Here is a 60,948-nt window from a genome sequence, read left to right as displayed (position 1 = left end):
CAATAGGGCGCGTCCGGTATATGAAAACATGTTTTTGAGTTACTTACTTGGTTCTAGGTTGAAACGAACACGGGATCTCTTGACGTCATAGATATAAAAGAAGGGTTCTTTCCAATCCCTTTCATGGCTGATCTTGCCTTCATTAAATCCCTTGTTGTTCAGCCACTTGTTGATAACGAAGAAGTGATAACCAGGAATTGATTTTCTTATGCTGAAAAAGAAGCTGAATTCCTTCATAGAGGGCGCGCCCAACCTGAGGTTGTGATACATCATGTACAAAGCCCAAGCCAGTTTGTATGAGTTTGGGGACAACTGGATCGGAGCGACGTCATACCACTTCAGGATCTTCTTAATGTATGGGTGCAAGGGCGCGCCCACGCCTAGAGAAATCAATTTTGGAGTAAGCACCATTCGGGGAATCCTTTGATTCCCAATGTTAAAAATATGCGGCCTTATGGTTCGAAGAGGGCGCGCCCAGATGCCTTCCATGTCGTAGTATTTCATGTGCCACTGGATTTCCAGGTTAGACGCAGTAGAATTAAGAGCTACGCATGCCAGCTTACCCTCTCTTTTCCTTCTGGCATTCTTCTCTGCTTCAGTAAGGGTACCGAGCCTCGCCCAGTCATAATCTATTTCTATATCTGAAGGTTCCCAATGCTCTAGGGGAGGATCAGACTTTTGAGGAGATACGGGATATGTCTCAAGGTCAGGAATCCTTCTTTCGAATTCGCTTACACTGTGTGGGGACGCGTCCCCAAAAGGAGCCGCGCTCTGAGAAGATGACGCGTCCTGTGTGTTTGACGCGTCCATATCAGAAATAGCCATTCCTTGAGGTTTTTGGCTTGTAGAAGGGATAATTTCGTCGTCCGTCCAATCTTCGATGGCGGCCTTTGTATGGAGAATTGGAGTTCTTTGCCTTTTGACTCCCTTCTTTTCCATTCTTGAAATTATGGGAACATGGTCCATGGAGTCGGAGCTGGAATCAGACATTATAGAGTTTTTTGATTTAAGGGAACGAAAGACGCGTCTTTCTGCTCTAAGGAAGGAATTTGTCCTGTGGATGTTGGGAAAGTCGGGTTTAAAAGCTATCAGATGTGGGGAGTAGATTCCGAGGCGTTTGTTGAGGGCTTTGAATGGATGAAATGGTGAGAAGGAGGACGCGTCCTCCAGCTGCAAAAGAATGAATAAAAATTTGAGGACGCGTCCATTTATGTAAAAAAAAAAAGAAAAAAAGAAAAAGAAAGATGGAAAAAAGGATACTGGAAGGGCGCGTCCTAAAAATCTACCGCAGGGGGTGTGCTATAATGACGCGTCCTAATAAACCTTTGGCCCTATATTACCTTTGTTTGGGACAGCTTAAACATGTCTTAAATTAGGAGATACAGGACGCGCCCTATCGGGAAGACGCGTCCAACATGATTACAATCGTGGAATGTTAATCGACTGTTAACAATTTGGGGGAAATATGATGAAATCCTAGAAACATGTAGTTGGGAGATCAGGGAAGCAAAACATGTTATAGTTACAGATATATACACATATACATACAAGGAGAGCTAAGAATGGTGCATGGAAACTCGAAGCATATGAACGAGTTTTTGCTCATTAAACTCGATTTACTTAGTTAAATAAGAAAGTAAAGGAAGATTTGTATACCTTGTGAGTTGGCGGTTGGATTGAGCTAAAGAAACAGGGAAATGGCTGGATAGATCACCGGAATTTGGACCTCGAAACTCCTGCTTGAAAAGGCGGCAATGGCGGTTGTATGAGAGAGAAAAAGAGATGGTGGTGGTGGTATGGTGCAACTAGGGTATTTATAGAAGAAGGACGACCCTAAGGACGACAGCTGTACACCACATGCAGAAGGTGAAAGTAAGACGCGTCTTCCTGTCATGACGCGTCCACATATTTTGAGCCAAATTTCGCTTGGAAAGAAATTCCAATTTTGTTTTTAACTGCAAATGGAATTTGGGGGGTAGTTGTTATACCCAAAATTTGGCATTGGATTGACTCGGGTCAAACGCGGGCTAATTACAGTCAAACTTAGTATTGCGTTGTGAAAGTGAGGACGCGTCCAAGTATTCGGGACGCGCCTACTTGGAAAGGGATATGTTACGAGGCGAGAAGAGTGCATGGTCAAGGAAGGACGCGCCCAGGCGTTATGGATGCGTCAATAATTATGAAAGTGCTTGGCAGGTGAAATCTTATGGTGATGGATGCTTTAGGACGCGCCTACCTTAACAAGGATGTGTCGTTGAAAGTAAAATGTTGTGCATGATGGTTTAGAGGAGACGGTGCAAGTCTAATAAGGTTAAGGACGCGCCCTATATTCTAGGACGTGCCCTGTGACTTTACATGTTATAAGAAATGATTAAAGCAGGGTTGGATTTGTGGAGGTTAGGACGTGCCCAATTGGTTAGGACGCGTCCTGTGTTTGATCTATATACTTTTGATGTTGAATTCAGGACAAAGCTTGCATGGAGAGGAGCAATGGAGGATTATTTTTACTAATGTATTTGTTGCAGGTACTCTTTGAAGAATTCCCTCCTTGAGACGGTCAAGGAGGGGGATGTCCGTGAAAAGCTTGAAGGCCTCCACGGGTATGCCTGATGATTGAAGGCCTCCTCCTGTATTCAACGGGTGTCCTCGTTGGGGATGTGGGGTTTACTTTGGTGTGTGCTTTGGGAGCTCTGTTCTTGTATTCAACGGGTGTCCTCGTTGGAGAACTTTGGAGTCATCCAGCACTTTGCACCCAATAGCTTGGGATCACCTGTCCTGCTATCTGGTGGGTTATCCTCATTCGGGGGACAGGGACGCGTCTGACATTTGGGGTGAACCGTGGTTATACCTGCGTTCGTAAATCAAGGGAGATAGCTGTAAATGAGTGTTATCCTTGCGCAGGGAGATGCACTATCCGTGAAGTCCTACGATTACGGACGAGCCTTGGGCCTTTGCAGTTGGGCCTCATAGTTGGACATTCCTAAAGCTAGCGGAAGATGGATATCGGATAGGCTTCTACTGGGCTTAGGAGTAAGAAGTATAAACTCATTAGACTTCCTGTTCTACGAGAACTACGTCAGGCTTGATCCCTATATAAAGGGTACGTAGGAACATTGAGAGGGTAAAAAGTTGAAAGCTGAAAAGAGAGCCACCACTTACTCTGATCAATCTCAGCCTAAAACAACCACAATCAACCACACACCGCTTAGGTTCCCGGCAAAGAACCACCGTCACAGATCTTAGTTCCGGCGAGAAACCTCAATCTTTGTTGTTACCAGATTCCTCCGTCAACAAGCTATACTTGGAAATTTTTACCGAACTGAAGCAAAATTCTGTAGAACTCTTGAATAGTTTCCCTCAGCAACACTAACACCGGAAATTTGTTAACCATGGTATTATCAACCTCTTCTGTGGCTTTCTTAGCTTTATGGGTTTCTTGCATACCTTTCCTCTACAACTCCCAAACTTCATTATATGTAGCATGAAAATGTGCCCTCGATCCAATCCACATTATGCAAGGAGACATTGTATCGCACACGAAGCAGTAGCACTGAGATTTAAAATAAATCAAAAAAGAAAAAACAAATTTTAACCACAATATTATGCTAGACAAAGCACCAAAATAGTATCAGTTAGAAAATCTCCCACAATTCCTCTAATATAACATCAATGCCAAAATATTAAGCACTAACGTAATCAGGATTACCAGTTGACAGTAGCTTTCGTGGTTGGTCTTACTGAACGGATATTTGGCACGGGTATGCCTTGAATGAGGAAAGTCTCTACAAGCCACCTGCTGTCAAGAAATACGATTAATTACCAAAATCATACTCCAAATTTACCATAAAACTCACACGCTCACAGTCATCTCGATCAACCTCTTTTTAGAGGAATGTCATATCTGTTGGGCTACAATCAACTTTTAAATGTTATATTTAGAGTCTGACTAGGTTAACACTTAGTAGCATTCAGTGAGGAACCAAATGAAAAGCTAAGAGCTTAAGAACTTGAATTTAAACCATTAGTTATAAACTTTTTGCAGTCTCTAGAATCATTTTTAATAAAACAAATTAGTTTTTTATTTCTGTGCACGTACGCATTCTCAAAATATAGGCACATGGTTGCGCTCGAGCAGTTCACAAGTAATAGTTAGATGATTTTTGTTTACACTATTTAGCAAACTTTATTTGAAATTAGTGCAGAACAATTGTTCTCACACGTGAACACCTTGAGTTTTGATTTGTTTTTTAAACAAAATATGGAACCTAATGGCTCTGAGCTCTTTTCTGCAAAAGGAGACTTTATTGAGAGCCAGAGATTTAAAGTACTCTACTACTCTTAGCAGTCTTAAGTTTTGTTTGTTGTTGATCTTTAGTTTTGAGACACGATTTATGTGTTAGTATGGAGTAGTATGAACATATCACAATCTTTTTTCCCCAACTAATCAAAAAGTTTATTTCTAACTTTTGTCTTAACGAAGCTGGGTTAATGAATAGATAGTAAATTTCTTTAATATACGAGACCACACGTGTGAAAATACGTGCTCAAAATCAAAATTCAAGTGCCATGTCACGTGTTTTGAAAAAATATTTTAAAATCCTAACACTTTTTTTCAATAATTATAATTGGGCGTTATGTGTTCTAGCGTTACGAGTATCTGATCCGCAAATCATTGTGATTAGATAAATTGCCAGACAGCAGATAAACATATGACCCCGTGTCTCTATCCATAATCACATTAGACTCAAAAGTATTTTTGTATTTGTATAAATTAATTAATTACTGTTTTGCTAAAAAAACAAATAAAATTCACAACTACCGTAATTTACTCGGAAGCGCCATACATCAAACCTGCACAAAACAAAAACGAAAACCGTATGCACGTACTCTATTAACTTTGGACCTTGATTCTCAAATTCAATTCCAAAATGCTTATCAATCAGCTTTGATATTGGTTCATGATTAGAGCTGTGATTAGCTAGGCTTATTATTTTTTAATAAACAATTTATAAATAATGGCGAAGATAAAGATGGATGAGGAATATGGGTTGGATCGTGCGATTGAGGTTGGCACAGATGACGAACAAAATGAAGCTGAAACTTATTGCGACGATGATGACGACGACGATGACAATGTTAATCCTCATTCTGATGATGTCACAGCCGATTCTAATTATGCATGGCCCCAAACCTATAGGTACTAAATTCTACTTATCATTCTATTTTTCTTTTTTGAAACTAATAATTTTAGATTTATACATATGAAATCACTCATATTCATATATGTTTGCATGCATGATTACATTTGTGTGTTTGCCTACTGCAATTTGTTTCTGGAAAGAACAAAATCGGTAATTTCAATGGGCTTTTAACAAAATTGAATGAGAATTATACCTGAAATATCTATAGGTTTCAGACTCAAATGAGAACTATACTTAGAATGAAAATCGTACGAGCCAAATATCATGCACTTTTTTCAGTATTGACATGTTCAGTCTAGCACTTTGTGTTGAACTCCAGGGCAGAGTATTTGGTTTTTAAAGGAGATAAGTTCTCGTTTGAAACTGATTTTACTTAAATAAGAACTGTACTTAACTAAAAATTGTAAGATGAATTGTAAGATGCTATTGAACCAACATATTCTTGTGTGTGCATCTATATTACAAAAACCATCTTTTGGAATTGAAGCTTTGACCTTTTTATAAATCATAACCTCAAATGTAATGTTTGAAATCATTTACAGCTAACTGATGAGGAAAATGCACCAAGATTGGTTTTGTGAATTCTATTTGAGATGTCGTAAAATTTTGAGATTTTGCGACTTGGTCGAAGAATTGGAAATTATGTTTCTCTTGATTCAACTAATTGAAGTACTGCTGAAAGTATTTGTTCAACAGAGCTGAATATGACATATGTGCACATCAATCTACCATTTTACTTTTTGTAATTTGATTATTCAGAAGTCAAAATGAATCAGGCAATTTTTGTACACTTAAAAATTTTCTGAACTACTTACATAGTAATTTAGGAATGACAGTAATCCGATGTGTGCAGGACGTCAATAGATATGTTTACAGGCACCCCTCCATCCAGGAGTTTTTTAACAGGCAACTCCACTCAGTCTTCGCCATACAAAAGATCCCAGTCGATACAGGATGAGTTTTTCCTGACTCAGCCCCTCATTCCAGAAACAAGCGACAAAGAAGAGGTGCCTACCTCAACACTCCCTGTGAGGTCATCTGCTACTACAAGCTTAAATTCATCCTTCAGTGAATTGCTGCAGCAACAAAAATGCTCTTTTTCTCAGTCAGTCCTTAACGGTACCATTTAAATCCTGTTATTTGAAAAACACCTTCCTACTTCAAGCACATCATGTACATTGCTCGGTTCTCTTTCTATCAACTAGCTACATAAAACAGTGACTATAGTTCAAAATATTAATGGAACTGTAGCTTCCTAAGAAACTAAATCGTAAATCTGTCCAAGGTCTTGTCACCCAAATACTTTAGCGTCTGTTGCCAAATTGAGTTTCAAGATAAACCTTCTTATGATGCAGCAATAAATGTATTATGTGGCATTGGAATACTTTCGACTCCATATGCTGTCAAAGAAGGGGGGTGGTTGAGCCTTTCACTCCTTCTAATTCTTGGTGCTATTACTTGCTATACTGGAATATTGTTGAAACGCTGTTTAGAAAGCTCTCCAGGATTACAATCTTACCCAGATATCGGACAGGCTGCTTTTGGCATGGCAGGTCGCATATGCATAGCTGTAAGTTGAAAAACATGACTACTAACCGTATATTCAGAATTTATTCATTTGTCCAATATTATAAGTACACAGTATCCAAATAGCTATACAGCAATGTTAACACTTGGTTTTGGTTGATTGTAGGCAATTTTATACGTGGAATTATATGTAAGTGCATGCGCTATTATTGTGGTAGTTAAACGCATTTTAATGCTTGTTGCATTATATATTTGTTATCGACTGAATTACAGATTCTTCTTCTTGTAGTCTTCTTGTGTGGAGTACTTGATAATGATGTGTGATAACCTATCCGCCTTATACCCAGATGCCCATGTGGACTTTGCTGGAATGCATCTTGATTCTTATTATATCTGTGCCATTATATCAACTCTTGTTATTCTTCCAACAGTTTGGCTTCGAGATTTGAGCTTGCTCTCATATATTTCAGGTTTATCACAGTTACAGAGTATATATGTAATTGTAAATCATTTGGCTAATAAGTTATTAAGCTGCTGTGACTGATTTGAGGTAATTTTACCCAGTTGGAGGAGTTTTGGCTCTGGTCCTGGTGGTTGTTTGCTTATTATGGATCGGGGTTGTAGACGGAGTTGGGTTTCATCCAGGCGGCTCTGCTCTAAACTTCACTAACCTCCCTGTTACAGTTGGTCTGTTTGGCTTTTGTTATGGAAGCCATTCTGTTTTTCCGAATGTATATTCTTCTATGAATGAGCCAAATCGATTTTCATCTGTTCTTATAATCAGGTGGTTATTAATATCTGAAGTTTCTCTATTATGGCTACCTGCTACAGGTAATTTAAGTTGATTTTCCTAATGTTGGTCAATCACATTGCAGCTTTATCACTGCCGGGCTTTTGTATATGGGAGTGGCAATTTGCGGTTACCTTATATTTGGGGAAGCCATTAAATCTCAATTCACTTTAAACATGCCTACAAACTTTGTTGCATCCAAAGTTGCAACCTGGACAATAGTATGAAATATTTATTTATGTAGCTTATAGTTAATTCTTTCTGATGTTGCACTGCTTGCTTAATCCATGTGCGTATCTGTGCATGCTAAGTTTAATAAATATTACTTGTAGGTTATAGCGCCAGTTACAAAGTATGCCTTGACACTTACCCCTGTGGCATATGGAATTGAGGAATTATTGCCTTCTACTCAACAAGAATCTTATAGTGTGTCAATCTTAATTAGAACTATATTAGTCATTTCAACGCTAGTCATAACTTTGGCAGTTCCATATTTTGGTAAGACTTTAATCCCTTCTTATTCAGATAAGTTTTATCATATGGCAACATTGTGATGTTAGCCTGCTGAGACATACACTAAGAAAGACATGCTCTGTAAACCATATTTCATATTTTGGGTTACAGATTCCATGATGGCATTGATCGGATCATTTCTGGTGATGATTGTTGTAAGTGTTTGCATTTCAATCCAGTTATACTTTCTTAGGCTTAATCTTCGATCAGAGTTTTAGCCATTTACCAGAAAATGTAGTAAAACCTGTCTGATCTTTATTCTCTTAATAGTTGTCGTAGTATTCTAAAATGATGTAATTATATCTTAATTAAAAAATTGCAACAGGCTATAATACTTCCATGCATATGCTATCTCAGTATAAACCAAGGTCGACTTACCAAGTCCCAGGTAAATTTCAGTTTCTGATCATGTGTGCCGGGAAGGGCCTCTTTTCTTTTTTGTTGTAGTTATTTTATATTGTTGCTTTTTCTTACGGCCCTGTTACCTTTGTGATTATTTTCTGCAGATTGTGATTATCATCTTCGTAATATTATCCGGAGTGGCATGTGCAATTGTTGGCACATATTCAGCAATTTTAGACATAATGGCAAAGAAGGCCTGATAAAAGTCCTGGAAAACGTACAAGGTATACCTCTGAATCCAACAATGTTGTTTCCTGTGAATTATTCGAAAGTATGAGTGTAAGCTCTTCAATACCGAAGCAATGAGAACTAAAAACTTAGTCGGATTACGGATTCGATAGTATTCAGCTGAAGCCTGAAGGCTCTAAAAGGAAACCTGGCTGGCCACACAACTTTGTAATTGTAGTCTGTATCATTTCAATTTATACCAGCTGCAGAAACAAAAAGATATTCAACTTCAGCAGTCTTTTTCATCAGATATTTAACTACAAAACTACCGTTGCCTGATCATTTGAGTGTCAAATCATTTCTTGAACTTGTAACAATTAGCAAGAACAATGATTTCATTAGTCATTCCCGTTGAGGCTTTTGATTATTTGTTGCCGTTGCCCCTTGTAAAAAGTTACAAAAGATTCTTTCCAATTATGAGTTCTTTGTAAAAAGTTCTGCACAAATGAAAATGCTTTTTTTTACCAAAAATTCGGAGAGTTTGGGTTTTTCTTCTTGTTACTATCGTCTCGAAGACTCAGGGCTGCTCAACTAGAGTAGAAGAATGTAAAATTTCTTTAAATGTACAGGGGTGCACGTGGGTCGGGTTGGCCGGGTTAGAGGCGATTTTACAACCCGATCTAATTAAATCGGCTTGAATTTTTTTAATACAACCCGTAAAATATAATTTTGTTACCCAACCCTACCCGTCCTATCTCGGTTTGGGTCGGGTTGGGTTAGTTTGGATGGGTTGAATGATCCGATAAAAAAAGTTTCAAAACTATTTATTATCACTCATTTTGAAAATTTAGACAAAAATGAAATTTGTATAATTATAATTATAGTACTAATATTTAAATTTGATTAACATCATAATTTTAATAATGTATATCATATCGTAAATTATATGCATAACCAAATGATTAACCGTATATCTGTAAATGAAAATAAATATGCAAACATAAATTGAATAAATAAAATTATTACTCAGGAAACTTAATATGATATTGGAGATGAGAAAATAATACACAACCCATTTAAGGTATTGTAGTTGTTACGTGAAAACAAGCGAGAAGAGACGTAAATATATGTCAAACTTAAAAAATTATACAAAATTATGGAGAATATATTAATGAATCGGGTTGGGTTGAGTTAGGGTAAAAATATTTGTAATCCGTGCCCAACCCATTTATGTCGATTGATCAAAAAAACAACTCATCTATAATCCGGTTTAAATTTGATCGGGTTTTTCGGGTTGAAAAAAGGTTGGGTTGGGTCATGTTGATCGGTTTACTCCACCCATGTGCAGCCCTAACCTGGAGTATTTTGTATCAATTTTAAAATATTTTTCAAGAATTCTAACATTTCTTTAAATTTAAATATTTATTATTTTTAATTAGATTACGATATTAAATGACTGATGTCTGAACTGTTTAATATTCGATAACCAATGAATTTGTAAAAAATATAAATTAAGTTGGAATAGAATGCCGATAACCCAGCCCCGAAATGTAAATCGACCGCCTTTACTCGGAAACGTTGTCCCTCCGAATCTTGTAGATTGGAATCGGATTATCCTATGAACTTTATTTTATGCGTAACATAAAATAAATAGTGATGAGAATATAAATAAGCAAGCCTTTAATAATGTTGTCGACTTAGATCCTTCGATGAAGAAGACAATGATTGTTTGGTTGTCAGTACCTTGTGCCATGCTTTAAAGTGAAGTCATTGTAAAGAATACTGTAGTAACACTAGACCCAAACCTTAAATTCAAATACTACATACATGGGTTCCGTTTGGCAACGACTTGCATCAAAACAGTGATTTCCAAACTCTTTTTTTGGTTTATCCTATAAGCAGTTTTATGTATTTATTAGCCATTTTAATTAAAAGATTTTTTTTCCTTCCAATATTAATTAAAACTTTATGAAAATAAACTTTCTATATATATAATTTTTTATAATACTCATGTGTCTGGACCAGTTTTCAATATATTGAATTTTTCCTTTTACAAGATATGAGCAAATACAAAAAAAGGGAGGAAATTTATTCATATCAATATAATATGTTCTTTATAAATTATGGTAGAATAATAAATAGAACAAAATCAATAGCTACTCTTAAGAGTTAATGCTTATTATGTGTATTTGGCCACACATTAAAAAGACCGTTTTTACATTACATTCCCATTCTAAAAGTTTCAAATCTGGAACGAAAATCGAACTTCAAAACTTATCAAACAAGGTACTAACAATGAAGTAAGAACTCTCCTACCAATCTAAATATTATCAAAAATTAAAAACACATGCAAGTATTTCATTGAGAAGGTTATAGATATTTGATAGTTTTTTAAAATTCGTTAATAAATTAATTAATAATATTTAATCGATTTAATAAATAATTTATTACTGACAAATTATTTATTTAATTTTTTTAAAAAATCAATCAATAAATTAAAAGGATTTTCAATGGTGTGCCCAAGAGCACACAATAATCACTATCTCATGTAGATGAGCTCTTCTTATTGGTGGTTGAATAATAAATGTTAATGGCGCCTTGCATTCACATCAATTTCATCAATAAAATAAAAAGAATCCATTTTTATTGGAGTCACTGACAGTAGACAGACCGAATTATAAATCAAAATCTTAATTCACTAATCACAATTTCCGATACATGAGGTAAAACAACGAGAAATTTGAGCATTCGGAGGGAATTGGTTTGGATCGATAGAAATGTAAGGGGGGGTCCCAAAATAACGATTCTCCCATCCCTAATACAACAAGACATGTGCAAACACCTTCTTCCAAGATGATAAAGATATATCTACACGTACTATCAACCTCCCATGTGATCATTAAAATTTATACCCCTCCTTTTCTCTTGTCATTTTATTTTTCATCCTCCCTTTTTTATTCTTGTTCTTTTTTAAAATACCATTATTTCGGTTTTTTCAAAATGACCCAACGGAGTCAACAAAAGTCAACCCTAGAATGGCTCATAAAACTTGACATATTCTAGATAGTTTGACCACTTAAAAATCAAAGGAATTTTCAACACAACCCAGTTGGCTAAATTGAACTCCCAAAGTAGTTACATGTAGCTTTCAGTTTATTAAATATACAGATGACTAATCTTAGCTTTTTCATGTTAAGTGTGCAAATTTGATTTTTGAAGTGTATATATTATTGTTGCTATACCAAGATCTCACCTAACTTACTGAACCCTCCCTGTTGTTAAGATGATTGTCATGTGATAGTGATGCTGTGAAACACAGCTTAATTGTCACTGTAAATCTGCAATTTTTTCCAAAAATATGCTACACCTTTTTTTTGTTCGCGGATGCGTAGTTGAGTTGGTGAGAGCACCGATTATTGATCAAATTATTTAAGATTCGATTTTTAATAATGTGGAGAATTAGGTCTAATTTACATGTCAAGTGTAGGATTTGTAACGGTCGATACCGGTTGCGATGTTCAGAAAATGTATCTTTATTTTATTTGTGCAAAAGAAATATTTACCAAAAATTTTCAATTCGGAAGCCATTGATATCCTATTAGGCCAGGTTAGGGAAACAAGAAACTTAATATATCATCTCACTTGTCACAGAGACCCAAAAGAGAACCAGATTTATTGATATGTTCGAAATGTGTATAGTTAAGATGGTTGAAATTGCAACAACTTAACACAATGCATAATGTAAATCAGTTGTACAAGCTACAGATATAATTAGTCAATTATTACATTTCCACAAGGAGCAACAAAAAGAAATAAAATTTATACTCACCGACTGTTTGTTATTACATGGTCCTTACCAAAAGACTCGAGTCTCAATCATCTTGTTGCTTACAGTACTTGAACTTGACATTTTCACCATATCTCCAGATTCCTTGCACACACTCCATGTCTCCACCTTCCATTACACCCCATCTCTTCATTACATACCTACATATATAAATCATAGGTGTATATTCCTTATTATCGAGTATATGTTTTAACAAATCTCGGGATGAGGGAGAATCGAGCAACTTGGATGATGAGAGATAAATTCTTAAACACTTAAGATACCTCATCGCGCTCGGCCTTATTTTCTTGTTACATATATATATTCACATACAATTTACACTTCTAGCACTTTATTTTGTACTAGAAAAGAAAACAATGAAACCTCTCTTGTTTCTACATTTTATTTTTCTTCAAACTCTACTCTACTCCACTTTAGCTTCTACAACTAATCAAATGCTAGTTTTACCCTTGAAAACTCAAGAAATTCCAACAGGGTCATTTCCAAGATCTTCAAACAAGCTGCCATTTCATCACAATGTGACTTTAACTGTGTCTTTATCAGTTGGATCACCTCCACAAAATGTTACTATGGTTCTTGATACAGGCAGTGAGCTATCATGGCTACACTGTAACTCAACATCAACAAACTCCACATCAACTCGACCTATGTTTAACCCGAATACCTCATCATCTTACTCACCTATCACTTGCTCATCACCAACTTGCATGACTCAAACCCAAGATTTTCCAATACCTGCTTCTTGTGATTCGAATCAGCATTGTCATGCTACTTTGTCATATGCTGATGCTTCGTCGTCTGAGGGGAATTTAGCTAGTGATATATTTGGTATCGGAGGCTCTAATGTTCCTGGAACGATTTTCGGGTGTATGGATTCGGGGTATAGTAGTAACTCTGAGGAAGATTTTAAGACTACTGGCCTAATGGGTATGAATCGTGGCTCTTTGTCTTTCATTTCTCAAATGAAATTTCCAAAATTTTCGTATTGTATTTCTGGTTCTGATTTTTCTGGTATGTTATTGCTAGGAAATAATAATTTTACTTGGTTAATGCCATTGAATTATACACCTTTGGTTCAAATTTCAATCCCATTGCCTTACTATGATAGAGCAGCATATACTGTTAAGTTACAAGGGATTAAAGTTTCCAATAAAATATTACCTTTGCCTAAATCGATACTTGAACCTGATCATACTGGGGCGGGTCAAACTATGGTTGATTCGGGTACCCAGTTTAGCTTTTTACTTGGTCCGGCTTACAATGCGTTAAGAAATGAGTTTTTGAATCAAACAAGTAGGATTTTACGTGTTTTGGATGACCCGAATTTTGTTTTCCAAGGAGCTATGGATTTATGTTATTTAATCCCGGTAAATCAGACAAGTTTACCGAGTTTGCCTAGTGTTGGCATTATGTTCGGAGGTGCTGAAATGAGCATCTCGGGTGAAAAGTTATTGTATCGTGTACCTGGTGAGACCCGGGGAAAAGATTCAGTTTGGTGTTTCACATTTGGGAATTCTGAATTATTAGGAATTGAGGCATATGTGATTGGACATCATCATCAGCAAAATATGTGGATGGAATTTGATCTGGAGAAATCAAGAATTGGATTTGCGCAAGTAAAGTGTGATTTGGCAAGTCAAAGATTCGGGTTATATAACTAGTTTAACTAACTAATTACTTCATTATAAGTGTTAATAGTAGGTAAAGTGTAATGTACTAATGACCCTGCTTAGTTACAATTTTTACTGTGTAACATGTATTAGCTAGTATCTCACTGCTCTTCAATTCTACGAAAGTTGGTTTCTGATCAGCGTCTATTCTGAAGTAGGGGTAAGATTTGTGTAATGTTTATCCAACTCCAAGTTTCCTGCATGCTTCCGAGCAAGATATTTTGGGTATTTTTGGCTTGGTTTGGTTTATAAACCTCAAATCTGCTTTCGAGTGGGATATACCGGGAATTTTTGGTTTGGTTTGTGATCTGTTTGTGTTAGGTATGGAGAGAGGATGCTCCACAATTGGCAGTGATAAGATGTAAATGAATGTACAGGAGGACAATGGTGGTCACAGGTTATACACCATTCAATCTGAATGACCCTCCAGCTCTTTAGTTCTCTACCTACCAGAGGTCCACAAGATAAGAAGGTCCGTGAATTAAATAACTGTAATCAGAAACTGAATGATGTTTGCTTATTTGGTTCTTTTGTAGCATATCATGATTTCACACAATTTTGATTAGTAAAAAGATGTTATTATCCAATAATAAGAAAATGCCTTGGAGAGTAGCACTGTGGATCTAACATTGTGATAGAGTTGATTATTATTGAAAGTGCCCCTCTTTACATGCTAAAAGAACACTTTGTGAGTGCTCATTATAATTTTAACTTTAGTTAGTTTGTCTCTGGATGTTAAATTATACTTTTTTTCTGGAAATTAGTCAGTTGTCATTTAAATACTCACATTTTTTCAACTACTGAGATTTGGACCATTCTCACACAAGAACCTAGGGGCTGATGTCAAATTAATATGTTTCAGTGATATTATGAGATCAGACATTAATATCCTGTACACGAGTAGTTAGGTAAGGTAATGGAGGAAGAGGAGTGTAAGGGAAATAAATAGTCTTAGAAGGATTTTAGGTTTTGAGGGATGTTTTAGTTTTATTTATTGTACAGTGACCACTTACCAGTTTATTCGTGAGTTTGATGATGCTGGGGATAGATATTCCGGTCTTCTGGTAACCAAACATTCAGTCCATATTGCAGAACTGTAAAACTTTTGCTATTAATGTAAAGCATTTGGACAGTGAGATTGACCTTTGGTGACCTGGTGGATTGAAAAATCAGGTGCATTTTGGCAATGGGAGAATCTTAGCTTAATGTAAAGATTTGTTCTTTTTTATTTGAATGTAGGTTATTAATTGGGTTTTTGTAGATGACTTTTGTTCTTTCTTAGTTGGGTACTTAAATAGACTCTGATTTTGTACTTGGATACTTCGGATCAATTTAATCATTGTTGCAAAGTATCTTCTTAGACTTGTAAAGAACAGTCCTTGCAGAAGTAGCATTCTGATTATGTTGTATGAAAAATGAAGAAGCTTATGTATGCTTTTGAACTGTAACTTTAAGGATACTTATTGCCGGTTAATGATATTAGTCAAGTTGAGAAGAAAACATGAAAATATGTAGATGAAGAAGAGATCTACAACTGAGACATTTTAGACTAGCGTAATTCATTAGTATTGTAAACCATAACAGACACAGGCAGAGAAGATTAAACTACTAGAATTACATAATCAGAGTAAGATCCCTACTAAATATTGGTTGAAAAAGGTCCATACCCGTACTCAGATCCTGATGCCAATGTGACGAGGAATTAGCTGCACCAGCCTGGATTTGAAGGCCCTTCAGGAAAAGAATAGCTAGATACTGATAACATTAGTGATTGATATTTCGGTATGATCAACCTTATCAACCTGGTTAGAATTTAACTTGAGAAGCCTCAGAAGACTTCCGGTAGCCAATATTGCTTTAGAATTTATGTCTTGCAAAGACCTTGCATGTAGACTCCTGCATGCCACACACGCAGCTTCATACAGCTCCTGGTTCTTATTTGAACCCATTAAACAGTGTCCTAGAATTCGTAATACAGGTTGTAGTAGCTCCCAGGGTAATGGAATCCTCCCTGTAAAAGTTTCCCCTTTTCCTTCTGATGACCCTGAGCTAGTTGTGTCTACTCCTTTCATCTTTTCTTTGAACTCCTCAACTTTGTTTGATTTGCTTGTTCCAGCTTTGTTTTCTATGCATTGATCAGTTTCTTTGTAATCTTCCCCGTCCACTCCAGCCCAAATAACACAAAATTCACAAAAGGCAATCTTTGAATCTACAGGCATTTCACTTATCTTACTATAGTACAACTCTAATGCAACTCCTACTATACGTGCCCTGCACCGTTAATTAAATAAAATTTTCTTGTCAAGGGAAAACCATGAGTAAATTAAGTTCTTAAAAGTGTTTGATATGTTATAAAAGTATAGTCTGTACAGAAATTTAGGGCACTATTGTGACATATCTGTATCTTACGATAGATTGATTTACCTGCGGGTGGATCGAACAGTTCCATAAGGCTCTAAACTAGGAGAAATGACAGCTAAATTCAGCTCAGTGACATTATTCTTAGCATCAGAAGGTTTTGATTCATGATAAATACTGGAATGGGAAAGATCAGGTATATTAACAGTAACAGCCTGGCCATTTCGAAAAGCAGTTTCATGCGAATAGATTGCCAACAAAACAGCTTCAAAACCAGCCAAAGGTTTACGGAGAGGAACTCGAGAAAGGTACACACCAGCAATATGAGGAAGAAATTTCAGGACAACTAACTGCAGATCAGGCTTTGCAAACTGAAATGTATCGTAAAGCCAACGACAGAGGCTGTTGTCGCCAGCTCCAGAGTCAGGTTTTCGGAGATGTTCTGTGATTTGGGAGGAGATTTCAGGATCATAGAAGAGGGTATGAGAAGGGTTTTCACAGCCAATAAGATTGGAGGGGAAAGATGGAAGGATTTGAGATAGGGATTTAATGGCTTGTTGGCCTTGGGAAAATGAATCAGACCATGAGATGTGTGTGCTGTTAGAAACTGCTTGTTCTGCCATTGACAAAACTGTGAAAAATGCAATGTATGATTTTTCCTGATGTGGTTTAGATGATATGTTAGTATAGGGTTTGGTGTTTTAATATGAGAGAATGGAGGAGATAAAAATGGATCACCTTAATTTAAACAATTAAGCCTAAATTTACTCTAATTTTTTAAAATTAAAAGACAATAATATCATGAATTAGAGTAATGTATTACATTTCAAACTCTTTTCTTTTTATCTAGATAAAGATCCCGAAACTATTCATTTATCGGAATTTAATTGTAACATAATCTGGAAAACCGAAAAGGAATAACAGGGATCAGTATTACAATTTTTCCATTTTTGTTTAACATTTTCTCTGATTTATATTGTAATTTAACAAATGCTTATGTGTTCAAATCTAAACTATCCTCATCTAAACCATTAAAAAAATGACTGTGCAAACAAGAGAGAGAGAGAGAGAGCAGTAATTGCACATTTATACATGAATTCACAGATCCAAGTATCTAACAATGCTGCAGAGCTGGTTTAGGAGCAGTTGGTCTCATTTTACAGTTAATAACAATGCAACCAAGTTCTCAACTTTCAATGAAGCCCCTTAATAGATTTAACATTTACACAAGATGTTCAGATTTCGGAACTTAATTGCAGAGCTAACCTACTTCTCTTCATCTTGATATGTGTTATCAAATATGTGTGAGACAAAATCATCAACAGGGGTAGCTGACTTTGATGAAATTGGGACTCGGGTTATAAACTCCACGCTTCTGAAAATCTTGTCTCCCTCGAATTGTTCCTTGTCAAAATCTTCTCCGTGAAACTCATCCCCGCAGAAATCTTCTCCTCCAGAAAAAACTTCTCCGCAAAAATCTTCACCACAGAAATCATCCGGCTGATAAGTTGAACAATTCACTACTGGTTCATTTGTACAATTGATCACTGGTTCATTTGTACAGTTCACTACTTGATCATCTGGACATTTCTCTGCCAAGTAACAATATTTTCGGTCAAATTAACAATGAAACTTCCAAGTTATGTGCAATATTTTTAAGAGTTCACATACTGTGACATATATCTGCATTTTATTAAGCACCAACATCACTGTTAGCTTAGACTAGCTAACAAATACAGGAATCCCCTGTTACTGGCAATTTGACTAAAAATTATAAAACGATGAAGAACTAATCAGAACTAAGCCCTCTCTCAGAACTTCCGCAGATGCTGTTTTACAGTTCAAATATGCCTAATTAAGTGTTTGGAAACATATCCTTCCATTGTACGGCTATGACAACATAAAACAACGTAACCAACCACAAACGGATTGCACTGTAAATGTATAAAAAGATCGTACCTTGTCGTTTCTCAGGTGTACAGCGAGCCTCGGCACTTTTAAGATTCGAACCAGTAGCTGTTAAAAGAAAACAGGGTATCAAATATTAAGTTTTCCACAATCCCAATCACAATACAGTTTTACCATTTACGCTCTTTCTCTACTTTGTAAAAGATTTCAAAACTTCCATATTTTTCTTTATGTATAGGGTTCTCAGGGGAGGAACCACGGTCCAAAATCATAAAAATTTTAATGTAAAATTTTAAATAACTTAGACCGGTCTCCTTCTAAATCAAAATCCTGATTTCGCACCATTCAAAACTTTTGTGTTTCAAAAATTTTTGTACAGCAAAACCTTAAATTCCCACAATTTTTCCTCTCGGCAGTTGAACTAAAATTAAAAATAAACTTGGATATTTTTTTCTTACCGTATTTTTTCTTGAGTTTTGCATACCCACGTATGAAACTACATTCATGAGATCCACTACCAATAACAGCACTCTGCACATCCGATATACAAGAATCGCATAAACTTAAATATATAATAAAATCAAATATCTTGAAAATCAATTTAGGTATATAACCAAATTAAATATCTCGTTCCAAAACATATTCCTAAACTTAAGTATATAATCAAATCAAAAATTTCGTTAACAGATTTTTTATATACACAAACTAAATTTATATCTCGCTCGTAAGATGAGTTGTTATAATTTTTTTTGTAATTTTAAATAACGAAAATATTGAGTGATCTTATGACCGACTTACTTACTTTTTGAAATATAGAGCGTGAGCACTGAGAGAGACCTCGTAATGTTGCGAAGTTCAGCATTTGCATCAACGGCGATCAGACATCAACTGATTAAGATTAAACAAAGGCTTGAATAGATGGAAACTTTAAGCTATATTACTTGGGGGGTTTTTTTGTCGAGATATTATTAGGGTTTTAATTAATTTTAGCTTGGAGAAAAAGATTTATTTAAATCGGTTAGCTTGAATGGAAAGCTAACGTGACACACTTCTTTTCTACTTTTAGATGCGATCGGAATTACAAATTAGTCTTTTATAACTTTTTCTGCAAGTTACCCTTGGATCAGCATCAGATGCGCTAATGAAGAGTTAATGAATATTAAAATGTTTGCTAACTAATTTTCGTGATCTACATTAAGTATTTATAAAAGATAGAGAGGTCAAATTGGCTATACTATGACGGGATTTTTTTTTTTTTTTTGAAAATGGAAAATTCATTAACTTGAAAATTCAGAAGATAAAATCTCCAACAATAAGTTTGGAGGGGCAATTAACCATACATGATAATTTAGCCATTAAATTAGTTGCCATATTAGCTTTTCTCCTAACATGACAAACAGATAAATATGAACGGGTTTTAAGTTTTTCTTTACTTTCCTCTATAATATGCCCAACCTCAAGCTGATAGATCTCTTACTTCTGCAAAGCATGAACTACCATTTCAGAATCTCACTCTATAGTGATTTTATGTAAACCCATGTCCTCAATCCATAGAATAGCCTCTTGAACTCCTCTGACCTCTGCTTCGAAAACAGAAATCACCCCTGCTATCTTCATATTTTTTCCTGAGACAAAACGACCTTGATCATCACGGATAATCATTCCCAGGGAATAAGTTTTATCAATACTCTGCAATGAGGCATCCACATTTAAAACTCCCTATATCTGGAGGTACCCACACATCTCTACTGCCTACCTCTGGTTTGCTCGAACTTGAAACACTCATATTTTTACGTTTATTGGCTTCCTTCTACTCGACCACCTGATTGCTACTACTCTCCATGATGACAACAGGTGTCAAAGTTTCCCCCTCCCATACTCTTTTATTCCTAGCAAACCATATACCTGATAAAACAACCGCCACCTTTTCCATCTTCGCTGCAACCTCTTTGTCTAGCATTTCTAACAGCCACTTCGAAGCATTTTCAATCCCATCTATGTCTATAGATACCTCAGATCTCAAACAGCAATCTCTGGCAAGATACATTCAAAGAACAAATGACGAACATGTTCTATATCTGTCCCACACATAGGACATAGAATTGTTGTAGCTATTCCTTTCCCACACAATAAATTCCTGACTGGTACATTATTTTTATAGAATCTCCAGAGAAATATCTTGAGCTTACGAGGAATTTGAAGATTCCATAGCCTGCTCCAACCCTTCGAGTTAGACAACTCATCCTCACTTACATTTTGAGAAACCCAAAATTGATACGCCGTTTTCACTGTATACACACCCTTACTCGACTCAATCCAAGCTATCCTATCCCTAGCATTGTTCTGGGGAATTCTTGTTTGGAGAATACACGGACTATCAGCGACATGAAAATCTTGTCTTACCTTATGCACGACCCAACCTTTGCTATTAGAACGAAAGTATTGACAAACTTTTTCATCTCTACTAATATTCAACTGATTGTCCTCCACACAAAATTAACTTTACCTTGAAGCCATGGATCTTGAAAAATCCTTATATCTTTCCCATACCCCAAAACCCATCTAAACCCTTTCCTCAGCTGTTCTTTGGCCTCCCAAATACCTTTTCAGATAAAACTTGAGTCATTCCCCTTCCTGGCTTGCAACACTTGTACTTTCACCTCCCAAATACCTTTCCAGATAAAACGGAAAATTATATATACCAGTATGTAGTCCGTGTTGTGTATTGAAACACATAGAGTTTTTTATTTAGAATATTATTTTAACTAGTTATCTATTAGGCATACCAAATTTAATTATATATAATCTTTTTTTAAATTTTAAAGATATATATTTATGAAGTTGCGATAATGTGTACCAACATTTTTATATCAATATCATCATGTGTAAATACTAACAAAGAATCATTCGATAACGTATTGTATTGTAGTCAAATAGTACGAAGAGTTCTATTTTTTGTATATAGTTTAAGCACGTTTATAGTTTAAATATTAACCACATAACGGAAATGATAATAATCAAATTACAGGACAAATTACCTGCCATTAAAAATTATTAAACTAAAAATTTGCAAAAATATAAAGAACATCCAAAAATTTCAACTTCACCTCTCAAAGCAAAAAGTTTCTGTTTGCAAAACAATAAACAACAATGGAAATAAAAAATCAAACTTAATTATTGAAGTTATGAAATGAAAAAATGAGATAATGTTCATTCAAGATTCCTCGAAAAGAAGCGATTATATGAATCTTGAGTCCGCGACAAAAAAACATTTTATTTTTCCTGCATAATGGAGTATAATATGATGTTACTGCAATATGAAAAAATAACAAACTATATGTATATTATGTACGATAAATCACATCTAATAATGGGTAGTTATACAACCTACTGACCCTTTTAACTCGTTTTCTAGTCGATAAAGCTGAACCTGGAGTGCCTGCACCATCGGATGCACCGGGAACACTTGTATGCAATTTTGAATATATTATGAAAATATTTGTAAATAAGAGCTAACAAATATCTTTAGGATAAATAATATGCTAGGTATATGGTGGAATAAGCAGGAAATTTTTAAGATGTGAAAATATGAAGTAAATTAATGAGTATATATTTAAATTATTATAGTGAAAATTTTTAAAACTGCAAACACTTTTATATAGGATATAAAAAAATTAAAATAAATTATTATATTAAACATCTATAATTTTATTAATAAAATATAAAAAATATATTATAGGCATAAAAACAAACAATCCACAAATTTAACGGCCAGGTGAGAGTTGCTAAGTGATAGTTTTTATATGGTTCATTAGACAATATTTCTTTTTATAAGAAAGGGGAATAAACAAAATTATCAAAAAAAGAGAAAGGGGGAGAAGCAAATTGGTGAGTTGATAAAACTGCTATTAGATCAAACTTTAACTTAGTATAAATATAAAATTATACAATAATTTGATAACTTTTTAATATTCTTCTATTTTTTAATTATTAAATTTTGTATTAATTTAATATAATTAATGACATTATAAATAAAAATTAGATTTAAAAATCATTCTAAAATCTTATTTTTGACGTTGATAATTTTTATTTAGTATTATTTAATATAATTATATAACTGAAAATTACTTGACACCGTCTTCGCGTGTCTTACATAGTATTATTAGGACTATGTTCTTATGGAAAAAATTAAATTAAGAAGAAGATAAAGCTAGTTAAATAAAATTGTTTTATAATGTTATTCGATAGCATTATTTATCAAGCAAAAATATATTAAACAGTGCATTAATCACCCGTCCTTTTTAAATAATTTTAATGAAAGTGGATATATGTAAAACAATTATGTGGGGAATGCTATTAGCAAAATTTGGATTTTAAATATTAGTGTATGTGTTAATGAGTTAAAATAGAAAAAATATTTATATTAAATAGATGAGATTTGTTCAAATATCTGACATAGAAAAAATATTTATAGTAAGTAGATGAGAATTGTTCAAATAGCTGACATAGTATTATCGATCCGTGATACTAATTTACAGTGGAAAAAAGTGGCATATTTAAAAACTAGTTTAGCATATATTTTTATCTTGTCACGAGCTATATGTATAAATATATCATAGTTTCAATCAATAACATCCTTAAAATTAAAATAGAAAATGCCAATTAGTATAATTATATGCAGGTGTATTCACATCCATTTTTTCATCTCACCTAAGTTATGTAATGACCTTGCCCGTTTAAATTTCAAAAATATTTTGTCCGAGGATAGTTTAAAAGCCTGGTAGTTTTTGTGTAGTTTTGATAGTTTTGTGTTTAAACCTGTAAGGTAATATGGTTTAAGTTTAGCCTTCTAGATAAGCCAAAGCATGCATGTATCAGTAGTGGGGCCTTGCACCTCTAAAATTAATATAAGTCTGCTAATATAAAAAAAAATTATCAAGCTCATTTCAATTTAGACACTGAATCGTTGAGACATAAGTTTTACACAACAATAACCATTTTGAAAAAATAACAAAATTATGATACTTTGAATATAGGTGAACACTTGCATCTCTTGCCTTTTTCATGCTATATATTATACTAGACCAGTATTAGCTTCAACATTCACTCTAATTATTTAGTACAACGGAAGTTTGAGTGATTGCCTTTAATAGCGTCAAATCTAATTTTGCAACACATCAGCCTCTTTCTTCTCTTGTCGACCCAATAAGCATCCCTCTGGTGTCAAAACATTAATTAGTCGAGAACAAATTGGACACTTGCATTTTTTGATCATGGCCTTATATTTCCAGAGCTGTATGATACAACTCCTTGAAATGGAATTAGCACCATGTGACCAAGATTAATCAACGTAAGAATATAACACCATATGAAAAAATGAGTACGGGATATTTAAGGTGAAATGAGTTCGGGATATTTAGGCTGAATACAAAGTATAAAAAGTATAACAGAGCTCTATGTTAAAGATTTCAATGTAAATCTTAATTATTTGCTAAATATCACTGGTTCATTGGTTATAATAGTCCTGCTTCAAATTTTACATTTGCTAAATATCACAGGTTATAAATTCAGTGTTAAAAAGATTTACTATTGCTACAGTAATCTTATCAGACTATCATAGGCAATTTGTTTACTCAACACTACATCAAACATCCTTAGCTTATCAAAAGGACTGTTATAGGACAGATGACTAAATTGATAGCACATATGTTGGCTTTTTTCAGGCGAATTAAAATAAGTTTACATAAAGCAAAATCTTTTTCTACAACTTTCCTATTTTATAGGTAATATTTTTTTAAAAAAATAACTTTAAATATGTGATAAAGGACATCTTATTGTGAAATTAAAGAAAAAGAACACTTAGTACAATAATCTGCAGAGCTTGGGAATTTATGTGCACATATTATTCTGCGACTATTTTGGTACAGAAATGTGAAGGTAGGTGAGCAGACACAAACCTCATGTTCATATTCGGGAGAGTTCTGGCATATTAAACCTACTATATGCTTACTTAAAATTATCAAGATTCAAGTTCCTTAATCTGACCATATTTGGGAGAGTGCTGGAGTAATTATATCAAGGGTTGTTAGTCCCTAACAATGCAACAAGAATTATAGAATAGGGGTTGAATGTAATTCTGGAAACTTTTTCTAAATTATAAAGTGTTCAAACTAAAATATACATGTCAGTGTTTTGATTTGCAAAATGCGGAATGACAAGTTAAATATGAATCAAAACACAAAGTAATAAAAACACAAGTTTTTAAAACTTTCTGGTGGATTTGAATGTATCCACCATATATATATATATCTAGAAAACTCTGTGAAGTTTGAATAGCTCACAGCTGCTTACAAATAAGAATAAATAAACTTACAGAGAAATGCTAAAGGATTCAGCTTACAATTGTTTCTCTGAGAAAATACTTGCTTAGTCTTGTTTTTGTACTATTTGCTACTCTTGGTTTATATATCACCAAGATTACACAGTAATAAGACAAGATAATAAAACAAAACCTATCAAGTCTAATACTATACTGCTTTATTACTCTATTTCAGTATCTTTGAATATCTTCATGATAGCATGGAAATGACAATGCTTATTTGTTCTCAAAAACCCAGTTGAATAGGCTGCCACATTCCTTTTGCAAATACTCGACGCATTTGACTGTGTTGCCATTGTCAACAGATGTTTGAATTGATCATCCGTCGGGTACATAATTATCATCTGTTGGGTTGCCTTGTTGATCATCAGCCGGGTAGCTTTGTTGATCATCCGTCGGGTAGCTATTTGGCACTTGACTTCATTTCATTTATGCAGAATTACAAGACATCATCTATTTACAATTAATCAACCTATTCTGCATATCTAATTACAGTCAACATGACTTATATGCTACTACAGAATCTATACAAAGGTGTTTGCAGAAATGTGCTACATGACTTATTGTTAAATAAGCTACTCACTCGATGGATGTCAAATCATCATCCGTCGGGACTATATTGAGTCATCCGTCGGGACTATATTTGATTATCTGTCGAGTGCTACATAATACACTAAGTTAAATCTACTAAGGTGTTTTGTTAATTAAATCATCAAGTTCATAACATATTCCCAACAATCTCCCCCAATTTATGTCTACTAGAATTGTAGCCATAAATTAAGAGAAACTTGATGATAACAAAACACTCTAAGAATACAAATTTAAATGAAAGTAGATAAAATTGTAAAGTGCTGCAATTAACAAAATGTACAAAGATTTGCTCACAGTTATTTTCAAGGCGCTCCTCTAGCCTGAGCAGATTGATCTATTTCCTTGATGATCTGGATCTCTTTCCAAGCTTTCTGTTGTTTTCTTCTATCTGATTTTGGAGCTGTCTGTGGAATTCTAGTTCATCAGATTCTGAGAGATTTAGCATTCCTTACATTTCCAAAAGAGTCTCATTGTTAGAGATGCTCAACTGGTCTTCTAATCTGAAGAATCTTCTAACTCCCTTATCATCCATGAATTCCATCAGCCAGTAGGGCCTTAGATGCACTCTACTTCCAGTGTAAGGAATAGTTAGAGTCTTTGGGAGTGCATCTTTGGCTCTAATACTACTCAGTTCTTCAATCTTCTTTAGAACCTGTTAGGTCCCAATTTGTTTGTAGAAGGGGGGGTTGAATGCAAACAATACCGTTTCGTCGAATAAAATGCGGAATAAAATTGTGAAACAAAATTCAAGTTAAATAAAACTTTTATTAAACTTGAAAGGTGTTACAACTACGGTATCGATTACAAGGGTTTAATCTCAAATCAATTATTACAAATTTAGAATAAATTCGACATGAACTTTTTCTATTTTTGTAATTAAAAGATCAAATGCTAAAAGCGATTTGAGATTAAGTTCTAGGGATTTTAATCCGCTAGATTGATATACAAGAACAAGATAAGTAATTCTAGTGGTTTGGATTTAACATTAACAAGCTAGAATATTTGATCTTGAATAAGCAGATTAAGGATGAAATATTTTCTCTTATTTTTCTGCTGTGTTTTCTTGTTCTGTGTTTTTTTGGCTGCTCTGTTTTTGCTGTGATAATGTTGAGATGATGTCTTCTGCTTCTATTTATCAAAACAGTCGAAGTTGTTGAACTGCAGTGACAATCTTTTTAAGCTTGAATGACTTTCGGTGAGACAATCTCATTAGAGCTAGGAAGACAATTAAAATGAACTAGCAAGACTTTCGGTATGACTATTGATTGTCATACCGATTGTCATATTAGTTCAAATGAAATTGTTTTTCTGAATACTTAATTGATTTTATTCTAATTGAAAATTCTATCAATTCAATTAACTGACTTAGCAAGACATTCGGTATGACTATCAATTGTCATACCGATTGTCATGCTAGTTCAATCAGTTGTCTTTTTAGAATTATCACAGATTTTAATCAATTAATATTCTGAAAATCCTTAATATTAATTCTAAATTAATTAATCACTTTAATTCAATTAATCAATAAATTAATCCTTGCAGATAGAATTTATTTTCTTAATTAAATTATATGACTTAATTAAATTAATAGAGAATTAATACTATCTCTGAGCAGCATCCATTCTTCAGACAATCTTCGAGACTTATGAATCAATTCCGTCACTTCAATGCTGACACTCGATGTACTGTCTGGTTCATGAGTGACTAACTTTCGTGACGTTTCTTCATGTCTTGACTTTGTTGTTCTGATTGAATCCTTGTAATAAATGATACCTTGACGAGATCTCTGTCACTTGATTAATTCCACGATCTTGATTTATATCACTGAGGCATGATCAACTTCTTGAACTTCTTCCAGTGAATCTTCAAGACTGCAGATGAACAATGTTTCTTTATTCTTTGACAGATGTTACTTTGTGAGATCTCTCTGATGCTTGATCCACTATTTACTTATTACATTCTTATTTGAGTTGAGTTAAATACTCGAATAAACGAGTAGGCTATGACATATGCCTTTCAATCTCCCCCTATTTGCTTGTTAGACAATAACAACAAATACCTAGAGGATAACTCAACTAACAAATAAGAAAAAGATATGAACAGTAATGTAAAGTAAATAGCAGAAAAGTTCTGGATTATATTTAACATTTTCCAGATTCCAAATGAAATTTACAAGTGAATACAAGATAGATGTTCCTCTAGCCTGAACATATAACTACATTAGACTATCTTGATTCATAACGCTCTAATCATATTACATTGAGTTTTGAGCTAATTGAGTTTAGTTGTCTTCTCTTCTGACTTCACCTTCTTCCAAATCTTGAAGCAATTCCTTGTCAAAAACACGATCCTTTTCTGAAGTGAAGCTTGCAGGTCTGACTGGTTGAACTCCAACTGTCTTCAACTTATTCTTGAGTTGATTGTACCTTTTAACATTCTTCTCACAATAAGCTTGAATCAAGTCAGCAGCTTGAGTCTTCAACATGGATGAATATCCAGCTGTTCTCAAATGATGTTCCATCCAGACCAGATGCTTAGCTGAGTAGTCTTTAAGAGATTGTACATCTAGCTGACAGATTTGAAGACAATCAGACTTAAAGAATCTCACTTGATGAGGATTGTTGACCACTTGAGGACTAGCCCTGCTGGCAAACTCTTTAAGTCTTTCCCGAAGAACTTCATTCAACTCTGAGCTTCTTTTCACTTTGTTTAAAAGAACCCAAATCTCTGACAACGAACGATTCTCGAATAGATGAAGTGACACCTTGAATGATCCTTCACTCTGACAATATACAAAAATGCTCATCTCATTTAGGGATCTATCAAAAGCAGCTGTGATCCTTGAGACTTCAGTCTTGATAGCATTCATGTACATGTCATTGTTAGGATTTGAGATTTCCAGCTTGTCCAGAAGATGTAAGAACTGCCTATCATTGTTAGTGCATAGCTGAGGCATATCGAGTACTCTCCTAGCTTCATCCCACTTTCCACCAATCTTCAGTCTGACATCTCTTCTCCTTTCTTGAGCTTTAATGTCATGAAGACGTTGCTTTTGAAGAGTTTCTGTTCTTTGAATGTCTTTTCTCCTGTCAATAATCTGTGAGACCTTCTTAAGTTCAGCTTCTTTTCTTTGCATCTCTAACTGCTCTTTCTGAAATTCTTTCTCAAACCTAGGATCCACTGTATCTTCTTCTTCCCAATCTTCAAAATCACTTTCTTCTTCAGCTTCAAATAACCCATCTTTATCTTCCTGAGCTGGTTCAGTGGGAATGTCAAAAATATCGAAGTCATCCTGTTCTCCACTGTAGTAGGCATCATCAGCCTTTCCTTTATCTCCAGCAGAAGTATCTTTTTCTTTCCCTTTGGAACTACTCCCTCCTTTCTTCTCCCCCTTAGTTGAGGGATCCTCTACAGACTTTCCTTTGAAACCTCCACCACTTCCAGAGCCTGATCCTCCACCAGACGGTCCTTCAAAATAAGCTCTTTGTTCTTCATTAGGGCAATGAGAATTCTTGATCATGTAATATAAGTGCTTCATGCCTTCATTCAGATGTTCCATGCCCGTCTCGATCTTTAGAAATCTTGAGTTGTCTAGTGAATGATTCATCTCAACGAGGTCTTCAAGAGAAGTCATTCTTGTATGTAGGGAGCAGAAGTTGGATATGTCATCAGCTGATAAGTTTGGAGTGTCCTGAATAGAATTGAGCTTTGGTATTACAGCAGTCTTTAAATCTGAGATGTCATTCTTTATGATCGCAAGCTGATTGTCGACAGAGGTGGAAGAAGAAGACCGTTCAACCACTTGTGCTTTGAATGCTTGAGCTTCAGCTTGACTTTTGGCAAGTTCTTCTTTCAGGGCAGCAATCTGAGCTAACAGGTTGACAGTATCAGTGTCTGTGTGTGCTCTCACCTGAATTTCACTCATATTTGGTTCACTCATCTCACGTGCATGTGTTTCTCTCAATATGATTGCTCGTGAGGAGTCTTCCAATTGCTGTTCTTGTGTACCTGCATAAAAAATCACCCTAGCCTCTTCAAGAGAGGTCAGTGGTGGTGCAATGGGAATTCGCGAGTCCCGATCCTCAGTCAATGCTATCAAATCTTTTGGAATAGATGTCTGAATTGCTTCAGGGATAGATTGACCGAGTTGCCCTCCACTTTCTCCAGATAAATCTGCGAGTGGAGAATCCCATACGGGAGCCAGAGGTGTTTGATCTGGGAGGGGAGAAAATGACTCTATTAAAGATGGCGGAGAGTCAGATTTTCCCTCTGAAGCATGTGAATGCTCTTCTGCCGTAACTATGGCAGGCACTGTAACCGACTCGACGTGCACTCCTCGCTGGGTGTCCTGAGTATTATCTGGGGAAGTGTATGGTTCCATTGTGAGTAATGGAATTGTGCTTGACTCAGTACAGGATGCCATGGCCCGATGGCGAATTTCAATAGATGCATCCTGTTGAGAGGATGCCTCTAGTAACTGTTCATTGGCCATTTCAAAGTCCATGTCCTGTTGGGAGGACAAGGATGGGCTTTCAGATGCCTCAGAATAGGTTTTTCTTTTCTTAGGAGGAGGCAGAGCTGAGGGTTCACTCAAATTTGACATTTTACTACTTCCGAATAATCTTCTTGGTAACATTTTTGACAGTGGGGGAGAGGGTGAGATAGAATGAGACTCTGTGTTTGGCTCTATGACCTGGGATTGAAGCTGTGGTTCTACAACTTCATGGTCAGCCCTATCAACCACTGAGGGTCTGTTAACAGAAGTAGGAAGAGAGTGAGAGAGAGGAATTACTACCTGTAATGGAAGAGTCTGGGTGGCTTGTACCACTGGAGGTTGAGGTTGCTGTTCATGGCCGGGTAGATTAAAAATAGGTAATGGAATATAATTGGCCATGAAAGCAGATACAAGTACTGGTACTTGCATAAATTTGAAGGTTGTGTCTTGGCGAGTGTAAATCTTTTTGCTAACTGGTGGGGGTTCAGTTACAGCAGAGTTAGCAAAAAGTGATTTGTGTTCAGGGGTGAGTAGATGATCTGCTATGAGCATTAGAAAACGAGCATAGTAACATGATACCCTACGATTTGTAGAATGATCACGTAAAGCAGAAGTTAGACGTCTCAGGAGAATGGGAAAAAGTAGTTTGCCAAAATTGATCCTTTGATTGAAAACAACCGCAAGACCAATATACTGCAGGGTGGAAGTAATGTTATGAAAATTAGATTTTGTGCAGTTGGCAAACACTTTGGAAAGGGTATCGAAGAAAATATCCCATTCAGACACCAAATTTGATTTAGAAAGTTTGGTTAAATTGATCACCCCCTGATAGTGAATGGCATTGAAAAAATTTGTGATATCATTTTCAGAGGGTAAATTACAGAAATTGTCTAGTGGAAAATTTAAAGCACGATTGACGACTGTTTCATCAACTACATACTGTGTGTTTGCGATGGTGAATGAAAAAGATTTTGAATCATCGGCCACAGTAGAAGTTGTGCAAATCAGTCTAAGTAGATCGACGTTTAAAATCACATTTGATTTAATAGCAGAGCTAACAATCGAATGATCATTTAAAAATCTAATCCAAGGCTTAAATTTTTCAACATCACATTTTTCCGGATTGAAGTAACCAACTTGATTATGCGCGACAATTTGGAAATTGAGAGCCATTTTTTTTTTTTTTTTTTTTTATAAAATAATAATAAGACACAAGCTTTTCAGAATTTTAAGAATAATATTAAGAAAATTCGAATTAATTAAATTAATTTAATAATTCGAATTAAATTAATTATAATCGAAAAATTTAGACAGAAATGTATCTCGTTAAAATTCTTAAATTACTAACACAGTTTTGACACACCAAAAGACACAAGTAAGAAATTAAAATTAAAATGGAATTTGAAGGGGCAACTTGATTTTAATTTGATTTTTGCGTTTTTTATAATAATTTTTATTTTTAAGAAAATTTCAGCAGCACTTCTTTATGTATATACTTGTATGTATATATCACAAAGTGATGATTAAGTGTGCTGAGTAAAAACTCGAGCAAAGAAATGAATCAGATTTTTGGTTTGGTTTTGATCTTGTTCGAGGAGAGAGAAGAGAGTAAAAGAGAGTAAACTGTTAGAAATTTTTTAAAGAAATGAACTGCTATATTGAAAATGACTTAACACAACACAGCACAAGCCTTTATATAACAGCTGGTATGACAATCCGGGATTGTCATACCGATTGTCATACCAGGCAAAAGAAGGAAAATAAAACAAATAAAAATACACAACTGGTATGACAATCTGATAGTCATACCGATTGTCATACCAGTACAAAATAAAACAATAAAATTCTGATATTAATTTTATTACTGGCATGACAATCAATAGTCCTACCGATTGTCTTGCCAGTTATAAAATTAATCTGATATTTAAAATAAGCAATCAATTATTACTAAAATGACTTTCAGCAAGACAATTTCAATTGTCTTGCCGATTGTCTTTCTAGAACAAGATAAAATAACTATTAACATATTTATATTTACACGAATACTGAAATGATTTTCAGCAAGACAATTTTAATTGTCTTGCCGATAGTCTTTGCAGTATTAAAATTAAAATAAAATGAATATGTACAGACATCTAATTAAGTACTGAACCTTCATTTCAAAAATAGTAAAACTGAAATAGTAAAACTGAAATTTTTTTTACAGAAACAAAGATAATATATATTACATAGAAATAAGCAAGAAATATGATAAAATGATAAAATAAATTTGCAAATGAATTTTTCATTTATGAAAAATTTATTTGTAAATTCATTCAAGAACAGATTCCAGATATTAATTAAATTAATCACTAAAACTATTTAACATGCCCAATTTACCAACTAATCTGGTAAATGTGGATTCGTCAAGTGGTTTAGTGAAAATATCTGCTATTTGTTCTTCTGTTGGAACAAAAAATAGTTCAACAGTACCATTCATGACGTGCTCTCTAATAAAATGATACCTGATGTCAATGTGCTTTGTCCTCGAGTGCTGCACAGGGTTGTTGGTGATGGCTATTGCACTTGTATTGTCACATAAAATAGGAATCTTGTTCAATACAGAGCCATAGTCTCGTAGTTGATTCCTAATCCACAAGATCTGAGCACAGCAGCTTCCAGCAGCAATATATTCAGCCTCGGCCGTTGAGTTGGAAACTGTTTGCTGTTTCTTGCTGTACCATGAGACTAGCCTGCTTCCTAGGAATTGACAACTTCCTGAGGTGCTTTTCCTATCAACAACACTTCCTGCGTAATCTGAATCTGTATATCCAACAAGGTTAAAACCAGATTCTTTAGGGTACCAAATACCTAGATTTGGTGTTCCCTTAAGATATCTTAAGATTCGTTTAACAGCAACGAGATGAATATCTCTAGGATCCGCTTGGAACCTTGCACATAGGCATGTAGCATACATAATATCTGGTCTACTTGCAGTAAGATAGAGTAACGAGCCAATCATACCTCTGTAGCTTGTGACATCTACCTTAATGGAGTTTTCACATGGTCCAAGCTTGACAGCTGTAGTTGATGGAGTCCTTGCTGATGCAGAATCCTCTAGATTGTACTTTTTGAGGAGTTCCTTGAGATACTTGGATTGACAAATAAATGTTCCATCTAACCTTTGATTTACTTGTAATCCAAGAAAGAACTTCAGCTCTCCCATCATGCTCATTTCAAACTTGCTGTGCATTAACTTAGCAAATCTCTTACAGAGATTATCATTAGTAGACCCAAATATTATATCATCCACATAGACTTGGACTAATATAGTATCATTCTTATGTTTTTTAGAAAAGAGAGTTTTGTCTATGACACCTCTAATAAAGCTATTTTCAATAAGAAATTCAGAGAGAGTGTCATACCATTTTCTTGGTGACTGTTTTAGCCCATAGATAGCCTTGAAAAGAAAGAAGACAAAATCCATATGATCTGGATCTTCAAAACCAGGAGGTTGCTCTACATATACCTCTTCATCCAACTTTCCATTCAGAAAGGCGCTCTTGACATCCATTTGATAAACTTTAAAGTTTGAAAATGCTGCGAATGCCAGAAATATCCTTATGGCCTCAAGTCTAGCCACTGGAGCATAGGTTTCATCATAATCAATACCTTCAGCTTGAGAATACCCTTTAGCTACCAGTCTTGCCTTGTTTCTTGTAACCACACCATCTTCATCTAGTTTATTCCTGAATACCCACCTTGTACCAACAGCTTTCTTGTGTACAGGCCTAGGTACCAGTTTCCAGACTTGTTGACTTTCAAACTGATTGAGTTCATCTTGCATAGCAATCACCCAATCTGGATCAGTTAGTGCTTCTTCAATTTTCTTAGGTTCTATCTCAGAAAGAAATCCTGAGAACAGACACTCATTTTGAGTAGCACGTCTAGTTCTGACTCCAACATCTGGATCACCAATAATCAACTCAAAAGGGTGAGCTTTATTCCAGACTGTCTGTCTTGGAAGATTTGATCTTGATGATTCGCCCTGAAATTCATTGTGATGTTGTGTCCTACTAGATGATCCTTCAGCATCTCCCCCTGAGTTGTTGCCATGTTGACTTGAAGATTCTCCGTCAGTAGCAGTGGTATCTCCATTGTTTCCAGAGTTTCCATCACTATTACCTTGAGTATTATCAGGATTAACAGGTTCTTCAACAGCAACAACCTCAGGTTCTTGACCATGTTCTGACTCTGAATCTGACATATCATCAAACTTCAGTTTCTCAGAAGGATCTTCAGTTTGGATACTAGGGAGTTTAGTGTCATCAAAAGTAACATTGACACTTTCAGTTACTTTGTGTTGATCAATGATATACACTCTATATGATCTTCTTCCATATCCAACAAAAATACCCTCATATGCCTTTGCCTCGAACTTACCACGACGATCATCTCCATCCTTGAGCACGAAGCATCTGGCACCAAATACATGAAAGTATTTGATAGAAGGTTTCTGTTCATTCAAAATCTCATAAGGAGTTTTCATGAAGTCTTTGTTGATTAGAGTTCGATTCTGAGTATAACATGCAGTATTGACAGCTTCAGCCCAAAAGTACATTGGAAGACCTGATTCATTTAACATCGTTCTAGAAGCTTCAATCAATGTACGATTCTTCCTTTCTACCACTCCATTTTGCTGAGGGGTTCTAGGAGCTGAAAATTGTCTGGTAATCCCTTTGTCTGTACAGAATCCATTTAGAAGTGCATTCTTGAATTCTGTTCCATTATCTGACCTTATTGCTCTAACAGGGACGTTAGAATCTAACTCAATCATCTTGATATGATCAATCACAACTTGTGGTGTTTCATCCTTAGAGTGAAGAAATAAAACCCACGTATACTTGGAATAGTCATCAACTATCACAAGACAGTAACACTTCTTTGACATAGAAAGGATATTAACTGGTCCAAATAAATCCATGTGCAATAATTGCAGAATACCAGTTATGGAAGATGTGTCAGTGCCTTTGTGACTTGCTTTCTTTGACTTTCCTTTCTGGCAAGCCTCACATAGTCCTTCTGGAGAGAATTCCAGCTGAGGCAGACCTCTTACCAGTTCTCTTTTGACAAGAGAATTCATTGTCTTGAAATTGAGATGGGAAAGTCTCTTGTGCCATAGCCAACTCTCATTTGACGATGCTTTTGCATAGAAACAATTGACTTCAAGATTGCTTCCAGAGTTCATGTCAGCTACGAACAGATTTCCTTTCCGTATTCCCATTAAAGAGGGTTTTTCACTTTTCTTGTGCAGAATCTGACACTTCAGCTTGTCGAATAAAACATTGTAGCCGTTGTCACAGAACTGACTAATGCTAAGCAGATTGTGTTCAAGTCCTTGCACAAGATATACATTTTCAATGATAACATTTCCAGCTTGCAAACAGCCATATCCCTCCGTTAAACCTTTGCTGTTATCTCCAAAGGTAACCACTGGGCCAGCTTTCTCAACCACATTTGATAGCAGGGCTCTATCTCCGGTCATATGTCTTGACGATCCACTGTCAAGAATCCACACTACCGGTTGTACCTGTTTAATGCCCTCTTTTATTGACGATGAGGTGCTTGCATCACTAGCCATGAGAGCAAGATTCCCAACTTCTTCATCTTCACTGTCAGTATCATCCCAACTTCTTCCCTTTGCCAGGTACGCCCTTTCAGATTTACTCTTCTGATTAGAATCATAAGAGTTCTTCCTTGCCTGTTTTGGCTTTCTGCATTCTGTGGCAAAGTGTCCCAACTCATTACAGTTGAAGCATCGGATGGTGCTTCGATCAACCATCCCTGTTTTATACCCACCACTGCTGGTGTTAGAGGATGAAGATCCACCTTTCTGGAATCTGTTGTAGTTGGACTTGTACTTGAACTTGGGATTCCTTTTGAATCTGACATTTGAGAATCTCTTGACAATCAGGGCCATTGACTCATCCTCCAATTGCTCCAGTTCTTCCAAGGAATAATAATCATCTCCTGATTGATTGGTAGTAGGAGAATCAAATTCTGCTACTATAACATTGTCTTCAACCTTGGAAGACTGTACCATTCTGTCTGACTGTTGAGATTGTTGTTGATATAGTGGTTGTTGTTGTTGTTGTTCATCAGCTACCAGAGCAGTAGACGTGCTGACCACCCTTCCTTTCCCGTAAACCTCCTTCTGCTGAATCTGCTCCAACTCATAAGTCTTTAACACACCATAGAGCCTTTCCAAAGAAATCTCACTCAGATCTCTTGCTTCTCTTATGGCAGTGATTCTATGTTCGAGATGAGTTGGCAGTGTCAAAAGGAACTTTTTGTTGACCTCCCTGATGGAATAGTATTTACCATTAATATTCAGGTTATTGATCAATGCATTGTACCTCTCAAACACTTCAGTGATTCCTTCTCCTGGATTGGATTTAAAGTATTCATACTCAGAGGTTAGGATTTCTAGTTTGTTCTCCCTAACTTCCTCTGTGCCTTCATTAATAATCTCAATAGTTTCCCAGATATGTTTGGAATCTTTACAATTCATCACATGTCTATTCATTAGGGGATTAAGGGAATCTACTAAGATTAATTGAAGGCTAGCATCCAGGGAAGATTCTTCTATTTCAGCAGGAGAGAAGTCCTCAGGATCCTTCACATAAGTTCTCGCTTGGGTGATCACCACATCATTCTCTATTACCTCTGGTTCAATAACCATAGGTATTTTTGGACCCTTCTTCAATACTTGCAAATATTTGGGATTAGCAACCTGTAAAAACAGTAGCATCTTCTTCTTCCACATCACATAATTTTCTTTATCGAAAAGTGGAATTTTAACGGTTCCAACTTTTTGTGTAGTCATTATGAATTTTTGAGTGAATAAAAATTCAAGAAGTGAAAGAAACACAAAAGTCTAGGATCTAGATTTGTACGTTAATCAGAAGGCTCTGATACCAATTGTTAGGTCCCAATTTGTTTGTAGAAGGGGGGGTTGAATGCAAACAATACCGTTTCGTCGAATAAAATGCGGAATAAAATTGTGAAACAAAATTCAAGTTAAATAAAACTTTTATTAAACTTGAAAGGTGTTACAACTACGGTATCGATTACAAGGGTTTAATCTCAAATCAATTATTACAAATTTAGAATAAATTCGACATGAACTTTTTCTATTTTTGTAATTAAAAGATCAAATGCTAAAAGCGATTTGAGATTAAGTTCTAGGGATTTTAATCCGCTAGATTGATATACAAGAACAAGATAAGTAATTCTAGTGGTTTGGATTTAACATTAACAAGCTAGAATATTTGATCTTGAATAAGCAGATTAAGGATGAAATATTTTCTCTTATTTTTCTGCTGTGTTTTCTTGTTCTGTGTTTTTTTGGCTGCTCTGTTTTTGCTGTGATAATGTTGAGATGATGTCTTCTGCTTCTATTTATCAAAACAGTCGAAGTTGTTGAACTGCAGTGACAATCTTTTTAAGCTTGAATGACTTTCGGTGAGACAATCTCATTAGAGCTAGGAAGACAATTAAAATGAACTAGCAAGACTTTCGGTATGACTATTGATTGTCATACCGATTGTCATATTAGTTCAAATGAAATTGTTTTTCTGAATACTTAATTGATTTTATTCTAATTGAAAATTCTATCAATTCAATTAACTGACTTAGCAAGACATTCGGTATGACTATCAATTGTCATACCGATTGTCATGCTAGTTCAATCAGTTGTCTTTTTAGAATTATCACAGATTTTAATCAATTAATATTCTGAAAATCCTTAATATTAATTCTAAATTAATTAATCACTTTAATTCAATTAATCAATAAATTAATCCTTGCAGATAGAATTTATTTTCTTAATTAAATTATATGACTTAATTAAATTAATAGAGAATTAATACTATCTCTGAGCAGCATCCATTCTTCAGACAATCTTCGAGACTTATGAATCAATTCCGTCACTTCAATGCTGACACTCGATGTACTGTCTGGTTCATGAGTGACTAACTTTCGTGACGTTTCTTCATGTCTTGACTTTGTTGTTCTGATTGAATCCTTGTAATAAATGATACCTTGACGAGATCTCTGTCACTTGATTAATTCCACGATCTTGATTTATATCACTGAGGCATGATCAACTTCTTGAACTTCTTCCAGTGAATCTTCAAGACTGCAGATGAACAATGTTTCTTTATTCTTTGACAGATGTTACTTTGTGAGATCTCTCTGATGCTTGATCCACTATTTACTTATTACATTCTTATTTGAGTTGAGTTAAATACTCGAATAAACGAGTAGGCTATGACATATGCCTTTCAGAACCTGTCTTCTAGCTGTCACATTGAATCCAAGGTTCTTCTTAAATGATGAATAAACCTTTATCAGCACAAATTGGCTTTCTTGAAGGATCCTGTGAAGTGGCCATTGTATCTCTTTTCCTCCCTTGTACTTGAATACTAACCTTTCAGGTAGATTCCTGTAAGCATCAATCCCTCTAACTTCTTCCAGTTCATCTAGATAGAGGTTTAGATATGAGAATTCCTTGATATCACAGATGTACATGATGTCTCCCTTGTTGACTTTGGTTTGAGCTTTGGTTAGGGACTTGGATCTGAGAGTTGAGGGCTTCACTTTCTTGACTGCTCTGGTCTTTGTCTTCTTTGGCTTCATGAAGTGAGGTAGATTGAGTTCAGGTATTGGTAGACTATCCCAGTCTATTGGCTCATCCTTTGGAATGATAGGTTCACCATGAAAATTCTTGGATGGATCTATCTTGAATTCTCCATGTGCCACAGAGGGCATGGATGTTTGAGTTGTTGCAAATGTAGACTTTTTGGGAAACTGATCTTCCAATTCCTTTTTATCAAAGTCATTTTTCTCTTTGCATGAAGTTTGTATCTAAAACTTTTTCTTTGCTGTAATTCTTCTTATATTTTCAGTTCCTTAGATTCAGTGGTTTCAGATGATTGTTCAGAAATTTGTTGTGTAGGTTTCACAGCTTGCAGCTTGACCAAGATAGCAGCTTGCTCCTTCTTTTATTTAACCTTTTTAGCATCTAGAGCAGCTTGCTTCTTTTCTTGTTTCAATCTTGCCTTTTCTTCTCTTTTTGCTTCAGCAAATTGAGGGTGTCCATCTACCACACAAATTTCCTTACCATTTCTAAAAACCTTGGCAATTCTTCTTTTCAATGCTGAATCAGCTGGATCCTTGTAGAATGCAATAGATCTTGACAACAGTTTCTTTTCATCAGGTTTTGGTGTCTCATACACTGTATCCAAAGGGTTCTTTAGAAAAGGTTTAGGATAGTTCACCTTTGGCTTCAAAATTAGCTCAGCCTTTGGAGATTTGATGCAGGATGACTGTCCTCTTTCCATATTATTCATGCTCATATCATTCACAGAGATTTTCCTGACTTGAGAGTGATGAATGGCTGATTTTTCTGGCTTCTTTGCTAGCCCAAACCTCTTTTGAATATCCTCATCAATTTTCTCCTAGTTGATTGGGCTCAACTGCTTTTTTTCAGCTGCTCTCAATGTGGCTGCTGCTTCATTAATCAGATCAATGCTGTCTTTAATTGGTGGCTTAGTGAAAGCAATCGTGGGCACAATTACTTTGCTAACTTGAATGTTGAGCTGTTTCTCCCCCTCACTTGAGGCTTTCTGCCCCTTTTTGTTATCATCAAGTTGTGTGGGAGGGAGTTGAGCAGCCACCAACTGTTGGAGTAGTACAGTCTGAGTTTCTTGATTGTTAAGTATCTTGGCCATTGACCTCTCTACAGCAGATAATCTTAAGTCCACGGCCTCAATTTTTCTATTAAGATCAGCCTCCTTCCTTAGCTTTTGAACAATTTCAGTCATGGTGGTTGCAGGGAGTCTAACATCCATCCTTTCTATGACATCTTGCTTGACTTCAGAAATTTCTTGCTTGATTGCATCCACACTCTGACTGTGTTGGAGGGCTTGAATTTTATGCAGCTGGAGTATTTCAATATGTGCTGTGAGTAGCTTCTTTGTGCTGACATTAGTAGATGCCTGAATGGCTGATTGGGTGTCATGAATTAGCTTGAATAGTGTTGATTGGAGATGTGAGTAGGAGCATTCTTTTGTTAGCATCCAGGCGGGAACATCTGCATCTCCCCTATGTCCATGCTATCTTCCTCATCATCCCCACCAGCATCCCCAAAAGAGTTTTCATCCAGTTCAAAATCACTGCCAATATTGGAAGGCATAGCAGTGATTGTATCCTTTGCTCTCTGTAAAGATTGTGTAGTATGTACCAAGTTCAGCAATCTTTCAGCCTCCACATTGCCCTTGTAACACCCCCAAATCCGGGGTCGGGGATTCGGGTTGTCACGAGTTCCATTTCACTTAACAATACTTAATCTTAACAGTCAACCAACTACTGCGTACTGTGACCCCACAATATACACACACACCACAAGTTATAGTCTCAGAGATGAATACCAAAAATAACACAAGTCATTTTATTCCACAATTATAAGTCATTACACCTCAAAAGGGTTTCTGAATAAATTTACATATTCTTTGCCATTATTACAATTCATAATATACATAAGTATGGTACATCAATAGTTGAAAACCTAGCCTATTGGTAGTTCCTACCTCAGCTACGGCGGCATCAACGCCTACAGGAAACTGCGGAACGTTTCCTATCCGCTCGCGAATTGGGAGCTTGATCCTGTTCATCTTGTCTATCTGTTGTTGTGTGATAAAAAAAAAGCAAGGGTGAGCAACAAGCCCACCGAAATAATATGTATAATAATTAACAATACATGAGCATTCTCATAGTACTCAAGAAAGTCTTGGTTACGAAGAAATGAACCAAGTTGATATCTTAACGCGACCAAGTCACAAAATATTCAGTATATACATACATATATACTTTTCACAATCTTTGAAATCCTCTGACATGTATAATATACACAGAGTTCCAGTTTATAACTGCATAAAAATATCGTTGCAAGGTGATCTCATATATCTAACCTTGTCTCAATGTTTTTCTGAAAATCTTTGATATGCATAAGATAATCATTTACTAGATATAAGTTTAAAAGATGAAGTTAAAAGATACTCCAATATACTTATATCTTTTCCGAATACTACTTGAACTACCACCGTTCAAGTTATAATTAGTTTCAAAAGTTCATCACACTGATGAGACTACAAGATAAGACTTGAATAGATTCAATCTTTGAAATATCATTATAAATAATGAAGTTACGAGATACTTCATTAAGTCCTGATATATATACACACACACACATATATATATATATATATACATTTCATACACTCCTTAAAAACCTCTGTTATGAAAATTATAAACAGAGTTGTAATATCCAATGAATTTGGAAAGGAGAAAACCTTGGCATAAACCTGATATCTTGTTGATCAGGCAAATATACCAATAAGTAACCTTTTCTACTAGTAGATGGACGAATTCCCCACTGGTCATCACCCTGGCCGTAATAGGACCTTATGCTGGACTGCCACTTAGCCACTTACGCATTTGATGGACTCCCACTGAGCCACTTACACTTTCATGGACGCCCACTGAGCCCATGTTGCTTATGCCAACTCAATAGATGGACTTAGTTCCCGAACGTTGGATAAGTAATCAATTCATTTATCAAAATAACAACCTCGTTGTGAATATAAAATACACCACAGAGCCTGATCCCTCAGGTTTTGAGCGAGTATTTAAATCCCCTTTGAAAGGAAGATCTTAAATATAAAAAAAATGAGTTTTGGGATCCGCTCTAACTTTTAAAAATCATTTTGAAGACTCGAAACATTTTTAAGAATGTTTGGAGTACTGCTGATGTATTAAAATAAATCAGTCCCAATATATTAGAAAATATCTGAATATTACTATTTAAATAATATTCCCAAAAAGGATAATCTCTATAAAAATAATCGAAGTAGAAGTGTTAAAACTCATACTTGAAATGGGTATTAAATAACCAAAGATATACTTATACGAAAGTACTATCTTTATTTGAATAATTAAAAATAAGTTTGATTATCGAAACATTATTCTTTAATAAAATAAAGAATATTACTTAGTAAATAATCGGAGTCATAAGTCCTCAAATGAATATTCAAAGTAATATTTATTAATAAAATAAACGGAGTCATATGTCCTCGAATGAATATTCAAAGTAATATTCATTAATAAAATAAACTGAGTCATATGTCCTCGAATGAATATTCAAAGTAATATTCATTAATAAAATAAACGGAGTCATATGTCCTCGAATGAATATTTAAACTAATATTCATTAAATAAAATAAAGTTATCGAATAAACCTTATTCGATTAATTGTTTTGAAAACTATATCAATATATATATATATATTATACTCGGGAACATCGACTCCTGGTTTGGAAAAATGTTCACCTTTGGGTCCCCTATACTAAGGGTATACGCAACTACTGCTTATCTCTAGCATAGGTATTATGCAACTATAAGCATTGAAATCAACAGATAGATAACCAGATTACGAAACAGACATGCATATATATACCATCTCAGCATGCTTCAATATATTGCAAAATTTGCTAATTAACCAACATGCATCTATCACAAGATAATGCATATACATATATACATCACCACAACAGTATAACAGGTAGAAAACTTGCCTGAGTGCTCCCGGATAGACTTAAGCTTAGAGTGGGTCTGATAACCTATGAACAACAACATAAGTTAGAATTAAACCCCGGTCGCTTAAGAAACTAGACTTTAACCAATTGAACCCTAACGTTCACTTATGGTCACTCCTACGCTTAACGAATCACCTAAGTCGTTCGAGTACCCTCGGCTCCACCATTTTTAATAAATTAACCATTAAGAGTTTTAAGGCGATTCTTTCGCGAGTACCTTACCAACTGCCTAATCCACTTAACATAATTGTTTCATATCCCAATTAGTCATTTAAAGTCCTTAACCAAGGTTTCAAAGTAAGGCGAGGGGTAATGGTTCATTCGCGAAACACCGTTACTTAAAAACGGTCGTTTCTCCTAAACCGTACATCGGATTCAAACGAACCACATATCAAAATGAAGCTCGTAACATGAACTATCTAATCATGGCAATGGTCAAAACCTAACAGTGAGTCCTCGGGTCCTGATGTTAAGAACAAAAACAGTCTAAAGTAAATCGGACATTACGACGGCTATGTTTACGCGATTACCAATTTTTATCCTACTCCAAATCAACCACAAACCAACCACAATTCAACCATACGACCAAAATCCATCCATACCTCACTACAACAGCCCCAACACCTCAAGTTTTTCCAATTTACACTACTTCCCAATCATGAACTAAAAGCTTACATAAGTTCTTTAACTAATCAACAAGATTTACAACTCCAAACACATCACAAAACCAACACATCTCTAAATACACCATAATCAAGCTTCTCATGAACCATTCCAAACACAAAAACTCTAAATATACAAAAGTAGGGCTAGGGTATGAGATTATACCTTCCTTGGTGAGTAAAAGTAACTAAGGAGCTTGGAATCACCCTTGAAAGTCCTTACCAAAGCTTAATCTAAACAAAAACTCAAGAACAAAATTTCAAGTTCTTGAAAAACACTATTCACCAAGAACTTTGATGAATTGATTAGCTATGTTAAACATGGAATCTTGAGCTTAAACTTATGGCTCATCTAAATTATGAATTATGGAAGCTAAAGAAACAAACCTCTTGAATTATGAAGGTGTGTAGCTTGATTTTTGAAATTTTTCCTTTGATTTTCATGGAAAAGCCGAGAGCAATAGATGGGGGAAGAAGAGAAATGAGTTTGTTTTGGTTGCTTTTGATTTTGGTGTTTGTGAAATGTATACTTGGTGGAGATTGCTTTGATAAAGTGATGACATCACTTGGATGACCTCACCTCCAAGCCACATGTCTTTCCCTTAAGGTTTGATGATGTCACCTTCTCTTTTAACCACTTGTTTTAGCTTTTCTTGGAAGCTTCCTTCCCATTCTACTTGTATGTGCTTGTCCCTTGGTCGTTTATGTAATAACCCCAAAATTTTTCAACTTTTTGTAACCCTTGTGAATAGTATTTTAGCTGAATGAGAAAACTTTTCACGCCACACTATGTAGGGGTTCTGTTATGGATATTCTGGGATATTATTAGTACTCTATGAAGTATATAAGTGTATGTAAATATCGTCAGAATCCAATTCCGAACACTTTGGTTTTTCCCGGAAATCCACAAGATACGGAGAGAATTGAGTATAAGGTAACAGGATAAAAAGGATTTAAATTAAAGGATTATGATAGAGGATCATAAAAAGGAATATAATGTATTGAGAAAGGTTAAGGGAACCTAAGTAATAAGATCCCGGGTATGATCCTTCAAACGATAAACGAGAACGAAAGTTAAGCGAACCGTATAACAGATCAGCGGTCATTAGGCAAACGATTAGGAAGTTAATCAAAGGGATTAATGGGAATGATGTCATCCAACCAATAGAAAGAAGACAAGGAAGGAAGGATGACATCATGAGGATGAGGTAAGCATGACATGGGAAGAAGGGAGGTGTGGTTGATTAAGGACCACACAAATTCAAGGGCAAGGTAGTAATTTGCTAAATCAAAAACAAAACCAAGCCAACCAAGCTAGCAAATCATTTCATAAAAAAATCAAAAAAAATCAACCAAGGCACTTGTTCATCACCTAGCTCTCGGCTTTTTACACTTTTTCAAGGCTAAAATTTTCAAAATCAAGATCCAAGCATCCTAAATTGGTAAGAAAATTCCCTAACCATCTTTATGCTTAGTTATGGCTATATCATGAGTTTAAGCCATTAATTCTTTCTCTAGCTTCTTCATTTAATCAAGGAAGAAGACAATGAATAGTGTTTTCAAGTTTTTAACTTGAACTTTTTCTTGTTTTCTTGAAGATCCAAGCTTTCCTAAGGCTTCTCCAAGCTTCTTAAGGCTTCCTAGCTCCACCCACCAATCCAAGGAAGGTATACCATTTTCAAACCCTAGGTTCATATATATTATAAGGTGATTTTGATGAGTAGGATGTTATTGTAGTTGTTGTTATGATTAGAGTTTGAGATTTGGAATGGTAGTGAAATGAAATGGTAATTTTGTGGTTTTGATTTAAAGAAACTTAAGTATGATTAAAGTTAGGTTTAAGCATATGTATGAATGATTAAAATTGAATTGGTTGGGGTTGTTATGATGTGATAAGGATGGGTGTTTGTTGTATGTTGGATTTGAGGTTGATTTGGGTTGTTTGTGAATGGGTTAAAATTTGGAAATCGCGTAAACATAGCCGTCGTAACGTCCGATTTTCTTTGGACTGTTTTTGTGCATAGCATTAGGACCCGAGAACTCCCTGCTAGATTGTGACCACTGCCATGTTTAGATAGCTCATGTTACGAGCTTCGTTTTGATATGTAGTTCGTCCGATTCCGATTTACGGTTTAGGAGAAACGACCGTTTCAAGTAACGGCGTTTCGCGGACGAAACTTTTTCCCTCGCCTTACTTTGGAATGTAGGTTAAAGACCAAAAAGGGTGAATTAATGTATGAAACATTTATGGTAAGTGTGTTAGGCAGTTGGTAAGTCATTCGCGAAGGAATCGCTTTAAAACTCGTAAAGGTTAAATTATTAAAAATGGTGGAGCCGAGGGTACCCGAGTGACTTAAGCGAATCGGTGAGCGCAAAACAAGCGTTAGAGTCTAAGTTAGTTAAAGTATAGATTTACAAGTGACTTTGGTTTAATTCCAACTTACTTGTTGTTTATAGGTTATCAGACTCGTCCCGAGCCTTTCTCACCCCCAAGTCGCTCAGGCAAGTATTCTATCCGTTATACTGTTGTTGTGATGTATACATTTGTATATGCATGATCTTGCGATAGATGCATGTTGGTTATTTAGCAAATTCTTGCGATATATTGTAGCATGTGATATGGTATATATGCATGCCTGTTTCATATTCTTGAAATATATATCTGTTGGTTCAGTTGATAATACCTATGCTAGAGGATAGCGGTAACTTGCTTATACCCTTAGTATAGGGACCCAAAAGGTGAAAATATTTTCTAAAACCGGGAGTCGAGGATCCCGAGTAATCTTGTATATATATATATATTTATATATATATATATGGTTATAGTTTTCCAAACTATTAATCGAATAAGGTTTATTCGATAACTTTAAACTTTATTTTATTATTGAACATTATTTCGAATATTATTCGAGGACTTATGACTCCTTTTATATTATTTATTGAATATTATTTTGAATATTCATTCGAGGGCTTATGACTCTTTTATATTATTTATTGAATATTATTTGAATATTCATTTGAGGATCTATGACTCCGATTATTTGCTGAGATATATTCTTTATTTTATTAAAGAATAAGATGTCAATAATCAAACTTATTTTCGATTATTCAAATAAAGATAATACTTTCATATAAGTATATCTTTGGTTATTTAATACTCGTTTCAAGTATAAGTTTTAATACTTCTACTTCAATTATTTTTATAAAGATTATTCTTTATGGGAATATTATTTAATTAATAATATTCAGATATTTCCTAATATTCTGGGGACTGATTTACTTCATTAAATCAGCCTTACTCCAAACACTCTTTAAAGTGTTTTCGAGTCTTCAAAATGATTTTTAAAAGTCAGAGCGGATCCCAAAACTCATTTTTATATTTAAGATCTTCCTTTTAAAGGGGATTTAAATACTCGCTCAAAACCTGGGGAATCCGGCTCTGTGGTGTATTTTATATTCGCAACGAGGTTGCAGTTTTGGTAAATGAATTGATTACTTGCCCAACGTTCGGGAAGTAAGCCCATCTCATTGAGTCGGCATAAGCGACAGGCCGGGGTACGGTCTATTATTGTGTAAGTGGCTGGGTGGCAGTCCATCAACGCGTGAGGGACCGGGGTACGGTCGAGCGCGAGGTCCTAATGCGGCCAGGGTGATGACCGGTGAGGAATTCATCCATCTACAGTAGAAAAGGTTACTTATTGGTATCTTTGCCTGATCAGCAAGATATCGGGTTTATGCCAAAATTCTTTTCCTTTCCAAAATTCATTGGATGTTTCAAACTCTGTTCATACTTTACATAACAGAGGTTTCAGGAAATGTTTAAAGGGGTATATATATGTGGATATATATATACCGGGACTAAATAAAGTATCTCATAACTTTTTCATTCAATAATCTTTCAAAGATTGAATCTATTCAAGACTTAACTTGTGGTCTCATCTATGGGATGTTTTCTTAAAACCTATAATACTTTGAACGGTGGCAGTTCAAGTAGCTTTATATAAGATATAAGTGTGGTGAAGTATTGGTAACTTCATTCCTTGTTTTTACTTATATCTAGTAAGTAATTATCTTACGTATGATAGAGATGCTATCAAGTATCCATTTAGATACTTATATTATTGTTATCATTATACATATTATCTTGCGAGCTGTAAGGCTCACTCTTGCTTTATTTCTTCATCACACAACAACAGTTAGGAGAGATGGCCAGACTCCAGCAGACCCAGCGCAAGCGCGTGGAAAGCGCCCCGCGTCTTCCCGATGATGTTGTAGCTGCTATAGCTGCAGAGGTAGATCCATTGTAGTTCAGACCATCTACTTTTGAGAATCAAATTATGTATAATTATAACTTGTGGCTGATAATGGCAATTAACTGTAAATTTATCAAGTAATCATTTTGGGTTGTAATAATTTTAAATTGTGGATTCAAAGACTTGTACTTATTTCAATTTCATCTCTGAGACTATAACGGGTTGTGGTGTGTTAGTGTGGGGTCACAGTATGAGGTTATTTATTATTAATTAAGTGAAGTGATATTGTGGAAAGAAAGACCGTGACAACCCGGATCCCCGACCCCGGATCTGGGGGTGTTACAGAAATGGTATCAGAGCTAAGCGTTATAAACCTCAGAGATGATGCGACGATATAATAATAAATTCACAAAGATAATAAGAACTCTTGCCAAGTTCATGGTCGGACTACTTAAAGTAGTGCTGACAGTTAAAACCCTTACGGGAACCCTTATAAGTATCATGATAGTAACTTAGCTCGTTTAATGTGTAGGCGCCTGAGATGGAGGACCCTGAGATGTACGAGCGTGAGCATGATGAGGCACTGCTAGATGTTGAGGATCAGGAGGAGCCTGAGATGGAGGAGGATGAGGAGGACCCCTCAGAGGAGTCAGAGACGGAGGTCATTGCTATTTCAGATGAGGAGGACCCGGATGAGGTCCCAGTAGCTGAGGAGTGTGTTGGACCTATGGTAGTGTATGATGGTATCCCTTTACCCACACTTCCGGTGGTCAGAGCCCCTACCCCTCCACCACTATCTTGGATTCCTGATGATGACAGCTCAGAGACCCATACTTCCGAGCCTAGGCAGACCGAGGAGGCACCCTCAGCGGCTCCGGATTCACCACCTCTTGACCCTGCCCAGAGGCAGTCTTCGTTAGCTCATGGATATGTTCAGGATGTTTTGAGGACCCGAGTGGCTGTTGCCGAGGCCCGACTGGATGAGGCCAGGAGGGAGTTGGATGCAGAGAGGGCGGGTAGGCGTACCCGAGCTTATGAGACCAGGGCTTCTATACCCCGATCCTTGAGGAGGGAGCTTACGGGGATAGAGCTCACGTCCCGAGTGAGACTCAGATCTCTCCAGGGGGACAGGCATGGTAGGATCTCCAGGCGGCAGGCCGACTATATCTTCCGTCGTGCGATGGAAAGGGTTTGGGAGCTGACCCATTCCGGTGTGTGATTCAGGATTGATGATGGAATAGTCTAGTTGTCTAGTTAGCCGAGGCCTTAGTAAGAGCCAATTTTCCGGGATAGTTGACTTGTATATAGCATCCCTTTTTCTGACTAGACAGATAGACTCTTGTGTATCACTTTTGGGACAGATGACTGTAGCACTGTTGTACTTTTGACCAGATCAAACTATGTATTCTCGCATTATGTATATATTTGTTTCCTTTCAGTTCAGTTCCATAGTGACGAGATCACTGTTTTATTATTATTATTACTGCACTTCGTATTAGAACTTTCTTAAAATAATAGAATTGCGATATACGTTCTCCCCATTATAAGAGCTGTGCAAGGCACAATGTTGTATATGATTGTGACCTAACGTTGAATTTTTCCCAATAATTGTTTTTATTATTATCAGAATCATGCCGCCAAGAAAGATTGGAACTAGGGCGAACCCTGGGTCTGAGGACCAGGGAAGCCATAATCAGGACAATAGAAACCAAGAACACAGTGAAGAGGAAGATGAGGATTATGTGGAACAGGATGACTCCCTGTATGAAGAAGAAGAGGAAACATATGATGTTGAGGGATTTGAGATAGAGGCTGAAGAAGGAGAAACCGAGGTTGAGCAACCAGTACCAAACCCAGGCATGGATCCCATGAGCCAGTTCATGCAACTCCTAAGACAGAATTTGGAACGTCAACCCAACCCACCCCCTCAAGGAAGTAACAATGCAGTGGCAAACTCTTTCAGGGCTTTTAAGTCCCTTAAGCCCCCTGAGTTCCACGGATCAGCCGACCCAGTTGAGGCAAGGGCATGGTTAAAGGAAATGGAGAAATCTTTTGAGATTTTGAGTATCGATGAGGCACAGAAAACTGTATTTGCTACCTACCTTCTGAAAGGAGAAGCTAACTACTGGTGGGAGGCCAAGAAAAACATGGAGACAGATGCTATAATAACCTGGGAGAGATTTAGTCAGTTGTTTCTGGGGAAGTATTTCCCGAGGTTTATGGAAAACCGGATGGAGCTCAAGTTCTTGGAGCTAAAGCAGAATAACTTGTCTGTAGCAGAGTACGAAGCGAAATTTACTGAATTATCAAGGTTTGTGCCGGAGTTTGTAAGCACCGAGGAAAAGAAAGCTAGGAGGTTTCAGCAGGGACTGAAACCATGGATTCAGAATAGGGTGGCAATCCTTGAGCTTACGGACTATGCCACTCTGGTGCAAAAGGCAACGATTGTAGAAGTTGGAAGTGAACAGATGCAGAAGGAAAGAGAGGAGAAAGGAATAAAAAGGAAAAGTATGAGCATGGGTGGAGGTTCCGCAGGAAGGAGCTTCCCAACTAGATTTAATCGAGGTGCAGTGTCCCTACCAGGAAGGGACACTGGGTTTAAGCGGCCAATGAGTGTGAGTGTGAGCCAGGGCGGCCGGAAGTCAAGAATGTCCTATCCCAACCAATCTCGACCCCCATTGCCAGCCTGTAACATATGTGGAAGGAATCACACTGGGGAGTGTAAAGGAAGGCCAGTAACCTGTTTTAAGTGCGGTCGGGAGGGCCACTATTCAAATAAGTGCCCATCATTAACCCCTGCCGTCGTTCCAACCACCAATTGTCATCAGTGTGGACGCGCGGGTCATTGGAAGAAGGAATGCCCAATGAACAAACCAGCAGCTTCGGGAGCAAGCAGGGCTGCTTCTAATAAGCCACCTACTGCGAGGACTTTCAACATGACAGTCCAGGATGCTATGAAAGATTCAGATGTGATAGCAGGTACCCTTTCTCTAAATTCAGTCAGTGCAAATGTTTTATTTGATTCGGGAGCAACTAAATCTTTTATATCAAAGGACTTTGCGCGTAAGTTAAGACTTAAGGCTAAACCCTTGATAGAACCCTTACAAGTAGAAATAGCCAATCATGAAATTATTCCTGTTAACCAGATTCACCCCGCCTGTGAGATAGGCATAGGGGAGCAATCTTTCAGTGTTGATCTGATTCCTTTTAAATTAGGGGAGTTTGATGTGATTTTGGGGATGGACTGGCTATCTAGCAACGATGCTCAGATAGACTGTAAAGGGAAGAAAGTTAAGTTAAATATCCCCGGGAAGAAAGAAGTTATATTTAGAGGAAAGAGGCAGACGCAGAAATTTTTGACCGTGGCTCAGGCCAAAAGGATGCTACGAAAAGGAAGTGAGGCCTACCTAGCCTATGTGGTGGACACACAGAAGGAGGTGCCCAACTTACAAGATATTCCAGTAGTCAACGAATTTGAAGATGTATTCCCCCAAGACCTTCCGGGATTACCACCCGATAGAGTGATTGAATTTGCTATTGAGTTGGCCCCAGGGACGGCGCCAGTTTCAAAAGCACCTTACCGGTTAGCCCCGTTAGAAATGAAGGAATTAGCTATCCAATTGCAGGAACTCTTGGATAAGGGTATGATAAGACCCAGTGTGTCTCCGTGGGGAGCACCAGTTTTATTTGTTAAAAAGAAAGATGGGAGCATGAGGTTGTGCATAGACTATCGAGAGTTGAACAAGCTAACCATAAAGAACAGGTACCCATTACCTAGAATAGACGATCTGTTCGACCAGCTAAAGGATGCTGTTTATTTTTCCAAGATCGACCTGAGAACTGGATATCACCAACTAAAGATTAAACCTGAAGATATTTCCAAGACAGCGTTCCGTACCAGGTATGGGCATTATGAGTTCTTGGTAATGTCCTTTGGATTTACCAACGCCCCAGCAGCTTTCATGGATTTAATGAATAGAGTATTTAAGAAGTACTTGGACAAGTGTGTGATAGTTTTTATCGATGATATTTTGATCTACTCAAGGACTGAGGCAGAACATGCAGAGCATTTGAGGATAGCTCTAGGAATACTCAGAGAGGAGCAGTTATATGCCAAATTCTCGAAGTGTGAATTCTGGCGGAATGAAGTACAGTTTTTAGGACATGTGATCAATAAAGAAGGAGTATTGGTCGACCCCTCCAAGATAGAGGTGGTCTCAAATTGGGAAAGGCCAGCCACACCCACAGAGGTAAGGAGTTTCATAGGATTGGCCGGCTACTATCGTAGATTTGTACAGGACTTTGCGAAGATCGCAGCCCCATTGACACGACTTACTCGTAAGACAGAGAAGTTTGAATGGACGGAGAAATGCGAGAACAGTTTTCAGGAATTAAAGAAAAGGTTGATAACGGCTCCGGTATTGGCATTGCCGGATGGAAAAGGAGATTTTGTGATATATAGTGACGCGTCGCACAAAGGATTAGGATGTGTGCTTATGCAGCACGGTAAAGTTATTGCGTATGCATCGAGACAATTGAAGGAATACGAGGTTAGATATCCTACTCATGACCTTGAGCTCGCAGCAATAGTATTTGCTTTAAAAATTTGGAGGCACTACTTATATGGAGAGAAGTGCGAGATTTTCACAGACCATAAGAGCCTCAAGTACATATTTACGCAGAAAGAGCTCAACATGCGCCATAGGAGATGGTTAGAACTAATCAAGGACTACGATTGTGAGATTCTCTATCATCCAGGGAAAGCCAATGTGGTGGCTGATGCCCTTAGTAGAAAGGAAAGACTCAGAATGATAACGACTTCGGAAGAGTTGATAAGGGATTTTGAGAAAATGGAAATAGAGGTAAAGGTAACCGGAACCGGAACTGAAAAGCTTTTTGAGATCTCAATGCAGCCAGAATTATTGGAAAAGATTAGATTGTGCCAAGAGAAAATAATGAATGAAGACAGAAAGTCAATGACTGGAGAGGAGATCCATACTGAGAAAGATGATAAAGGGATAATGAGGTACTCCTACCGAATTTGGGTTCCGAATGTTCAAGAACTTAAAAATGAGATTTTGGATGAAAGCCATAGTTCAAGGTATTCCATTCACCCGGGAAGTACCAAGATGTATAGGGATTTGAAGGAATATTACTGGTGGCCCAACATGAAGAGGGACGTAGCAGAATGGGTAAACAAGTGTTTGACTTGCCAAAGAGTAAAGGCAGAGCACCAGAGACCCAGTGGGCTTTTGCGACCCCTGGAGATTCCCGAATGGAAATGGGAACAGATAGCGATGGATTTTGTTGTAGGCTTGCCAAGGACGAAAGCCAATCACGACGCCATTTGGGTAATTATAGACCGACTGACAAAGTCAGCTCATTTCATTCCTATCAACGAGAGATACACAGTCGATAGACTGGTGGACATTTACCTTAAGGAAATAGTAACGCGACATGGAGTCCCAGCGTCCATTGTCTCAGACCGAGACCCAAGGTTCAACTCCAGATTTTGGAGGAGCTTTCAGGAATGTGCGGGGACCAAGTTAAATATGAGTACCGCGTACCATCCCCAAACGGATGGACAGAGTGAAAGGACCATCCAGACACTAGAGGATATGTTGAGAGTCTGTGCAATAGACCTTAAAGGAAGTTGGGATGATCACCTGCCGTTGATCGAGTTTTCTTATAACAATAGCTTTCATGCTAGCATCGGAATGCCGCCTTATGAGGCCTTGTACGGAAGAAGGTGTCGATCTCCCTTATACTGGGATGAAGTAGGAGAGCGGAAGATGCTCGGACCCGAAGTGGTCCAAAGGACCAAAGATATAGTGGATCTTATCAGAGGGCGACTTGTAGCAGCCCAAGACAGACAGAAGAAATATGCAGACCTAGCCCGAAAGGACAAGGAATATGAAGTAGGGGACTTAGTACTGTTGAAAGTATCCCCTTGGAAGGGATTAATGAGGTTCGGAAAGAAAGGAAAACTAAGCCCAAGATACATTGGACCTTTCGAGATATTAAGACGGATTGGAAAGTTAGCTTACGAGCTAGCCCTACCCCCTAATTTGCAACAGGTTCATAATGTGTTCCATGTGTCAATGCTAAGGAGGTATCATCGGGATGCCAGGCACATAGTGGAGTACGAGCAGGTGGATATGCATCCAGATCTAACTTACGTGGAGAAGCCAGTAAGGATTATGGATAAGAAGGAGCAGGTGCTTCGGAACAAAGTGATCAAGCTAGTCAGAGTACTATGGCAGAATCATAATGTGGAAGAATCAACTTGGGAACTAGAGAGCACAATGCTAGAAAAGTACCCCCATTTGTTTTCTGTTTGATTCCGGGACGGAATCCTTTTAAGGAGGGGAGACTGTAATAACCCCAAAATTTTTCAACTTTTTGTAACCCTTGTGAATAGTGTTTTAGCTGAATGAGAAAACTTTTCACGCCACACTATGTAGGGGTTCTGTTATGGATATTCTGGGATATTATTAGTACTCTATGAAGTATATAAGTGTATGTAAATATCGTCAGAATCCAATTCCGAACACTTTGGTTTTTCCCGGAAATCCACAAGATACGGAGAGAATTGAGTATAAGGTAACAGGATAAAAAGGATTTAAATTAAAGGATTATGATAGAGGATCATAAAAAGGAATATAATGTATTGAGAAAGGTTAAGGGAACCTAAGTAATAAGATCCCGGGTATGATCCTTCAAACGATAAACGAGAACGAAAGTTAAGCGAACCGTATAACAGATCAGCGGTCATTAGGCAAACGATTAGGAAGTTAATCAAAGGGATTAATGGGAATGATGTCATCCAACCAATAGAAAGAAGACAAGGAAGGAAGGATGACATCATGAGGATGAGGTAAGCATGACATGGGAAGAAGGGAGGTGTGGTTGATTAAGGACCACACAAATTCAAGGGCAAGGTAGTAATTTGCTAAATCAAAAACAAAACCAAGCCAACCAAGCTAGCAAATCATTTCATCAAAAAATCAAAAAAAATCAACCAAGGCACTTGTTCATCACCTAGCTCTCGGCTTTTTACACTTTTTCAAGGCTAAAATTTTCAAAATCAAGATCCAAGCATCCTTAATTGGTAAGAAAATTCCCTAACCATCTTTATGCTTAGTTATGGCTATATCATGAGTTTAAGCCATTAATTCTTTCTCTAGCTTCTTCATTTAATCAAGGAAGAAGACAATGAATAGTGTTTTCAAGTTTTTAACTTGAACTTTTTCTTGTTTTCTTGAAGATCCAAGCTTTCCTAAGGCTTCTCCAAGCTTCTTAAGGCTTCCTAGCTCCACCCACCAATCCAAGGAAGGTATACCATTTTCAAACCCTAGGTTCATATATATTATAAGGTGATTTTGATGAGTAGGATGTTATTGTAGTTGTTGTTATGATTAGAGTTTGAGATTTGGAATGGTAGTGAAATGAAATGGTAATTTTGTGGTTTTGATTTAAAGAAACTTAAGTATGATTAAAGTTAGGTTTAAGCATATGTATGAATGATTAAAATTGAATTGGTTGGGGTTGTTATGATGTGATAAGGATGGGTGTTTGTTGTATGTTGGATTTGAGGTTGATTTGGGTTGTTTTTGAATGGGTTAAAATTTGGAAATCGCGTAAACATAGCCGTCGTAACGTCCGATTTTCTTTGGACTGTTTTTGTGCATAGCATTAGGACCCGAGAACCCCCTGCTAGATTGTGACCACTGCCATGTTTAGATAGCTCATGTTACGAGCTTCGTTTTGATATGTAGTTCGTCCGATTCCGATTTACGGTTTAGGAGAAACGACCGTTTCAAGTAACGGCGTTTCGCGGACGAAACTTTTTCCCTCGCCTTACTTTGGAATGTAGGTTAAAGACCAAAAAGGGTGAATTAATGTATGAAACATTTATGGTAAGTGTGTTAGGCAGTTGGTAAGTCATTCGTGAAGGAATCGCTTTAAAACTCGTAAAGGTTAAATTATTAAAAATGGTGGAGCCGAGGGTACCCGAGTGACTTAAGCGAATCGGTGAGCGCAAAACAAGCGTTAGAGTCTAAGTTAGTTAAAGTATAGATTTACAAGTGACTTTGGTTTAATTCCAACTTACTTGTTGTTTATAGGTTATCAGACTCGTCCCGAGCCTTTCTCACCCCCAAGTCGCTCAGGCAAGTATTCTATCCGTTATACTGTTGTTGTGATGTATACATTTGTATATGCATGATCTTGCGATAGATGCATGTTGGTTATTTAGCAAATTCTTGCGATATATTGTAGCATGTGATATGGTATATATGCATGCCTGTTTCATATTCTTGAAATATATATCTGTTGGTTCAGTTGATAATACCTATGCTAGAGGATAGCGGGAACTTGCTTATACCCTTAGTATAGGGACCCAAAAGGTGAAAATATTTTCTAAAACCGGGAGTCGAGGATCCCGAGTAATCTTGTATATATATATATATTTATATATATATATATGGTTATAGTTTTCCAAACTATTAATCGAATAAGGTTTATTCGATAACTTTAAACTTTATTTTATTATTGAACATTATTTCGAATATTATTCGAGGACTTATGACTCCTTTTATATTATTTATTGAATATTATTTTGAATATTCATTCGAGGGCTTATGACTCTTTTATATTATTTATTGAATATTATTTGAATATTCATTTGAGGATCTATGACTCCGATTATTTGCTGAGATATATTCTTTATTTTATTAAAGAATAAGATGTCAATAATCAAACTTATTTTCGATTATTCAAATAAAGATAATACTTTCATATAAGTATATCTTTGGTTATTTAATACTCGTTTCAAGTATAAGTTTTAATACTTCTACTTCAATTATTTTTATAAAGATTATTCTTTATGGGAATATTATTTAATTAATAATATTCAGATATTTCCTAATATTCTGGGGACTGATTTACTTCATTAAATCAGCCTTACTCCAAACACTCTTTAAAGTGTTTTCGAGTCTTCAAAATGATTTTTAAAAGTCAGAGCGGATCCCAAAACTCATTTTTATATTTAAGATCTTCCTTTTAAAGGGGATTTAAATACTCGCTCAAAACCTGGGGAATCCGGCTCTGTGGTGTATTTTATATTCGCAACGAGGTTGCAGTTTTGGTAAATGAATTGATTACTTGCCCAACGTTCGGGAAGTAAGCCCATCTCATTGAGTCGGCATAAGCGACAGGCCGGGGTACGGTCTATTATTGTGTAAGTGGCTGGGTGGCAGTCCATCAACGCGTGAGGGACCGGGGTACGGTCGAGCGCGAGGTCCTAATGCGGCCAGGGTGATGACCGGTGAGGAATTCATCCATCTACAGTAGAAAAGGTTACTTATTGGTATCTTTGCCTGATCAGCAAGATATCGGGTTTATGCCAAAATTCTTTTCCTTTCCAAAATTCATTGGATGTTTCAAACTCTGTTCATACTTTACATAACAGAGGTTTCAGGAAATGTTTAAAGGGGTATATATATGTGGATATATATATACCGGGACTAAATAAAGTATCTCATAACTTTTTCATTCAATAATCTTTCAAAGATTGAATCTATTCAAGTCTTAACTTGTGGTCTCATCTATGGGATGTTTTCTTAAAACCTATAATACTTTGAACGGTGGCAGTTCAAGTAGCTTTATATAAGATATAAGTGTGGTGAAGTATTGGTAACTTCATTCCTTGTTTTTACTTATATCTAGTAAGTAATTATCTTACGTATGATAGAGATGCTATCAAGTATCCATTTAGATACTTATATTATTGTTATCATTATACATATTATCTTGCGAGCTGTAAGGCTCACTCTTGCTTTATTTCTTCATCACACAACAACAGTTAGGAGAGATGGCCAGACTCCAGCAGACCCAGCGCAAGCGCGTGGAAAGCGCCCCGCGTCTTCCCGATGATGTTGTAGCTGCTATAGCTGCAGAGGTAGATCCATTGTAGTTCAGACCATCTACTTTTGAGAATCAAATTATGTATAATTATAACTTGTGGCAGATAATGGCAATTAACTGTAAATTTATCAAGTAATCATTTTGGGTTGTAATAATTTTAAATTGTGGATTCAAAGACTTGTACTTATTTCAATTTCATCTCTGAGACTATAACGGGTTGTGGTGTGTTAGTGTGGGGTCACAGTATGAGGTTATTTATTATTAATTAAGTGAAGTGATATTGTGGAAAGAAAGACCGTGACAACCCGGATCCCCGACCCCGGATCTGGGGGTGTTACAGTTTATTTGTTTTTCGGTTCGCTTAACTCTGTTCTCTTTCGTTGTTTGAGGGATCACATCCGGGATCTTATTACTTGGGTTCCCCTAAATCTTTCTCAATATATTATAATCCTTTAATGATCCTCTCTTATAATCCTTGAATTTAAATCCCTTTAACCATGTTACCTTATACTCAATTCTTTCGGTATCTGGTGGATTTTCGGGAAAAATCAAAGTGTTCGGATTTGGATTCTGACGATCTTTACATACACTTATATACCACATAGAGTACTAATAATATCTTAGAAGATCAATAAAAGAACCCCTACATAGTGTGGTATGAAAAGTTTTCTTATTCAGCATAATCGGCAAAATCACTATTCATAAGGGTTTCAAAAATTCCAAAAAAATTGGGGTTATTACAGTCTCCCCTCCTTAAAAGGATTCTGTCCCGGAATCGGATAGAAAATGAATAGGGATGCTCTCTTAGCATTGCACTTTCTAACTCTCAAGTCAATTTTCCCACATTGTGGTTCTACCATTAAACTCTGACCAGTTTGATAGCCCTTCTCCTAAACACTTGTTCCTTTTCAATCTATAACCCTTCCTGGTTGCTCCATATAGGTTACGTCTGGTTGCATGCCTATGCGCTCATATGCCCTTATTTGCCTAGCATCCGGATTACACTTTCTTAACATTGATACATGGAATACGTTATGAACTTGCTACATGTTCGGGGGTAGGGCTAGCTCATATGCTAACTTCCCAATACGTCTTAATACCTCAAAGGGTCCAACAATTCGTGGGCTTAGCTTTCCTTTCTTTCCGAACCTCATCCATCCTTTCCAAAGGAATACCTATAACAGCACTAGGTCCCCTACTTCCTATTCCTTGTCCTTTCGTGTCAAATCAACATACTTCGTGTTCCCATCTTGGGCTACTACCAGCCGTCCTCTGATTAAATCTATTATATCCTTGGTCCTTTGGACCACTGCTGGTCTAAGCATCTTGCGCTCTGCAACATCATCATATCATAAGGGAGATCAACATTGTCTTCCCTCAAGGATCTCATAAGGCAAAATCTCGATAATGATATATGATCTATTGTCGTAAGAAAACTCAATCTGTGTTAAGTGATCATTCCAATTTCTTTCAAGTCTATTGCACAGACCCTCATCATAGCTTCTAGAATTATAGCTTTTGCTTCTCAATACCCACTATTTTCCAGTTCGTAATCGCTACTATCTTCCGTTCCTAATATTATACTGGTTACACCTTTGCTCATTAGCATTCTATAACCTTTTAATACACGCGTCAACCTTAGTATCACGAATGTGTTAGAATCAGAATACCACCGTACCGATACTACTTCCTTTCTAGCTGCTTCCATCTTCGAAAGCTTGATCCATCATATAGAAGTAAAGGAATTTGTTGAGAGATCACTATGATCATGAACACTTGTTATATCGCATAGTTAGTACAAAAGGTGGCCAGCCTTTAGTACTTGACAAGCAATTAAACAATAGATGGTATCCTACTAAGCTTCTATCACACAGATAGATAGTCATTCGGCAATACCTCCCCTTCTGGAAGGGTTGTTCTTCTCAGCTTACATGAAATGAAAAGGAGAGAAAAGAACGAATTGAAGAGAATTTTATATATATTAAAATATATATTGCCACAAAATATCTGGCTTGAAATCTACCTCTGAACTATAGAGGTTTATCATAGGAGAACAAAACATATATGTTTATAAATCAACATTAAGCATTATAGCATCGTATTTCACATGCCTAATTATTTTTGATATTTCGTCCATCATTCTATGGACCCATGCTCTTCCTCGAGCTTATACACAATCACCTTTGAAACTCCCTTGACATCGAAAATCGAATCTGGGATTTCATTCTAGACATCATCGTTACTAGAATTCTATGCTTGCACCGCAACCTTCTTCGTATAGTAATACGACTCTCTATTCCTAAGAAGGGATAAATATTCAATAGGTAGATAATCGACTTAATTAGTCTATCAATGATAACTTATACATCACCACGACCCGATTAGTGGTACTCAATCTCAACATCCATTCTAATACAACTCTTACGGTTGTAATCGACTCATTACTCGCAGAATCATTGCTGCACTACTATGGTCCATCGCTGACCCACTGTAGTCATTCATTTTCCTTGGATCTTAATAGTTAACCATACGGAGTCCATACCTGTCGTATCAAATTCTTCTAAGGAGTTAACATAATCACCATTCATAATTCATGAAGAACACTCCAGATCCTGACGTACTTTCATGACATGAAGCAGATAAAATTGCAGAAGAGTTTCAATCAAAGCAACGATAGCTACTAAGTGAGATTCTCTAGGATCAACCTGAAATCTAGCACAAAGACATGTAACAAACATTATATTTGGCCTACTAGCTGTTAAGTACAGAAGTGAGCCAACCGTGCCCCTATAACTTGAAATATCCACAGACTTTTCAGTAGTGTTTAATTCAAGCTTAGTTGCAGTATCCATGGGAGTTTTTACAGATGTGCAATCCATTAGATCAAACTTCTTTAAAAGATCATAAATGTATTTAGTTTGACTAATGAATATTCCATCACTAACTTGCTTAACTTGCAAACCAATAAAGTAAGTTAATTCTCCCATCATACTCATTTCATACTTACTTTGCATCAATTTGGCAAACTTTTTGCAAAGTTTCTCATTTGTAGAGCAAAAAATAATGTCATATACATAAATTTGAACAAGTATGCTAGAGCCATTAACATTTCTAAAGAATAAAGTTTTGTCTACAGTACCTCTAGTAAAGTGATTCTCTAAAAGAAACTTTGACAAAGTGTCATACCAGGCTCTAGGTGCTTGCTTCAGTCCATAAAGTGCTTTCAAAAGATAGTAGACATATTTTGGAAAATTTGGATCTTCAAAGCCAGGAGGCTGACTGACATAGACTTCCTCCTCCAAATCTCCATTCAGAAAGGCACTTTTGACATCCATTTGATAGACCTTGAAATTGGCATGGGCTGCATAGGCTAAGAAGATTCTGGTGGCTTCAAGTCTTGCAACAGGAGAAAAGGTTTCATCAAAATCTATTCCTTCTTGTTGACAATAGCCCTTAGCAACCAATCTAGCTTTGTTTCTGACTACTATGCCATTTTCATCCATCTTGTTTCTGAATACCCATTTGGTGTCTATTGGATTCTTTCCTTTAGGCTTGGGCACCA

General features: G+C 36.3%; 4 protein-coding genes across 4 annotated transcripts; 2 read left to right on the top strand and 2 right to left on the bottom strand.

The window, feature by feature from the left end:
• Positions 1 to 4,881: 4,881 nt before the first annotated feature.
• Positions 4,882 to 9,101, top strand: LOC141690385 (amino acid transporter AVT1G-like). The gene is made up of 11 exons (XM_074495192.1): positions 4,882 to 5,197; positions 6,055 to 6,320; positions 6,557 to 6,771; positions 6,895 to 6,918; positions 7,018 to 7,198; positions 7,293 to 7,512; positions 7,604 to 7,739; positions 7,851 to 8,016; positions 8,143 to 8,186; positions 8,357 to 8,419; positions 8,538 to 9,101. Exons 1-11 carry the CDS (start codon positions 5,016 to 5,018, stop codon positions 8,631 to 8,633), a joined length of 1,593 nt encoding a protein of 530 aa, XP_074351293.1. The 5' UTR covers positions 4,882 to 5,015; the 3' UTR covers positions 8,634 to 9,101.
• A 3,358-nt stretch (positions 9,102 to 12,459) lies between these two features.
• On the top strand, positions 12,460 to 14,638 carry LOC141690386 (aspartic proteinase PCS1-like). The gene has a single exon (XM_074495193.1). The coding sequence runs from the start codon at positions 12,805 to 12,807 to the stop codon at positions 14,107 to 14,109; it is 1,305 nt and encodes a 434-aa protein (XP_074351294.1). The 5' UTR covers positions 12,460 to 12,804; the 3' UTR covers positions 14,110 to 14,638.
• A 1,009-nt stretch (positions 14,639 to 15,647) lies between these two features.
• Positions 15,648 to 17,099, bottom strand: LOC141691484 (uncharacterized). Its single transcript, XM_074496222.1, has 2 exons — positions 16,543 to 17,099; positions 15,648 to 16,389 (listed from the first exon to the last, which is right to left on the bottom strand). The coding sequence occupies exons 1-2, from the start codon at positions 17,097 to 17,099 to the stop codon at positions 15,867 to 15,869; spliced, it is 1,080 nt and encodes a 359-aa protein (XP_074352323.1). The 3' UTR covers positions 15,648 to 15,866.
• A 418-nt stretch (positions 17,100 to 17,517) lies between these two features.
• On the bottom strand, positions 17,518 to 19,368 carry LOC141693146 (uncharacterized). Its single transcript, XM_074498161.1, has 4 exons — positions 19,187 to 19,368; positions 18,843 to 18,915; positions 18,436 to 18,492; positions 17,518 to 18,068 (listed from the first exon to the last, which is right to left on the bottom strand). The coding sequence occupies exons 1-4, from the start codon at positions 19,250 to 19,252 to the stop codon at positions 17,743 to 17,745; spliced, it is 522 nt and encodes a 173-aa protein (XP_074354262.1). The 5' UTR covers positions 19,253 to 19,368; the 3' UTR covers positions 17,518 to 17,742.
• Between the last annotated feature and the right edge of the window lie 41,580 nt (positions 19,369 to 60,948).

Source organism: Apium graveolens, chromosome 10 (genome assembly GCF_009905375.1).
Source record: "Apium graveolens cultivar Ventura chromosome 10, ASM990537v1, whole genome shotgun sequence".
Classification (NCBI taxonomy): Eukaryota; Viridiplantae; Streptophyta; class Magnoliopsida; order Apiales; family Apiaceae; genus Apium; species Apium graveolens.
Note: the sequence above shows the minus strand (reverse complement) of the source record. Positions and strands in the feature narration are given on the sequence as shown.

What these genes read in the sequence shown, in the direction of transcription:
- LOC141690385 (XM_074495192.1), top strand. Translation starts at nt 5,016, where the DNA reads ATGGCGAAGATAAAGATGGATGAGGAATATGGGTTGGATCGTGCGATT. An exon ending in GCATGGCCCCAAACCTATAG is followed by an intron (nt 5,198 to 6,054) that starts GTACTAAATTCT and finishes CGATGTGTGCAG; the next exon opens with GACGTCAATAGATATGTTTA. An exon ending in TCATCTGTTCTTATAATCAG is followed by an intron (nt 7,513 to 7,603) that starts GTGGTTATTAAT and finishes ATCACATTGCAG; the next exon opens with CTTTATCACTGCCGGGCTTT.
- LOC141690386 (XM_074495193.1), top strand. Translation starts at nt 12,805, where the DNA reads ATGAAACCTCTCTTGTTTCTACATTTTATTTTTCTTCAAACTCTACTC.
- LOC141691484 (XM_074496222.1), bottom strand. Translation starts at nt 17,099, where the DNA reads ATGGCAGAACAAGCAGTTTCTAACAGCACACACATCTCATGGTCTGAT. An exon ending in ACTGTTCGATCCACCCGCAG is followed by an intron (nt 16,390 to 16,542) that starts GTAAATCAATCT and finishes TTAACGGTGCAG; the next exon opens with GGCACGTATAGTAGGAGTTG.
- LOC141693146 (XM_074498161.1), bottom strand. Translation starts at nt 19,252, where the DNA reads ATGCAAATGCTGAACTTCGCAACATTACGAGGTCTCTCTCAGTGCTCA. An exon ending in CACGCTCTATATTTCAAAAA is followed by an intron (nt 18,916 to 19,186) that starts GTAAGTAAGTCG and finishes TCGGATGTGCAG; the next exon opens with AGTGCTGTTATTGGTAGTGG. An exon ending in AAAACTCAAGAAAAAATACG is followed by an intron (nt 18,493 to 18,842) that starts GTAAGAAAAAAA and finishes TTCTTTTAACAG; the next exon opens with CTACTGGTTCGAATCTTAAA.